The 70,947-nt window shown below is 50.1% G+C and overlaps 2 protein-coding genes across 9 annotated transcripts; one reads left to right on the top strand and one right to left on the bottom strand.

The window, feature by feature from the left end:
• Window positions 1-23,788: 23,788 nt before the first annotated feature.
• Window positions 23,789-68,302, top strand: LOC128847130 (ribonuclease-like). 8 transcript variants are annotated; one of them, XM_054046472.1, is made up of 5 exons: window positions 23,789-24,024; window positions 33,840-33,898; window positions 37,984-38,055; window positions 38,736-39,071; window positions 39,489-40,586. In XM_054046472.1, the coding sequence occupies exons 4-5, from the start codon at window positions 38,808-38,810 to the stop codon at window positions 39,951-39,953; spliced, it is 729 nt and encodes a 242-aa protein (XP_053902447.1). In that variant the 5' UTR covers window positions 23,789-24,024; window positions 33,840-33,898; window positions 37,984-38,055; window positions 38,736-38,807; the 3' UTR covers window positions 39,954-40,586. The 8 variants fall into 8 exon arrangements, with proteins under 8 accessions (XP_053902447.1, XP_053902453.1, XP_053902452.1 ...); XM_054046471.1 differs by lacking the exon at window positions 23,789-24,024 and adding an exon at window positions 24,084-25,695; XM_054046473.1 differs by lacking the exons at window positions 23,789-24,024; window positions 38,736-39,071 and adding an exon at window positions 25,085-25,695.
• On the bottom strand, window positions 27,365-27,805 carry LOC128845982 (ribonuclease-like). Its single transcript, XM_054045079.1, has one exon. The coding sequence runs from the start codon at window positions 27,788-27,790 to the stop codon at window positions 27,365-27,367; it is 426 nt and encodes a 141-aa protein (XP_053901054.1). The 5' UTR covers window positions 27,791-27,805.
• Window positions 68,303-70,947: the final 2,645 nt, after the last annotated feature.

Below are 70,947 nucleotides of genomic sequence, written 5' to 3'. Positions count from 1 at the left end.
TCGGTGAGCTCTGCTCTGTCAAACAGCTTGTGTTTCAGTGCAGCCGGATGCGAGGTCATACCTCTGCCACCGCGTATTGCTGTGTCTAGAAGGGCAAAAGCAATTCTTGGGGGGATAAACAGGGATGTAGCGCTGCAATGCATGGACCCAAGGAGTCAAAGGTGTTAACATGACCCTGAAACAGTCCAACATTCACCATTTGTAATGAAGGTTCAGGTACCCAGAGCTCTCGGCCTGCTCCGTCCCATGGCAAACACACCACTGTGGATATTTTTAAACCTTCTGTTAAAGCTCAGGAAAAGGAGGACAAACAGTTGAAGCATGCGACATGTAAAGTATCAAGCCTGGCTTTCATTTCAAACAGCATCCGTTATTCCTCTTCTCTCTAGCTGCAGAGAGGTTTTATAAGGAACCCCCGGCCTCCATGTGGCAGTCTTTGAGATGGCATTAAAGATGGTAATCAGTGTTTTTTTTGGAGAGAAGAGCCATTAGTTGAGATTGGTTGGAGCTGTCACGGTTGTTGTTGTTAAAGTCCCATCCAACTTCCCTTAAGACAAAACAAGACAAACACACACAAAAGGGGAGAGAGGAGAACAGCAAAGGGAGAAAATGCAGTGTCTGTCTCTGGTGAGCATTGGCTTGCTAAACCCAGGGTTGTGAGTTCAATCCTTGAGGGGGACATTTAGGGCAAAAATCTGTCTGGGGATTGGTCCTGCTTTGAGCAGCGGGTTGGACTAGATGACCTCCTGAGGTCCCTTCCAACCCTGAGATTCTATGGTGTTTACTCACGTGGGCAGGTCTGATGTGGTCAGAACATCCCTCAGGATGAGGGTGAAGATGGTCTGGGGTCAGGAGATGCTTGGGGGGGCAGACATGATGGTGGAACTTGTTCCATCCCCTTCTTTCAGTCAGCCAGTGTTGTGCTAACCAGGATCTCTTTGTGAGGACCCCAAAGGGAGTGATGCATGGCACAGCCCATCCCCTCATTATTTAATTCACCAATTAGTCCTAATTTCCAACACACAAGTTTCAGTTCACTGATTCCCAGTTCCACACTTCTCCTGTGTACCAGGATTGATCTTAACACAGGCCTCGAGTTATAGTGGGAGACCCTTTTGTTTAAACTAATTCACTCTCTGTCTCCCCTTTGTTACCTTTCCCATCAGCTCCCAGTGTGACTCTGTGGCCAAAAGAGCTAATGCCATCCTGGGATGCATAAACAGGGGAATCTTACATAGGAGCAGAGAGATTATTTTACCTCTATATTTGGCCCTGGTGCAACCACTGCTAAAATACTCTGTCCACTTCTGGTGCCCACAATTGAAGAAAGATGTTGATAAATCGCAGAGGGTTCAGAGAAGAGTCACGAAAATGAATAAAGGATTAGAAAACCTGCCTTATAGTGGTAGACTCAATGAGACCAATCTAATAGAATAAACAAAGAGAAGGTGAAGGGGTGACTCAATCACAGGCTGTAAGTATCTACATGGGGAACAAATATTTAATAATGGGCTCTTCAATCCAGCAGAGAAAGGTCTAACACGATCCAATGGCTGGAAGTTGAAGTTGAACAAATTCAGACTGAAAATAAGTTGTACATTTTTTAACAGCGAGAGTAATTAACCATTGGAACAATTTGCCATGCTGGATTCTCCATCACCAATTAAATCAAGAGTGGGTATTTTTCTAAAAGATCAGCCGTAGGAATAATTTTGGGGCAGGATTCTGGCCTGTGCTATACAAGAGGTCAGAGTACATGATCACAGTGGTGCCTTCTGACCTTGGAATCTATGAATCTATGAATAGGGCCCTACCAAATTCATGGTGCATTTTGGTCAATTTCACGGTCATAGGATTTTAAAAATTGTGCATTTCATGATTTCAGCTATTTAAATCTGAAATTGCATGGAGTTGTAATTGTAGGGACACTGACCCAGAAAGGGGCCGTGTCGTGGGGGGTCGCAACGTTATTTTAGCAGGGGGTTGCGGTACCTCTACTCTTACTTTTGTGCTGCTACTGGCGGCGGCGCTGCCTTCAGAGCTGGACAACTGGAGAGCAACAGCTGCTTGCCGGGAGCCAAGCTCTGAAGGCAGAGCTGCCACCAGCAGCAGAACAGAAATAAGGATGGCCTGGTATGATATTGTCACCCTTACTTCTGCGCTGCTGCCTGCAGAGCTGGGTCCTTAGTCAGCAGCTAATGTTCTCGGGCCGCCCAGCTCTGAAGGCATCAGCACAGAAGTAAGGATGGCATGGTATGGTATTGCCACCCTGACTTCTGTGCTGCTGCTGGCAGGGCATCCCCTTCAGAGCTGGGCGCCCGGCCAACAGCCACTGCTCTCCAGCCACCCAATTTTGAAGGCAGTACAGAAGTCAGGGTGACAATACTGTGACCCCCCTAAAATAACCTTGCAACCCCCCTCCAACTCCCTTTTGGGTCAGGACCCCCAATTTGAGAAACACTGTTCTCCCCCATGAAATCAGTATAGTATAGGGTAAAAGCACACAGAAGACCAAATTTCACAGGAGGAGACCAGATTTCATGGTCCGTGACATGGTTTTTCATGGCTGTGAATTTGGTAGGGCCCTATCTATGAACAAGGGCATCTGGACAAGGTGTTGGTATTCCCAGGCCTGGGTGGGATTGTGAATTTGTAGCACTGCCGTTCCTCTTCCCACCTGACAAGCTGCCTCTCAGATGTCCTGAACTGGAAAGAGCCATTGCAGGGAATCATGGTCTGTCCTGGCTGCCAACTTCCTCCCATGTAAATCATGATGAAAACATAACCGTTGCTGCTAGCTCCTTTCAGGTGATGCAATAATTTCAGAAGAACTCAGGCTTGGGCTGTAATAAGCCACCATCCTCTCTAGTCCTTTGTGCCATTGTGTCATTTCTGCCCTCAAACAGTAGGTGCTAGCCTCTGTGTGCAATGCAAAAGGGATTTTGAAACACGGATAGCCATAAGAGGACAACAGCCCTGTTTAGCTCTGCAAATGCTACCTCACGCTCTGCCCACCACTTGGTTCCCTTTCCTCTCCCAGCCTATGCAGAGGTTTGCAATGTTGGCAGCCCCACAAATGAACCTTCTGCAGTCCGAGCAGAGCTCTGCAGAGCTCAGCACGGCCGCCAGTTGGCCAGATCTGCCCGGCCTCAGTTTTTCTTTTCATCAGTGGAAATTCCCTCCACACTGAGTGTGTGCACAAGGTGCACAATGAGCATGGAGGGAATTCAGGATGATGTTGTGAAGGTCAAACCTATAACAGGATTAAAAAAAGAACTAGATAAATTGATGGAGGATATTAGCCAGGATGGGCAGGGATGGTGTCCCTAGCCTCTGTTTGCCAGAAGCTGGGAATGGGCAACAGGGGATAGACCACTTGATGATTACCTGCGCTGTTCATTCCCTCTGGGGCACCTGGCATTGGCCACTGTCAGATGACAGGACCTTTGGTCTGACGCAGTATGGCCATTCTTATGGAATTGCCTCCTTTTGAAACAACTTGCATGTTGTTGGGTTCGGTTTCAGACAGGCAGGTCATTGTGTTAATTTTAATAGAATAAACCAGCCCCGGGAGTGGGGGCGGGAGTGTGTTCAGAACTGTTCACGTGACCCCATCACTGTACAATACTAAACAATTAAACTAAACAGTTTGAAGTTTCAGGTACAAAGACCTCATCCTGCTTTGTCCTCTGCAAACACACCTTTCTAACCTTTATTAAAGGTCAGAAAAAGAAGGAAAAACAGGTAAAGGACTTGCAATGTAAAGTATTATATTTGGCGTTAGTTTTAACAACATCCTCTTTAGCTGTGGAGAGTTTTTATCAGGACCTCCCTCCCTCCACATGGCTTTCAGATGGTATTAAAGATGGTAATCACTGTAGTTTTTGGAGAAAAGAGAAGTTGGGTGAGATGGACTGGAGCTGTTGTTGCTGTTGTTGTTAAAGTCCGACCCTGCGTCCCTTAAGACAAAGCAAGACAAACACACACAAAAGGGGCTTCTTGGTCATGGGCTCCTGGCAGTGCTGCAAAATATACAGGCTTGGCCAGCTTTTCAGACAGAAGGCAAAAGGGAAGTGAGAGAGAGGAAAAAGAAGGGATAAGGTGGGGAAGGAAAATGACACATCAGCAAGGAGGGACAGCAGTAACCCAAGTCTCAGATTCCACTGTTGGTCTGGACTTAGGCAGAGGTGGAAATGTTATTTCAGTCCTCCTCTCTGGCCCAGCCGGGTCAAGCCATCTCTCTGGATCAGGAGAAGGAAGGCCCAACGGTGCCAGGGTGCATCCTGGGATTCCAGGAGATGGTGGGGGCAGTAACCATGATGGAGAAACTTTCTCCCTCCAGCCCACCCATCTCCCAGCCAGCCAGCTAACTTGCTCCTCCCCTGAAGTTTTTTTTAAGGACCCCACAAGGGAGCGATGGGTGGAAGAGGCCATCCCCTCATAATTTGGATCACCAGTTAGGCCTAATTTCCAACACACCCATTCTGGTCCCTGGGTTTTCAGTCCCACACTCATCTGATCTCAACACAGTCCTGGAATTCTATCAGGAGGCCTTTCAGTTCACACTAATCCAGTCTGTCTTCCTTTTGTATCTTTCACATTTCTTATGGGTGGTGGGGAACATTTTATGAATTTGTACCCAAGGGAATGATTGCAACAAGCCATGTTTATCATGGACCATTTCATAGGATCACAAAAGGGACCATTGTGATCATCTAGTCTGTAGAACACAGGCTGGAGAACTTCCCAGAATAATTCCTAGACCCGATCTTTTAGAAAAAAAATCCAATCTCAATTTAAAAATGGTCAGTGATGGAGAATCCACCACGGCTCTTGGTAAATGGTTCCAGTGGCTAGTAAAAGTAAAATCCCTTGTAAATGGATCATTCTTGTTCAGAAGTTTGAGAGATTAATAAGACTGGGACTTTTCAGCTTGGAAAAGAGACGACAAAGGGGGGATATGATGGAGGTCTATAAAATCTTGACTGGTGTGGAGAAAGTAAAGGAAGTGTTATTTACTCCTTCTCATAACACAAGAACCTGGGGTCACAAAATGAAATTAATAGGCAGCAGGTTTCAAACAAATAAAAGGAAGTATTTCTTCACACAATGCACAATCAACCTGTGGAACTCTTTGCCAGGGGATGTTGTAAAGGCCGAGCCTATAACAGGGTTCAAAAAAGTACTAGATAAGTTCATGGAAGATAGGTCCATCAATGGCTATTAGCCAGGATGGGCAAGGATGGTGTCACTAGCCTCTGTTTGCCAGGAGTTGGGAATGGGCGACAGGGGATGAATCACTTGATGACTACCTGTTCTGTTCATTCCCTCTGGGGCACCTGGCATTGGCCACTGTCGGTAGGCAGGATACTGGGTTAGATGGACCTTTGGTCTGACCCAGTATGGCCGATCTTATGCTCTTAACATGCACCAGGATATCTAGGTATAACAGACAGGTTTAGAGAAGCGTGTCAGGTTCAATTAAACCTTCCTGATATATTTCCTCAATGGCCTGTGTCAAGGTTCCTTCCCCACTCTGAACTTTAGGGTACAGATGTAGGGACCTGCATGAAAACCTCTAAGCTTCTCTACCAACTTAGATCTGCTTTGCTGCCACCACTCCCAATGTGCTTACTCCCTTCACTGGGTAGCCTTGAGAGACTCCTCCACCAATTCCCTGGTGAATACTGATCCAAAACCCCTTGGATCTTAAAACAAGGAGGAATTAATCATTTCCCCCCCCTTTCCTTTCCCCCCACCAATTCCTGGTGAGTCCAGATCAATCCCCTTGGATCTTAAAACAAGGAAAAATCAATCAGGTTCTTAAAAAGAAGGCTTTTAATTAAAGAAAGAAAGGTAAAAATAATCTCTTTAAAATCAGGATGGAAACTAACTTTACAGGGTAATCAAACTTAAAGAGCCCAGAGGACTCCCCTCTAGCCTTAGGTTCAAAGTTACAGCAAACAGAGATAAACACTCTAGCAAAAGGAACATTTACAAGTTGAGAAAACAAAGATAAAACTAACACGCCTTGCCTGGCTGTTACTTACAAGTTTGAAATATGAGAGAGACTTGTTCAGAAAGATTTGGAGAGCATGGATTGATGTCTGGTCCCTCTTAGTCCCAAGAGTGAACAACAACCAAAACAAAGAGCACAAACAAAAGCCTTCCCCCCACCAAGATTTGAAAGTATCTTGTCCCCTTATTGGTCCTTTGGGTCAGGTGTCAGCCAGGTTACCTGAGCTTCTTAACCCTTTACAGGTAAAAGGATTTTGGTGTTTCTGGCCAGGAGGGATTATAGTATTGTACACAGGAGGGCTGTTACCCTTCCCTTTATAGTTATGACAGCCTGTAACGCCTCGTCCCTATTAGCTACTGGTGACCATTGAGGGGCTGTTCAATGGGCCAGTTTCCCCCAATATCAGGGGCTGGACCAGTGCACTGCAACCTCTGTCCTCCTTGGACTGGGAAACCAGCTCTTGATTCTAATCAGAAATTCTGTCAGACTGTTCTGCTGTTCCCTATTTAAGTACACAGCTCTGCGCTGGAGGTAAGATTCCCCTGAGAGCTTGGGTCTCAAAACAACCACTCCCCCATCTTTACTTTGCTGGAAAGCCACTATCCCATGTAGCTTCTATTCTGGTTTAGGACAATTTGTTCACCCCAAACTCTTTGCTTCACCCGAGCCGCAGCTTGTAAGGGAATTTTCACTGGATGAATGTGTAGGACATCTTCCCTGGCATGCAATTCTACGATCTAATGATTTACTGTATAGTTATGAGCCATCCAGTTATTAGCTCATCCTTTTGGCTACCCAGTCTTCTTGCTCAGATTCAGCTGGTTTTTAAATCCAGTTGTCTGGGTATTTGGATGGGGGCACATTCCCCAGTAAGGTGGGCCAGGTTTGGATCCCCGATTCCCTCCCCTTTTTAGCGCTTTAGTCTGCTCTAAAACCTGTTAATGTTTGAGCTGGTGTCCTATTACACACAGATCCTATTACACGTTCAGTAGCCAAACCCCCATCATTGCTGTTTAACACCTCATGTCTAGCTGTGGAGCTGATCCTTGTCACCCAAGTTTTGCCCCTTCAGCTTGGTGTGCCCCCCATTTTGGGGATTTCATGAGACATTTTTGATGCTAACAGTTTTTTTTATGGCCAGTTTTGTCACAGTGCCAGCATTTAACTGAACCACTTCCCTTAATTCTTGCATTATTGCCAATTTCCCCTTTTTTTTACAAACCAAATGTATCCCTTTTTCTAATAGCGCACAAATGCCATTAACCAGACTAGAATCCCTTTGTCCATCATACGCTGTAGACACAGATCCACACTTGTAAGCCTCATGGCGATCAGCCTCCATCTTGCTCGCCAGCAGATACTTCCTCTTCTCATTCATGGCTAAAAGGCAAGATTCAAATTCTGTGGCAAGTTGTACAGCCTCTCGGGGTGTCCTGGGCTGTCTTTCACTCCTCTGCAAGTCCAGCCAAATGTCTGCAAACTGCCTCATTGCTGGTTTCTCCTGGAAGTCATCCTCTGCCAATTTCAGTGAAATCATGTCCTCCGCTCTCCTTCTAGCTCTTAGTTGTGCATTGGCCAGCTCAGATTGATGGCTGGCTCCAAACCACATATCAAGGTTGTAGATACCAGATGTAGATAAAGTCAGTCTCTTTTCTGTGGGTAAGTTCTGCACAACTGCCAGAGCTGGGCCACTTACATTGGTGATATGAACCCCCGCTTTTTCTGTCCCTCTTCCCAGCCATTCATTTGGGCCACGATGTTGAACTTCAGCCCTTTCTGCAAAAGCCCCAGTTGCTGTTTTAATTCCCATTCAAGAGCCTCTAGATCTTGTTTAAAGAGCTTGTTTTACTGCTTTTTGGCCATCTGCGAGCACCTCCATTGCTGGTTCCATCTGGCTTCAGTAGGAGTAGCAGCTCACAATCTCTCTCCTTGGAAACTGGATCCCACTTCTGACATCAGTGTTTACCCCTTTTTGACCAAAGTGGTTAGCCAGAATTCAGGCTCTGAATGGTTGTTTCCATCGGGAAGAGAAACTGATGTTGGATTCCAGTGTTTCTCTCTCGTGCAATCCTGTTTATGTACGAAATCTTGTTTCCCTGAACACAGGAGGAATCAAACAGCAGGAGGCAGTTTCTTTGCTTATAGTTCCATGCCCCTTTCTAGCCAGCACTCTGCCCCAAAGCTCTCTCTCTCTAGGCTTTTCTCAGGGCCACATTCCCAGTGCTTGTTTCAGCTGCATCCTTGGCTTTCTGCGGCTTCTCGCTCAGCTTCATTGCTGTTTCTCATGCTTATCTCTCTGAGACAGGCACACACCCCTCCATCGGACAACCTCCAGGGAAACCCCTCTACCCACATGTGCCTTATATATATATATATCTGTGTTTTGGGTGGAGGCTGCTAGCTATCTGGTTCTATGCATGAGCTTAATTGTTACATTTATCAGTAATGAAGGATGGCTGTTACACCCAACACTTTCAGTGGGGTTTAACCCAATCCTTGTCAGTACCTTTGTGTGTGTGTGGGGGGAGACAGGGGACAGATACCAGGTACTAAAGGGCTCTTTAATCTAGCAGAGAAAGCCGCAACAAGAACCAGTGATTGGACATTAGAGCTAGATACATTCAAGTTAGAAATGAGGCATGCGTTTTTCACAGAGAAGTTAATAAATGGTAGATTTGCAATCTCTTATCATCAAGACTGGAGGCCTTTGTGGAAAATGCTTTAGCTGAGCACAATTATTGCTCAACAGAAAAGTAACTGGATGAAATTCTCTGGCTTTTGCTATATAGGAAGTCAGAGTGGATTATTGAATAGTCTCTTGTATTTGTACTGTCAAAAGGAACGTCCCAGCTCAAGTAACTTGCTTAAGGAGTCAATTCTGGGGACTGAACCTAGCTGTCCCATAGTCCAGACCACACTTTTAGCCACACAGCTACTCTCTGAAGGACACCTGAGTAGATGCTAACTCTTAGCTACAACCACAGAGCACTGTTAATAAGCTGTATGAGCTGAGGCCCAGCGCTGCTTTGTGCTATTCCAGGCTGCAGAGTGTGGCTGTAGGTGGAATATTTTTTTTCTGACAGAAAAATGGACTTTCCTGGCATAGTGATGATTTTTCATCAGAAACCCCCAAACCTTAGCTTTTTGGACAAACTTTTTCCCATTTCCAGTTGCTGAAAAGCTGGGGCGGGGGAATCATTTTTTTCCACAAAAAGTCAAATTTTCTCCCCTCCAGTTCCCCAGCACTGGTTTGAGGTGGTGGAGGACACACTGAAGCCGTGATGGCTCTAACTTTAGGAGACAAAGAAAATGACCCTGCAGTAATTATTGCAAAAACCTCATGATTTGTAAGCTGCTCTCGGGATGTTTGAGAGGCTTGGCTTGTGCTCTTTGGACGGCTGAGTTTAGCAGCACCCAGGGGGATGGTTGCTGTTAAGTGTGTTGGACAGGATTTAATTATATAGCGCAAACTGCCAATTACCCCCCTCTCAAAGGCCCCCTGCAGGTGCCCGGCCTTGCCTTCTGCACCTCCCCTTGGGTGAATCCATCCACCCTGCAGTCCCAACTGTGTTAACGCCATGGACCTAGCTTCCATCTGCTGGCCGCCCACTCCCTGCTCCTCATGTCTGAGGCCGGCATTGTTTCAGTGAGGGCGGCCCTCTGATCCTAGACTCAGCCATTGTTTCCTCCCATGGTTTCCTTTCCTCCCTTTGATTTAACTCCTGGCTGTCTGGTGGGTTCGTAGCAAACAGGTAACCCCAGGCGGGGGGGTGGGGGTGGTGGAATAAAAAATACTGTGCATAGCACCCTCGTTCTCCACAGGGTGCAGCACGTGGAGTCTCAGAGGTTAACAGTGGGGAATGAGTATCTATTGGCACATCCCATCACCCAGTGGAGTCACCAACTGTTAGCATATTGCCCCAGCCTGGGTTGTGAAAACTTCCCCTGAGTGTGCAGGGTTTCCCCCTCCCCCGCACCATCCCGGGGAGAGCAGCCTGCCCCAGACCACAGGGAGGGTTCCAGCAACGTCCCAACCACCAACTGACGGTCGGGGCTGGGCAGTGCGGGCCCTAGGATGGGGGTTGAGGCTGGTCCAGGCTGATGGGATGATGGACAGCCCCAAATCTGGGCCTGGGTTTCTATGAGAATCAGAACCTGTGTGGCTTGCTTTTGGGAGGGGACTGGCTGGGCTGGACATGTTGCCACTGCCAGGGTGTCAATCCGGAGTGATTCCAGTGTAGGGGCAAAGCTGGGGGTTCGGTATCAGGAATGGAGGGGGGAGGGGACAGAGTCTGATATGGGGCCAATTCACACTAACCACAATGAAACCCAGGAATCCTGGCTCAGCCCAGCCAGACATACACACAGAAACACATCCTTTCATCCCACCCCCACCCCCTGATCTATATCCACACATTCATATATACTGCCATACATACATTCCCCCGACATACACAACCGCCTGCGTTTACGCACACCGTCTACTCACACCCATCCATACCTGCGCATGCACAAGTGCACCTCCATACACAATCACAGCCATCCACACACCCATCCAGCCACATCCACCCTGCCCCAGCCTTCCAGACTGCCCTGGGTTAGATTCAAACTCCTTGACTGGGCAAAAAACAGCTGCCTTTTTTTCAGGATGAACGTAAAAAACAATCAAGCTCCTTTCTGAACTAGATAGCCTCCACCCAAACAAAGCCACATGCCAGACTGGGTGTCGGAGTTAGCTACGCAGCTCAACGGGAAGGTGTGTGTGTGTGTGTGTGTGTGTGTGTGTGTGTGTGTGCATGCACTCCTCTCTGATAACAAATCCAGGGTTGATTGGTTTGCATCGGTGTCCCTGTGTGTGTGTGGTAGACACAGTGAAAAACAGACACCGAGAAGGAGCAGAAAGCCAAGGACAGAAGACAGAACGCAGGGGCACCGTGCGCATGGCCTGGAGAAAGTGCCTAGGGAGAGCTTTTGGGCAGTGTGCTGGCAGGAGGGAGGCTTGGAACAGCGAGCAAACAAAATATCTCATCTTGTTTGATTCTTAAATGGCACAGGCAGCATCTTGGGCTAGCTACGTGCATACATACCCAGGGGTCGGGCAGGTGTGTTCTCGAGCACCAAGTCTGTGCTGCCATGGCCACATTGCTGTTTGCAGAGCGCTCGCTCCAGTAGAGCTAGCACCTGCCTGTCTACCCGTGCTGGGAATTACACCTCCAGCTGCTGTGCAGATGTGCCCAAATATACCTGACTTCATCACCCCAGTTCTCCTCCCAGCAGGAACAAGCTGCAGGCCCCTGAAAGCTGGCTAAGCACTCTGGTCAAAAACGTGGGGGACAACGACCCTAAACATTCCCACAAAAAAAAAAGGTACAAACACAGGGAGACACGGCACCTCTGTGCGCACAAACAGAGGTTCCCATCCATATCCACACACAAACATGCACTCACACAGAGACACAATCACAGCCTCTGTCACACACATACAGGGCAGGGGTGATCCCCTCCAGCAGGGGGCGCAGGGACACACACACACACACGCACGCACGCAGACACCCAAAGTTGCACCCAAACTGCTGCGCATTCTGCCGGTCAAAGTTTATAGAACAGACCCTGGACGGGGCGGAGGCTCAGTGACCCTCAGCTACGCAGGTGCTGGGTCCATCTGGCTGATGGGAGCTGCAGCCCCAGCCCATGGGGGAGTCGGGGACCGGCTGTGGAATGGGGCATCTCCAAAAAGGAGTCAAGAGAGTCCAACCCCCAGGAGGCAGATCCTGCCCCCAGCTCCACTGCCAGAGTCACCTCAGCCAGTGCAGAGGGTTCAGTCTGGAATTATATTGGTGGTGGTGGTGGGAGTATGAACTGGGCAACAAAAAGAGACCAGAGTGGGGGCCCTGGGAGTCAGGACTCCTGGGTTTTATCCCCAACTCTGAGGGGAGTGGAGTCTAGTAGTTATAGCGGGGGGGCTGGAAGCCAGGACCTGGAAGCCAGGTTCTCTCCCCAGCTCTGTGAAGGGAGCAGGGCCTAGTGGTTAGAGTAGGAGGGCTGAGAGCCAGAACTCTTGGGTTCTCTCCCAACTCTGGGAGGGGAGCGGGGTCTCCATCCATCCTCCCCTCACCACAGGTCGATCCAGTGGCAGACCCAGTCGTGGCTCTGTGGGGACCATGCCCCTGCATTTCCCCATCCTCCTTGCCTCCTGCCTGGCCCAGCTCAGGGAAGGTGCCAGCTATTGGCAGTTCACAACCCAACATTTTGACTTCCCGAAGACCAGCACTGCTGATGTGCGGCTCTATTGAGGTGCCAGGGTTGGCCCCAGCCCACTTGCGAATACCCCAACACCTTTATCTGCCCCTGCCCCCCAAGACACTTGCAGATGGGGAGTTAAGGTTAAAGCGGGAGTTCCTGCTGAAGTTGAAGCTAGCTTGATAGTTTGCCCCCATTACAGCTGCTGGAAGTCTGCCCCCAAACACTGTATTGCTGGGCGTTCTCCTGCCCCCTGCCCTGCCCCCTTTGACATCAACCCACAGCAAGAACTTCAAGGGGGGCATCTAACGGGACCCCTGATTCCCACAGGCCAGACGTTGGGGACTAAGGGACCCAGGTACAGAGCTCTCATGAACCTCACTGCAAACGGGCGCACCCAGCCCCCTGGTGCAGCTTCTGAAAAGTCAGTCTGAAGGCCCTAAAGCCAGTACCACCATCCCTGGATAGGACCCTGGAGATGGATGGCCTGGATCTCACCTGAGCACCCTCGGCCCCACTCCTCCCCCTTCCCAGGGGTTGAAGGGGCTCCCAATTCTTACAAACCCCTTTACTGATGCCCCTTTCCCCACCCTCCGCTGCCCCTGGTGCCCATAATTCAGTATAGCCACCCTTTCCCACACTTAAACATGTGGTGATGGAGTTGATGTTGGGAGAAGATTGTGTCAGGCTGAGCTCTTGAAGCTGTGACTGCGCTAAATTCTCTTGCTGCTCCCTGTAATAAGACACTTACTGCAAATCCTGAATCTGTGGGGTGCATTTGTAAGGGCCTCGGTGCATTAAAAAATAAAAAATCTCTTAAAAAATAGAGAACCAGCTGCAGAACTCCTGTGTCTCTCCCCCTACAACAGAGTCACTCAGGATTCATAGATTCTAAGGACAGAAGGGGCAATTGTGATTATCTTGTCTGACCTCCTGTGTAGCACAGGCCAGAGAACTGCCCCAAAACACTTCCTAGAATAGATCTTTTAGAAAAACATCCAGTCTTGATTTAACAACTTGTCAGTGATGGAGAATCCACCATCATCCTTGGTAAATTGTTTCAATTGTAAATGTCTCTCACCATTAAAATTTTTCACCTTATTTCCTGCCTGAATTTTTCTAGTTTCAATGTCCAGTCATTGGATCATGATAGACCTCTCTGCTAGACTGAAGAGCCCATTATCTAATATTTGTTCCCCATGTAGGTGCTTATAGACTGAAATCAAGTCATCCCTGAACCTTCTCTTTGTGTCTACCACCGTAAGGGGTGTTTTCTAAGCTTTTAGTCATTCTCGTGGCTCTTCTCTGAACCCTCTGCAATTTATCAACATCCTTCTTCAATTTATCAATCAGAACTGGACACAATATTCCAGTGGCAGTCACACCAATGACAAATACAGAGGCCAAATAACTTCTCTGCTCCTACTGAAGATTCCCCTTTTCTTTCATCCTAGGATCCCATTAGCCCTTTTGGCTGCAGTGTTTCACTGGAGGCTCATGTAAGGCCAAGAATCAATCCCTGTAGGGTGACCAGATGTCCCAATTTTATAGGGAAAGTCCAGATTTTTGGGTCTTTTTCTTATATAGGCTCCTATTACCCCTCCACCCCCGTCCCGATTTTTCACATCTGCTGTCTGGTCACCCTAAATCCCTGTGAGGCGTCACCGGAAACAGACCTGCTCCATGATGATTCCCGACTTCGAGTTCCATTTTGAGACCTATCAGTTAGCCAGTTTTTAATCCTTTTAATGTGGGCCACGTGAATTGTGTATTGTTCTAGCTTTGTAATAAAATATTGTGCTTTAGCAAGCCAAACATGTCACCGAAGTCTAATTAGGATTACCATATGTCCATATTTTCCTGGACATGTCTGGCTTTTTAGTTCTTAAATCACCCTCTGGAAGGAATTTAAAAATACAGACACATGGTAACCCTAGAAATCAGTTGTGGCAGCTGCAAATCAGCTCTCACATGCGGAGCCCCATGAACCTTTGGCAGGCGGCTGGATTATAATCATATTATAATTGTATAATATAATATATATATATTTTATAATATTATAATATTATAATTATAAACAGCTATTTAGCTGTTTCTAACCAATCTACTGTAGTGTGCAGCCGCCTATCAGCTGTTTTGGCAGGGAGTCAGCAGGTGAGCAGCGTGTGGCTGCAGTTTCTAACCCGGCTCCCATGGCAGGTAAAAGTCTGTTTCCAGGGCAGAGCAGGCTTTTACTCCTCCCCAGGGCCGGCTCCAGGGTTTTTGCCGCCCCATGCCGCAGAAAAAAAAAAAAAAAAAAGCCGCGATTGCGATCGGCTGTAGCTCCACCGCGCCGCTTTCTACTTCGGCGGCAGGTCCTTCCCTCCGAGAGGGACCGAGTGACCTGCCGCTGAATTGCCGTCGAAGAGCCCGACATGCCGCCCCTTCCCCTTGGCCGCCCCAATCACCTGCTGGGTGCCTGGAGCTGGTCCTGCTCCTCCCTGAGCAAGAAGTTGATGCGGCTGTCCCGAAGGAGCTGGATCAGCAGCTCCTCTCCCCCCCTCGGCCCTGGGAAATGTAAATTCCCCATTGTGCGGGCTGCTGCTGCTCCGAGGCCGGGAGCAGGAGAGCTGTCTGCATTGCTCTGCCCGCCCCACCCCTTCACACAAAGAGGGAGTCTGTAATAAGTTTCTCAAATGCCCCCTCAGGCTGAGCGGCTGAGAGCCTGTGAAATCCCTCCCTCCACCCCGCAGGCAGCAGCAGCGCTAGCAGCCCCTGGGTCAGAGGTGCACTCAGAGCACTTCATGGGGGTAAATAGTTCCCACCCAGCTGATAGGATGAGACCCAGGTGAGAGCAGTGTCTGGCTAGCCTTGGCCGAGAGAAGGGATCTGGTGAGTGCTGATCTCAAGTCTCTCCCACAAAGCTGATTGGTTTTATTTTCAGCGTCACAGTCAGTGCTTCCCTGAGACATTTCAATTGCTCCTGATGGAAATCAGAGGAAGTATTATTGTACATACGTCTGCTTCTCAATCTTTTTTCTTGAAATAGTCAATGGATCCTGAGGACTTTTGTTAACAAACAAACAAACAAACAAACAAACAAACAAACAAACAAACAAACAAAACCCCTCCCGAAGTGCTCTTAATTCTACCTGGTTGTTACAGCCTTAGGCCTTGGCTACACTTGCGAGTTACAGCGCAATAAAGCCACCCACAGCATTGTACCTCACTCCCCATCCACACTGGCAAGGCACGTACAGCGCTGTATCTCCACAGCGCTACTGGTACTCCACCTCCCCGAGAGGAATAAAGTTTATTGCGCTGCCGCTGCTGCGCTGCGGCACCAGTATGGCCACCCAATGCGCTCTGATTGGCCTCCAGAAGTATTCGGCAGTATCCCACAATGCCTGTTCTAGCCACTCTGGTCATCAGTTCGAACTCTACTGCCCTGGCCTCAGGTGACCAACCATCAGACCCGCCCTTTATATTCCCCAGAAATTTTAAAAATCCTCTTCCTGTTTGCTCAGCCAGGTGCTCTTCTTGAGCCAGGAGGCAGGTAGCCAGTCGCAGTGACCGGTACTTGTTGGAGGACAAACAGAAGAGCCAGTTCCCAGTAAGCGGCTTTTTTTTTTTTCATGAAGGAATTTTTTTGGTGCGGGCTCTTTGGGAGAGGAGGGTTAGAGCTGCATGCATGCCTAGATACGGAATAGCGCATTGATGTGGTCTATCACATCGCGGTAATTGGCCTCGGTAATCTCTTCAAAAGTCTCATCCAGAACGTGTGCAATGCACTTGCGCAGGTTTATTGGGAGAGCCACGCTGGTCCTTGTCCCAGTCAGGCTAACGTGTCCGCACCACTGTGTCACGAGGGGCGGGGGGATCATTGCTGCACACAGGCAAGCTACATATGGTCCAGGGCAGAAGCTGCATTGCAGTAGAAGGCCCTCCCTTGCTTCCCAGGTCACCCTCAGCAGCGAGATATCTTCCAGGACGAACTCCTGTGGAAAATGTTGGGACAGTGTTCAGTGTAGACTCCCCCTGCAGCTGTTGGCTCTCCCCAAGGCACATGGCACAATGGGGGCCCAGGTCTTTGGCAGGGTATTTAGGTGCCATGTGATAAAAATAAATAACTCTCCCATATTTGGGGCAGAGTTGGGGGGGGAGGGGTCCTGGGGGTAGAGTGGGATGGGGTCATGGGTGGGGATGGGCCTTTGGGGGCAAAGTAGGGTGGGAGGATGTCATAACTATAAAGGGAAGGGTAACTGCCCTCCTGTGTACAATACTATAAAATCCCTCCTGGCCAGACTCCAAAATCCTTTTACCTGTAAAGGGTTAAGAAGCTCAGGTAACCTGGCTGACACCTGACCCAAAGGACCAATAAGGGGACAAGATACTTTCAAATCTTGGTGGGGGGAAGGCTTTTGTTTGTGCTCTTTGTTTTGGGGGCTGTGACGGGTTGGATCACAGAAACCCCCTTGGGAGCTGCCACCCGATGTGCAAAGACTACCCCTGCTTCTGTTTTCCCTGCCAGCTCAGGACTCCAGCACCCTGTCTTGCTGAGCCAGACACTCCCGTCTGGCTCCAGACACAGACCCAGGGTCTGAATCACTTGTCCCAAAGCTGCAAGTTTACCTGAAAACAGCTCGCAGTAGCGTGCTTGTCTTTAGCACTCAGATGCCCAACTCCCAATGGGGTCTAAACCCAGATAAATCCGTTTTACCCTGCATAAAGCTTATGCAGGGCAAACTCATAAATTGTTCGCCCTCTATAACACTGATAGAGAGATATGCACAATTGTTTGCTCCCCCAGGTATTAATACATACTCTGAGTGAATTACTAAATAGAAAGTGATTTTATTAAATACAGACAGTAGGATTTAAGTGGTTCAAAGTAGTAACAGACAGAACAAAGTAAGTCACCAAGCAAAATAAAATAAAATGCGCAAATCTATGCCTAATCAAACTAAATACAGATAATCTCACCCTCAGAGATGTTTCAGTAAGTTTTTCTCAGACTGGACACCTTCCAGGCCTGGGCACAATTCTTTCCCCTGGTACAGCTCTTGTTGCAGCTCAGGTGGTAGCTAGGGGATTCTTCATGATGGCTTCTCCCCCTCTCTGTTCTCTTCCCCCCTTTATATATCTTTTGCATAAGGCGGGAACTCTTTGTCTCTCTGGGTTTCCACCCCCACCTCACTGGAAAAGGACCAGGTTAAAGATGGATTCCAGTTCAGGTGACATGATCACATGTCACTGCAAGACTTCATTACTCACTTGCCAGCACACACATATACAGGAAGACTTACAGGTAAATACAGCCATCTGCAGACAATGGGAGTCATCAAGATTCCAAACCATCATTAATGGTCCACACTTTACACAATTACAATAGGCCCTCAGAGTTACATTTTATATTTCTAGTTTTAGATACAAGAGTGGTACATTTATACAAATCAGATGATCATACTCAGTAGATTATAAGCTTTGTAATGATACCTTACAAGAGACCTTTTGCATGAAGCATATCCCAGTTACGTTACATTCACTTATTACCGTATTTTCTCTAAAACCATCTCAGTTACATTATATTGACTTATTATCAAGTTTTTATAAAACCATATAGACTGCACAACGTCACAGGGTCATGGGTGGGGATGGGCCTTTGGGGGCAAAGTAGGGTGGGAGGATGTCATAACTATAAAGGGAAGGGTAACCGCCCTCCTGTGTACAATACTATAAAATCCCTCCTGGCCAGACTCCAAAATCCTTTTACCTGTAAAGGGTTAAGAAGCTCAGGTAACCTGGCTGACACCTGACCCAAAGGACCAATAAGGGGACAAGATACTTTCAAATCTTGGTGGGGGGAAGGCTTTTGTTTGTGCTCTTTGTTTTGGGGGTTGTTCGCTCTTGGGACTGAGAGGGACCAGACATCAATCCAGGCTCTCCAAATCTTTCTGAACAAGTCTTTCATATTTCAAACTTGTAAGTAAACAGCCAGGCAAGGAGTGTTAGTTTTTATCTTTGTTTTCTCAACTTGTAAATGTACCTTTTTGCTAGAGTGTTTATCTCTGTTTGCTGTAACTTTGAACCTAAGGCTAGAGGGGATTCCTCTGGGCTCTTTAAGTTTGATTACCCTGTAAAGTTAGTTTCCAGCCTGATTTTACAGAGATGATTTTTACCTTTTTCTTTAATTAAAAGCCTTCTTTTTAAGAACCTGATTGATTTCTCCTTGTTTTAAGATCCAAGGGGTTTGGATCTGTATTCACCAGGGAATTGGTGAAGAGTCTCTCAAGGCTACCCAGGGAAGGGAATTAGCACATTGGGAATGGTGGCAGCGGACCAGATCTAAGCTGGTAGTTAAGCTTAGAAGTTTCATGCAGGCCCCCACATTTGTACCCTAAAGTTCCAAGTGGGGAAGCAGCTTTGACAGAGGGGATAATGGGAGACCCAGGCTTCAGGCTCAAGAGGTTCCAGGGAGGAGGCAGATCCCCACCCTGCGCTGTCTCCATCCATCTCCCCCACTCCCCACTGCAGGTGGATCAAGTGACAGAGATGGCCATGGCCCCGAGGGGACCTCACCATGTGCTCCTGCTGCCCCTTGTCCTGCTGACCACTGGCCTGGCCCAGCTCAGCGAAGGCGCCAGCTACCAGCAGTTTGTGAACCAGCATGTCGACTTCCCCAGGTCCAGAGTCCCCAACAACCAGAACTACTGCGACCTCCTGATGCAGCGCAGGGGCCTGACCCGCCCCGCCTGCAAACCCATCAACACCTTCATCCACGCGCCTGCTGGCCAGCTCTGAGACATCTGCGGACGTGGAGGGAGACACATCAAGAGGAACCTCTATGATAGCAAAGGAACTTTCCGTGTCACTACGTGCCGGGAGGCACCCAGCTCCCGCCCAAGGCGCTGTAGATACAGGGCCTCAGTTCGTGTCACCAGAGTCCGTGTGGCCTGTAACTCTAATCTGCCCGTGCACTTATAGCCAACGTACTTGTCATGAGCAGGAAGCAGGGGATCCCTCTTGCCCCCTGACCCCACTCTGCTCCTGGGATTCCTAGGGGCTCTCCTGCCCCATCCTTGCCCCTCCTGAGCAGCACCCACCATGAGTCTCCACAGGGCCAATCAGTGTGTCCCCTTATCCAATGAGCTGGCAGCTTGGGGCCTTCAGGGGGATTTCCAATGCTGGGTGCCCAGTTCCCAGCCACATGAGTGAAAATCCAGGTGCCCAGTCCCCACAGCTGGCACTGAGAATCTCAGACTAATTTGATTTGGGTGCCCTCTTTTAGTCTCCCAAGGTAGACCAAAATTCCCATGAACCCCTTGACAGCTGCCCGTTCCCCACCCCACCCTTTGCTGCCCCTAGTGACCATTATACAGTATAGCCCTTTCCCATCCCCAATCCAGTGCATGCTGTCTCAGGCTGAGCCCTGGGGAAGCTGTCACTGAGTTTAATTTTCTCGCTGCTTCTTGCAATAAAATACTTTCCTGCAAATGCAGAACGAGGGGGAGAGTTTTTGTGGGGGTTGGGTGCGGAGTCACTGGTTATCCAAAGTTATTTAACCCTAGCAGCATGTCAGAAATCCAGCGAGATTGTTTAGAGGGATCAGGGAACGGGATAAGGTGCAGAGGCTCCGATCCAGCCCTAGATTAGGGGGAACAGCTTGCTCGGGGGGTTGGGGAGTGCAATCCGGGGCCTTTCCTTTTTAGGGGGCACTGGTTGTGATCTGCCCCCAGAACTGGCTGGCTCAAGGGGGTGAAGATTGGATATGAAGCCTTTCCCTTTCACACCCAGGGAAACAGAAACAGGGTCTGAGATGGAGCAGACCATAGTTGCTGGACAGAGGGGTAACTAGGCTGGAACCAGGGGCAGTGGGTGGGTCCGGGTTCCCCTACCAACCACTGGGAAAGTGGCACTGGACCTGACCAGGGATTGGAAGCCTGGGGGGGAATACAGAGAGTGGCCAGACTGGAGGGCCAAGGTCCGAAGAAGGAGCATGCTGAGAGAGAGAGGGGCCATGGGGACAGTGCATGACAGAAGAGGGGACAGACTTGAATGGAGCTAATCCCGTGTGCGGCCAGGGGGAGGCGCCCTAGCAGCATGTACACATACACATAGAGACACATGGAGAGCCAAACACAAACCCATACAAATACACACGCCATTTCACACCTCCCAGCCGCCCACACCTCAACAGGACTCCTCCCCTCCCACTGGGGACAGCGGAGACATATGGACACACACGCACATTCACACACCCACACAAACACACCCACACATGCACACGGCTGGTACCATTTTTGGCCACACTCCCCAGAAGGAGCAGTCCCATTCCAACCTAATGTTCCAGGGCACTGCATCTTGCTGTGACGTCTGCCCCACCCCCACCAGCTCTTTGCACTTCCCAGGATTGGGGGCAGGGCTGGGGGGCAGGAAGGATAGTGGAGCCGAGAGGCAGAATTCAAATTGGGCTCATGCAAAGAACATAATGAGAGAGACTGACTCTGGGTGGCAGAGTGGGAATCCTGAGGGTTAATTCTCAGATGTTCCCTGGCACAAAACTCCCCCTGCCCATCCGAAAGAGCAGGCAACACCCTGGTGAGATGCAAACATCACAACGGTTCCCAAGGCTGGGGCGTTACCTGCTGAGCGATGGAGCCAGCTGTCAGAGAGAGGCAGAGGGAAAGAGAGACGCAGACTCAGTGATATTTTGCAGCAATTTCCCCTGTGCTCCCAGCCAGGGCTTTCCCTGGTAAACGCCTCAGTCTGGGCTGGGCTGCAAGGCTGATTGGTTTGCCCACAGGCTTGTGGCTGGGTGACAAGGGGCAGGACCTGCTAGATACGCACACACACACACATTCACTCTCACGCACTCTACAGAAGGCAGCCGTCCTTGGCTGCACAGAGACTTACTATTGTCCTCCCCAAGGGACAGCCTCCGGGAGCCAGGTGCTGCACTTTAGCTCTGTGTAGCTAGGTGAAGTGAACCTCAGGTGGGGGCATCGGGCTGACCTTGGCCAGCTACATGGAGGTGAAATGTACCTGGGCTTTGTTGCCAGGAGGATCGCACACCTGGTTTGGCTTGTTTCCCCCGGTGAAGAGTCACAGGCTGTGTGTTGCTCGTCTCTGCCCAGGGATCACACAGTTGTGCGTTTGGCGGCGTGTCCACCTGAACCCCAACTCCAGCTCCCTCTGGGGGGGGACAGAAGGACTGTGTGAAATGCAGCCCAGCGACTGCAGGAGGGGCTGGGCGCAGCTTGGCAGAAGCTCCTCCATAGCCAGCTGGGAAGAAGCTGTGAGGACATGATGGGAACAGAGGGTCAGGAACCCGGGGAAGACCCTGTCGGGCAGGGACAGGAAAGTTGCAGGAGTCCAGAGGAAAGGCCTGGGTCCCCCTAGCTCTCCCCTGACCTGGGGGAGAAGGGCAGGCTGCCAGGGACACCAAAGACAAGCCCCGGATGGGGGCCTCCTCAGCATGGAGGCCACCAAACATGGGGTTTTCCTGTGGTTTGGGCTGGACTCTGGATTACCCTGAAAGGGACAAGAGGAGCAGGTCACAGCTGCCAAGGAGCCCCCAGGGGCCTAGCTGGCTGGTCAGTAGGGCTGGAGTGGCGAGAAGCACCCAGCTGCAAGGGGGGGGGCCTAGATGGTGAGTCTCTTTGCCCTGGGGGTACCTGTTGGGGAAGCTCCCCAAGGCCCAGAGAAGCATTCCAGCTCCCAGCAGGCTCTAGGGCCTGGGGAGTTTCCGTGGTCAGTTCCAGAGCTGGGAACAGAACCTGGCTCCCAGCCCCCTTGTCCCGATGGGCGTGGTGGGGGGAGCGCAGGCTGGAGGAGTGTGTGTGTGGGCATCGGGGAGGGGTTCCAGCTGCAGGCGGGTGGGGAGCGGGGGGACTGCAGGCCAAGTTTGGGGGGAGATCAGGCAGGGTTCCCAGCAATGGGACAGGGGATTCGTGGGGGGAGTTTACCCCCTTTTTCTGGGAGCCCTGTGAATCAGGAGACCTCACATGATACCCCCAGGAAAGAATCGCACCACAGCCAAGCGCTGTCCTGGGAGCCAGGCGACTAGCCCAATTAGCGGTTCTGTGGCTTTGCTCTTGGAGCACAGTCTTTAGCCACCCAGTTCAGATTTCACTCAGAACTTGTCTTTAAGAGAATTAACTAAAAGTCCCTTTCACCCTAGGACACTTCCTGGTGTACCCAGGGTTGTGTGGTGACCCATCCCCACCCCCCACCCTTTGTGTGAGGCCGGCTTGCCGGGAAAGCAGCAGCCTATGGGAACACAAGCGGTATCTTGAAGGCCTTGTTCTCTCTGCACATATGAGCTCTAAGCGCTCACCCAGCCTCCAGCCCTCTGGAGTGCCCGTCCCTGTTCCACCAGGTGCTCTCGGAGCATCTGGGTTTGTGTTCCCAAAGGAAATTGGTAAGAGTCACTCAGGATCATCATTGAGATCCGTACTGCAAACAAGAATGAGTGGATGAGCACAGAACTGAGGTTCAAGTGACGAGAGCCAGAATATTGGACACAAAGGGTGACGTATAAGACAACATCATAAGGTGCTTTCTAGAGACTAAGCCCAGAGATACATAATTCCTTAAACCAGGGCTGGCTTTAGGAAGTGCAGGGCCCGATTCGAACAGTTTCGACGGGGCCCCGACAGGGATGACTAAAAAAAAAAAAAAAACCACATTAAAAAAAACATGTGGGGCTTGTACTCACCGGGCCGCACTCCTAGTCTTTGGCAGCGGGTCCTTCACTCACTCCAGGTCTTCGGCGGCACTGAAGCACCCGCCACCAAAGTGCCACCAAAGACCCGGAGCGAGTGAAGGACCCGCTGCCAAAGACCTGGAGCGCCGCCGGGTGAGTAAAAATTAAAAAGGTGCCTCTAGCCAGGGAAGGAATTCTCTGCCACTTGCCCCCCACTCTGGGCGACCCTGCCACTGAGCGCGGGGCCCTCTTAAGCGCGGGGCCCGATTCGGGGGAATTGGTGGAATTGGCCTAAAGCCGGCCCTGCCTTAAACCTCCCCCAGGCATACGTCTTGCAATGATTCACATGGCCAGTCAGATGCTGGCTTTTATTACAGACCCCTACATGACATTTTCAGGCCTGTCTGACAGTGTGTGAAACAGAAACCTTAGAGGAAGATATCATTCATTAACTGACCAAATAATTCCCCCTCCTCTCTGCCCACTTCCTTCCCACCTCTGAAGTTTGCTTCTGTTCATTATCTTACTCTATTTGTGTTTCAGTTTCTCTGTACATAAAATAACGATAAGGCGGAATAAGATGTAAAATCAGTTGGATTTTTATAAACAAATTTGGTTTGTTTGCAAATGGCAATACAAATAATTGACATATTTTAAGTATTTATATGATATATAATGAAATGTTTCTAGTGTAATTAAGGTTAGGTAGCAAATTATTACCATATATATGTAGTTTGTTGTGTGTGTGTGAAATTAAAATTTAATAAAAATTTAATAGGAAAAAAACCCCAACGAATTACCCAATTAATTATCTACTTTATTAATATTCCTACAGGGAGCTGGCCCAGGGACCTTCCCCATCTCCTTATTGGCTGAGTAGAATTGCCCCCAAAGGGCAGGAGCTGGAATCTCCCCATGTGATATTTGAATGCCGCTCCCAGCTGTTTTTTGGCAATGAATCGCTGACGGAGAGTGGAGCTGTGGTTTGCTACAGGAGATGATGATGATGAATTCACAGCAGCAGGTGGCACAAAGGATCCATTGGCTGTGCAAGGAGAGCGCCCTGTGGTGACAATTAGAGGTGAGGTGCTGGCTGCAGGCCTTTCTACACAAGTGGCTTGTTGGTCTAAATCTAAGGGATATGGGTTTCAGTTTGGGTGGACGAGATCGGGATTTGAATCCTGGATGAGCCCATCTCTTTGCAGTTTGTGCTGTCAGGAAGACAATTATTACTGGAGATGCAAATTGGTCAAAAACAAATTGTAAAAATCTATCTATCCAAACACTCAAACTGTTTTTAATCTGGCAAAATGTGAAGTCATACATCCAGGAAGAGACCAGGAGGGCAATCCTGGTAGGGTGGGGGACTCTACCCTGGGAAGCAGTGTCTTCAAAAAAGATTTGGTGGATAATTATCTGCTCATGAGCTCCCAGCGTGACACTGTAGCTGGAAGGGCTAATGTAGGATGCATAGATAGTGAAATCTCGAGTAAGAGAAGAGGGATTAATTTGCTCAATTTAATTGGGCACTGGTGCGACTGCTGCTGGAATGCCGTGTCTAGTTTTGGCATCAACAATTGAAGAAGGATGTTGATAATTTAGAGAGGGTTCAGAGAAGAGCCATGAGAAAGATTAAAGACCAGATAACATGCTGTATAGTGAGAGACTCAAAGGAGCTCAATCTATTTAGCTGAACAAAGAGAAGGGGTGACTTGAGCACAGTCTATAAGTACCTGTATAGGGAATAAATATTTGATATCTGACTCTTCAGTCTAGCAGATAACATGATTCAATGGCTGGAAGAGAAAGCTAGATAAATTGAGAAGGAAATAAGCTGGTTGCAGGAGCTGAAAGAGTCTGGGTAGATCAGTCTTTGAGCAGGGATGGAGGGATCTGCAAGGGCTAAGGCAGGTAGTTGCTGGCAGGGACCAGGGAAGTGAGGGAATAGCTACTGTCTGGCTTCCAATATTCACTTAAGACAGGCTACAGGGAAGTGCCTCAGGGAAATACAGTTACTTAAAGAGATGTGGCACATGGCTGCTACTTAGAGGGTCCCTGGGCTGGGACCTGGGGTACTGCGTGAGCCTAGGTCCCACCCCCCCCGTGATGGTGTACCCCATAAGGCTTCATGGGAATATGCTTATGAATGTATATATGATATAACTGGAATATGTTTTATGCTACATATGCCATGTAACATATCTATGTAAAGGTTATGATCTACTGAATACATTTCTCCTATTTGTATGTATGTATCATTTTTGTACTTGAAGTTAGGAATATTGGCTATATACTTGCTTGATTTCTAAGTAACCTTAGTAAAGTATTTGGTCAGCTTCTTTTGAAAAGAATGTGCAAATTAAATGCCCAATCAAGAACCACTTAAGCTAACAATGAATTCGAAGATGCCAATCCACATCGGAGCTTTCCCAGGAATGTGCTTGACTGGTAAGAAACTCAGTCATGCATGGACATGTGACTTGCCCATGTGACTCCAAAACTCCATCTTGGAGCTGGACTTTGCATAGGAGAGAGGAGGGGGTCTCCACCCACAAGAAAAAGTCTACTTAAACCCCTGGGAGGCCCCTCCATTTTGTCTTCAGCTGGGTAAAGAGAGAGCCTCTCCACCCCCAAGGATACCCGAAAGAAACTGGAACAAAGGACAGTAACTACAGGGGGTGTGAGTGATTGCTAGATACAGACTAGAAGGAGACTAGTCTGTAAAAGGAAGCTTACTGGAATTCCTCTAAGGGTGAGGTTTTTATCTGGATTCAGTTTTCTTACTGTATTAGACTCAGACTTGTGTTTCATTTTATTTTACTTGGTAATTCACTTTGTTCTGTCTGTTACTACTTGGAACCACTTAAATCCTACTTTCTGTATTTAATAAAATCACTTTTTACTTATTAATTAACTCAGAGTATGTTAATACTCTGGGGGGGGGAGAGAACAAACTGCTGTGCATATCTCTCTATCAGTGTTATATAGGGCGAACAATTTATGTAGCTTTATAAGCTTTATACAGGGTAAAACAGGTTTATTTGGGGTTTGGACCCCATTGGGAGTTGGGCATCTGAGTGTTAAAGACAGGAACACTTCTGTAAGTTGCTTTTGGTTAAGTCTGCAGCTTTGGGGCACGTGGTTCAGACCCTGGGTCTGTGTTGGAGCAGACTGGCATGTCTGGCTCAGCAAGACAGGGTGCTGGAGTCCCGAGCTGCCAGGGAAATCAGGGGCTGAAGTAGTCTTGGCACATCAGTTGGCAGCCCCCAAGGAGGTTTCTGTGATCCAACCCATCACCCCCCCCCCAACAAGGGGGTGTAGACATGCTCAGTGAAGGGACTGTCCGTGGAGCTGTTACCTCCAGAAGGGAGCTGAATTGAGACTGACCCAGCTGGAGAGCTGGGGTCAGAGGACTAAAGGGCAGGCAACGAGCATCCAGGGAGGAAGCCCTTCACATGTACACTGGCCAACTAGAGTACTGACCTAGGCCTGTTGGTCAGATTGAGCACCAGAGCCTGGGGAGGGCTACAGAGATGTTGGAGCCCGCAGAGGGCTACAGACATTACTGAGGGCTCTGAGGTAGGCCTGGTTGGACAGTGTAACCCAGAAGGGAGGGGCAGCGTAGGCAGTTTGGCCAGAGGACTGAGTCGCTAAAGACCCGCCAAGAGATCCATCGGCCAGAGGGGGCACTCGTGAGAGGTGGGTATCAGCCTGCTGAAAAGAACTGAGTGATTGCAGGCACCCTTGGCCAGAGACAGGCGGCGCTAGTGAGAGGCAGGTGCCAAGCCCGTTACAGTGACACAGTAATTGCTTTGCAGGTTTCAGATTTTATTGTGTTTAGGGAGCACAGAGACTGGCAGGCAAGGGGAACATGTTCAAAATTAATAAAGAGAACAATGACAAATATAACACTTAATATGACAAAAGTGAAGATTATCCATTCTTAGAGTGAATACGCATCACCAGCAGGGTGAAACTGGTGAATAGTTCTTAATGAAAGGACAGAGTTTGACATGACCGCTATTTGTGGCAGCTGGGAAATGACATGTGGGATGGGGTGAGGGTGGGAAAGGGGCAGCTATACTGTATAATGGGCACTAGGGGCAGCAGAGGGTGGGGGTGGGGAAGGAGCGGCTATACTGTATAACGGGCACTAAGGGCAGCAGAGGGTGGGGGTGGGGAAGGAGCGGCTATACTGTATAACGGGCACTAAGGGCAGCAGAGGGTGGGGGTGGGGAAGGAGCGGCTATATGTATATTGGGCACTAGGGGCAGCAGAAGGTGAGGAGATGAAACACCTGTACAATTTGTCCAGTGTTCAGAGGTAGGTGAGGAGCTAGGTGTGACTGTCACGAAGGAGCCGGAGCAGGATTGGAGGAAGCAGCAGGGTCCCCTGCCTACCCTCCATGCCTAGCGCTGGCCCTATGTGCTCTTCACATAGAAAACAGGGAGACGATTCAAGCAGGAGATGACGATTTTTTGTTTTGCGCTGATCCCGGTGTAAGAGATGCTCCAGGGGTTAAATGTGCAGGTGGTGATGCTGAAGGGACTCGTGCTCTTGTACCGGTAGGGCCCGGTGGATAACCCAGCTGTTGTGCAGACTTTGTTGATATCCTTGTCCGTCGCATGGATGAAGGTGTTGGTGTATTTCAAGTACATCACCCGGTCCCACATCATCCTGTTGCAGTAGGCGTTGTTGTTGATGGCGCGTGTCTTGGGGAAGTCCACATGGTCTTTCCGGAATATGTCATTTAGCAGGTTCCACCTCTTCGCGAAGGTCAGAGCCACACAGGCAGCCAGCAGGGCGAGGGTCAGCAGGAATGTGGGGCAGGGTCCCCTCAGAGCCATGGCTGTGTCTGTTGCTGGATCGACCTGCAGCGGGGACACAAGGGGGAGATGGATGGAGATGGTTCGGGGTGGGGATCTGCCTCCTCTATGGAACCTGCTGGGCCCAAAGCCTCTTCCCTCTCCCATCTCACTCTGCCCCCAAAGCCCTGCCCCTCCTTGTAACTAGGAGGAGGGAGAAAATTGTTCTCCTTAACCTCTGAGGATAGGACAAGAAGCTATGGGCTTAAACTGCAGCAAGGGAGGTTTAGGTTGGACATTAGGAAAAACTTCCTAACTGTCAGGGTGGTTAAGCACTGGAATAAATTGTCTAGGGAGGTTGTGGAGTCTCCATCATTGGAGATTTTTAAGAGCAGGTTAGACAAACACCTGTCTGGGATGGTCTAGATAGTACTTAGTCCTACCATGAGTGCAGGAGACTGGACTAGATGACCTCTCAATGTCCCTTCCAGTCCTACGATTCTATAATTATTCCCACCCCACTGTGCGACGTGTTGCACTAAGCCCCACTGACACCGGCCTCTACACCCTGTCCTCTCTCCTACTGCTCCCCACGCTCTGAACCCAGGAGTCCTGGCTCCGAGCTCTTCTTCAATAGCCACTGGATCACGCTGCCTCTCAGAAAGAAACCCTGCAATAGAATCCCCATATGAGACTGTTCTCTCCTCGCTCCCGGCTGGTGGAATCTACTGCAACTTACCTAAGTCCTTGTTCCTTCGCTGTCAGTAGAACAATGGATCCCAGCATCTGTTAAGCTGAACCTCGCCCTGATCCTCCTGACCGTCTCGGGGCGGGTTATATAGAGCCCAGCTAGGTATGGAGGGGGAGGAGAGCGAGGGGGAAAACAATAAACAATTGGGTAAGGATGACTTCCCGATATCTTGCAATTAAAAGTAGTGGCGCAGCAGGCAGGGCATGGGTGTGGAATAGACAGGGCTCCTCCAAAACATCTCAGGGTGTGTCTACCCACCTTTGCTGCCCTTAGTGCCCATTACACTGTATAGTGTCCCTTCCCATCACTTACCCACGTGGTGGTAGGGTTAATGTTGGGGAAAGATTGTGTCTGGCTGAGCTCTGGAAGCTGTGACTGAGTTGGATTCTCTTACTGCTCCCTGTTATAAGACACTTACTGCAAATCCCAAATGTCTGGGGTGCGTTTGTAAGCGCCTCAGTGTGTCAAAAGATAAAAAAAATCTCTTAAAAAACAGAGAACCTGCTGCAGAACTCCTGTGTCTCTCCCTCTACAACAGAGTCACTCTGGATTCATAGATTCTAAGGACAGAAGGGGCAATTGTTATACTCTAGTCTGACCTCCTGTATAGCATAGGGCAGAGAACTGCCCTGAAATACTTCCTAAATTAGATCTTTTAGAAAAAGCATCCAGTCTTGATTTAATAACTTGTCATCGATAGAGAATCCGCCACAACTTTTGGTAAATTGTTTCAATGGTTAATTACTCTCACCATTAAAAATGTTCATCTTATTTCCTGTCTGGATCATGTGAGACCTTTTTCTGCTAGACTGAAGAGCCCGCTATTAAATATTTGTTCCCCATGTGGGTAATTTTAGACTGTGATCAAGTCACCCCTGAACCTTCTCTTTGTTAAACTAAACAGATTGAGATCCTTGTATCTACCACTCTAAGGCAGGTTTTCTAATCCTTTAGTCATTCTCGTGGCTCTTCTCTGAACCCTCTGCAATTTATCAACATCCTTCTTCAATCATGGGCACCAGAACTAAACACAATATTCCAGCGGCACCCAAATACAGAGGTCAAATAGCCTTTCTGCTCCTACTGAAGATTCCTCTTTTCTTTCATCCCAGGATCCCATTAATCCAGGGCCGGCTCTAGGTTTTTGGCCGCCCCAAGCAAAAACATTTTTGGCTGCCCCAACCCCAGCCCTGGGTTCTCTCTCCCCCCTCCCACCCACACTCCCTGCCACCCCAGCCCTGGGCTCTCTTCCCCCGCCCCACCCGCATCCCCTGCTGCCCCAGCCCTGGGCTCCCCCGCACCAATGATGACTCTGCCTGCTCCCCCCTCTCCTCCAGCCGGTCTGGCGCTGGCAGGGTTGGGGTAAGCAGCGGGGCTCCCGGACCGCACCTCAGCCCAGGGTCCCTCCATCCAGGACTCCTGCCTCCAGGACCAGCCGGGACCTGGGAGGGCAGAGCCAGGGGAGCGCCCCAGCAGAGGGCTGAGGAGCCAGGGCAGGGTAGCCCCAGAGGCAGCGGAGTCCCGGAGAGCGGGACGCAGGCCCCGCACGGCAGCGCCCCGCCCTCTATGGCCCTGCTGCTGCTGCTGCTTCTGGCTGCCTTGCCACAATCCCTTGGGGGCTTGGGCCGCTTCGCCCAGCCCCGGCTGCAGCGCTGGGGGCGGCTGCCCTGCGGCACCTGCAGGCGGCTCCGTGTGCCCCGTGGGGGGGGTCCCCCAGCCTGAGTGTCCCCCGCTCGAAGCCTGCCCAGCCCAGCCACAAGGTTTGGGTGCTGCTCCCCCGCAGCACGAACCGCAGCGGCTACAGGGCGCCCCCTGCACACAACGTGCTGCTGCTGACAGGGCTGGCTCTAGGCTTTTGCCACCGGAAGCACACACAAAAAAATGGCCAGAATGCTCCCCTTGAAAATGTGCTGCCCCAAGCACGTGCTTGGTTTGCTGGTGCCTTGAGCCGGCCCTGCATTAATCCTTTTGCCTGCAGCATTGCACTGGAGGCTCATGTAGGGCCAAGAATCAATCCCTGTGGGACTTCACCAAAAACACACCTACTCTGCAGAATCATAGGACATGAAGGGACCACGAGACGTCATCTAGTCCAGTCCCCTGTACTCATGGCAGGACTAAATATTATTTAGACCATTCCTGACAGGCGTTTGTAAAACCTGCACTTAAAAATTTCCAGTGATGGAGATTCCACAAACTCCCATGTGAATTCTGTATTGTTCTAGCTTTGTAATAAAAATATTGTGCTTTAGCAAGCCAAACGCGTAATAGAAGTCTACGTATATTATGTTAACACTATCACCTTTATCAACCAAACTTGTAATCTCATAAAAAAAGCTATCAAGTTAGTCTGACAGGGTCGATTTTCCGTAAACCCATGTTGATTGGCATTAATGACATTACCCTCCTTATTTCTTTAATAATCGAATACTATATCAGCTAATTCATTATCTTGCCCAGGATCGATGTCAGGCTGGCAGGTCTATAATTACCTGGGTCATCCCGTTCACCCTTTTTAAATATTGGAACAAATTTAGCTTTCTTCCAATCTTCTGGAACTTCCCCAGTGCTCCAAGACTTACTGAAAATCCACATTAATGGTCCAGTGAGCTCCTACCCAGTTCTTAACCTGTTTCAATAAATAAGACAACCTCTAACTGTCAGAAACATTCCCTCCGGAAAAGTGATTCCACAATTAACCAGGTGTTAGTTTGTGGAATCCATTTGTGTAACCCTTAGAGAGACAAGGTGGGCAAGGTAGTATATTTTGTTGGATCAACTTCTGTGGGTGTAAACGACAAGCTTTTGAGATTACACATAGCTCTGTTTATGCTCGAACCACCCACCTTGTCTCTCTAACTCCTGAGACCAACGTAGTTACAACAACGTTGCAAACAACCTATGTGAACCTTATGGATTCTCATTGATTGTATGAGCTCTGCATATGGTCTGAACACTATGCATAATGCTAAATCCCAGTGTCTATTTGAAGCCACTGTTTGCTAGCAAGGACAGGTCACGTATCTCCCACACCATGTTTGGAAGCCACTACTGGACAATCAATGGTCATTAACCTCTGCCGTGGTAGAACATTGGGGGTGCCAAGTTGTGTGGGTCCTGGCTGATAGTCAGCTGAACAAGAGCTCCTAGTGTGATGCTGTGGCCAAAAGAGGTAAATAGGGGAATCTCCAGGAAGGAGGAGAGAGGTCATTTTACCTTGGTATTGGGCACTGGTGGAACCACTGCTGGAGAACAGTGTCCAGTTCTGATTTCGGACCTACTACACACTACTCCTCTCATGGATGGGGAGATAAAACCTAGGAAACCGGACTCCCAGCTGACATTGTCCTAACCTACTCGATCCTATAAAGAATAAAACCAAGATTGCTGGCTTCAACATCTACCCTGCTCAGGTCCCAAATCCCACCAGATGCAAGGAACCAAGAGGAACTCTTTAAAGCTGATGAGACTCTAGAAGTGAAGGAGTGTAACAGGGAGCAACATGCCCTCCTAAGCAAAACCAGGACGAGAGCTTGTTCAGAAGCTTCTACAAGACCAAAGAAACTCGGGCCCTAAACTCCCAGTTTGCATGGTGATAACACCTGGCCTCCTTCCCAGCTTGGCGGATCCATCAGTTCTACCTGCCAGATATGTTCATGGCAATAACAACTTCCCACAGTCCTGTAGCATCTGCCAGTCCTGCTCCCACACAGGGATGGGCATAAATGTAATTACAGAGGGAGAGAGAGGGGTGTGTCGGGAATGGGTGGATAGAGAGCAGTTTTTGTACTGATGTAGCTATTAGTCCAGTGCTATCCTAGTGTGCATGCAAGTAGAGCAGTATAACTATGCTTTATACCTGTCAGTGACCAGGACATGAGCACTTGTGCCTTGTAGTTGGAGCAGGAGTCAGGCCTAGTGGTTAGAGAAGAAGCTGGTAGTCAGGAATTGGAACTGAGGGTTGGGACCGGGGGTTACCCAGAGTAAGGTAAGGTAGGGGTAAGGCTGAAGTTAAGGCAGGAGCCAGGCTGGGTCCCAGGCAGGAGCAGGACTGAAACTAGACAGAAAAGGAAGTATTGTGATCATGGATGAATGCTTTGAGCAGTTGCTGAACTGCTGCTGTGGGGCTTAAGTGCCAGTCTGCTGACTCTTCCAGCCAATCAGGTAGCGTTGTTAATGAGACAGCCTATTACAGGCCAGCTGTACTTGTTAGGGTGCCCTGCTTCCAGGCTGGCTCTGCTGTAGCTTCTCACAAAACTGGGCGACTGGGCAACAAAATGACAGATGAAATTCAGTGCTGATAAATGCAAAGTAATGCACATTGGAAAACATAATCCCAACTCTACATATAAAATGATGGGGTCTAAATTAGCTGTTACTACTCAAGAGGGAGATTTGGCGTCGTGGATAGTTCTCTGAAAACATCCAATCAAAGTGCAGAATGTGGGGAATCATTTGGAAAGGGATAGATAATAAGACAGAAGATATCATATTGCCTCTATGTAAATCCATGGTATGCCCACATCTTGAATACTGCATGCAGATGTGGTCACCCCATCTCAAAACAGATATATTGGAATTGGAAAAGGTTCAGAAAAAGGCAACAAAAATGATTAGGGGCATGGAACAGCTTCCGTATGAGGACAGAATAATAAGATTGGGACTTTTCAGCTTGGAAAAGAGATGACTAAGGGGAAATATGATAGAGGTCCATCAAATCATGACTGGTGTGGAGAAAGTGAATAAGGAAGTGTTATTTACTCCTTCTCATAACACGAGAACTAGGGGTCACCAAATGAAATTAATAGGGAACAGGTTTAAAACGAACAAAAGGAAGTATTTCTTCACACAAGGCACAGTAAGCCTGTGGAATGCTTTGCCAGAGGATGTTGTGAAGGCCAAAAGTTCTTAAAAAAGAACTAGATAAATTCATGGAGTATTGGTCCATCAATGGCTAATAGCCAGGATGGGCAGGGGTGGTGTCCTTGGCCTCTGTTTGCCAGAAGCTGGGAGTGGCTGACAGGGGATAGATCACTCAATAGTTGCTCTGTTCTGTTCATACCCTCTGGGGCAACTGGCATTGGCCAGTATCAGAAGACAGGATACTGGGCTTGATGGACATTTGGTCTGACCCAGTATGGCCGTTCTTATGTTCTTATCTTGACATTCGGAGAAAATTAGGATGTCATCTAGGTAAATGACAACAAATTGATCCAGCATGTCCCGAAAGATGTCATTTATAAAGTGCAAGAAGTTTGCCGGGGCACTGCACAACTGCAAAGGCATGACCAAATACACATAGTGGCCATTCCATTCATCTCTTTTCTGTATCCTCACCAGGTCCAACTTTGTGGAGACCTTTGCAGGGGAGAGTCTTTCAAACAGCTCATTAATACATGGTAAGGATGTACCTGTAACCTTTTTCAGAGCTTGGAAGTCCACACAGGGCGAGAAGGAGCTTTCTTTCTTTTCCACAAAGAAGATCTGGGCCCTCACTGGGGACATGGAGGGATGAGTCAACTCCTTCTGCTGGTTTTCCTCAAGATAGCTCCGGGGTGCCTATAGTTTGGGTTCAAAGAGGGAATAAATACACCTGAAGGGACCCTCTGTTCCCAGGGACAGATTGATATGGCAGTCACGGCTGTGATGGGGCAGTAGGGTGTCAATTTTTTTCTGTCAAACATGTTGGCATATTGTTGACATTTAACAGGAATCCTCAGCACAATTGAGGAGGTCATGCGGGGCCAGGGTCACCTTTGGATCCTCTCTTCATCTCTGAATTCTTTGGAGGACCAAGTAAACCACAACAGATTGCTGGTCCCAGCTCAGCTCTGGGGAAACAGGATTGTTGGCAAGATGGGGAGTCAAAGAGTACAGTGCCTGACTGCCAGTGGATGCATGGGTTGTGGGCAACGAGGCAGGAGAAACCAAGGACAACTGTTGAATGTGGTGCACAAATTAGCCCATACTGGAGGATTCGTAGTGGCCTCAAAGGGTAGTCAAGTATCAGGGGTAGCCGTGTTAGTCTGTATCCACAAAAACAACAAGGAGACTAACAGATTTATTTGGGCATAAGCTTTTGTAGGTAAAAAAATCACATTTCTTCAAATGCATGGAGTGAAAGTTACAGATGCAGGCATTATATACTGACACATGAACTGTGGGACTCCCCACAGTATAGGCAGAGGCCAGATGCCAGACATCCATCCTTCCCCATGTTGTAGAGGTGGGGCCAGACCTGAGTGACTTGCATGGGCTTGGTGACAGAAAAGGCACCGGTTGTGATGTTGCACTCCATATGCTTTATGGAAATATGCTTATGAATATGACATAACTGGAATATGCTTTATGCTAAATACCCCTTGTATGGTGTCATTAGAAAGCTTGTAATCTACTGAGTGTGTTCATCCTATTTGTTTGCATGTATTATTTCTATATCTGGAGTTAGGAGAATAAGATATAAACCTGTAACACTGATGTAAACAGATTAAGTGGAGGCCATTAAGGGTGCTCCAGAAACAATCAGTTGTAAATGGCCTTCAATACCTGAAATGCTTCCTGTGTATGTGTGGGCCAGCTCATGGGGAATGGAGACTAGGGGACTTACCGTAACATGTGACCATGTCACCTGATAATGGAATCCATCTTAAATCTGGTACTTTTCCATTTAGAAGGAGGGGTGGGGACCAAGAGAGACAAAAGATTCCCGCCTTTTGCCAAAGCTATAAAAGGGGTTGGAGCAGGACAAAGAGGGCGAGCACTCATGAGAAAACCCCTGCTTACCACCTGAGATGTCTGTTGGAACTAACAAGTACTATGCCAGGGAAAGGATTGGGCCCAGACTCGGAAGGGTCTAGTCTGTGAAAGAAGCTTATTGGAACATCCTTGAGGGTGATATATTACCTGTAATCAGTTTCTTATGTATTAGGCTTAGACTTGCGTATTTGGTTTTATTTTGCTTTGTTCTGTCTGTTATTACTTGAAACCAGTTAAATCCTACTTTTTATATTTAATAAAATCACTTTGGTTCATTAATAAACCCAGAGTAAGTGATTGATACCGGGGGTGGGGGGGGAGTGGTATATATCAGACAGCTGTGCATCTCTCTCTATCAGTGTTATAGAAGGTGGACAATTTACAAATTTACCCTATATAAGCTTTATACAGAGTAAAATGGATTTATTTGGGGTTTGGATCCTATTGGGAAGTGGATGACTGGGTGCTGGAAACACGCAACCTGTGGACCTGTTTTCAGTTAAAGCCTGAAGCTTTGGGGGCGTGGCCCAGATCCTGGGTCTGTGTTGCAGCAGGCTAGTGTGTCTGGCTCAACAAGGCAGGGTTCTGAATTCCCAAGCTGGCAAGGAAAATGGGCTCAGAGGTAATTTCAGCATATCAGGTGACAGTCCAAGGGGATCTCTGTGACCGAACCCATCACACCGGTGATGGCGGGGCCAGAGATGACAGGAGCCAGGCGAACCATCCTTTGTCTTGGAGGTGTTCAGTCAGTTGGTTGTTGATTTTAATGAAGCCTGGATGGGTATTCCACCCAGATCAGTTAATCTTTCACATTGTAGTTTAGGTAAAGTTGATTCTAATTTAGGAAACCACTAAATTTGTCATGATTGCTATGGAATGCATCAGATAGGGATAGCTTGGGCTTGTAGGGGTTAGAGCTGAAGGCAGCATTGCTTGAAAATTAGCCTCCAGGGTGGCAACATGGGCTTGGAAGGTCTGTAATGGGTTTAAGAGCAGGTCTGGTGACTCTTCCAACCAATCAGGCAATGGTGCTAATCAGGCAGTGTGCTATCGACACAAATCAACTCTACCAGTACAAGCATCTTTCCACTGGTATTCACTGCCCCAAAAGGAAAATCCAAAATACTTGCTTTTGCGAGTCACATCTGTCCATGTGTCATGTTTGGGCTTGTGTGTGTTTCTGGGGATTGGTCTTGTGTGTTTCGTTTTTTGTCTGGTGTGTTTTTGTGTTCTCTGTGTTTGAATCCCTGGCTTGTGCGAGCGTTGTGTGTCTCATGTTAGGTCTCTCATGTGTGCCTCTTGCTTGGATGCATATTGCATGGCTTCTCTTCCAACTTGCTTTCATGTTTGTATCTTTTGTCAGGGTGCCGCAGGTTGAATACATCCCATCCCCCCTTTTGGCGGGACAAGAGATTTACAGCCTGTGGCTAAGTCCACCGGGCCACCCTTAACCTCAGGGCACCCTGACCTAGTGGCTGGAGTTGATATAGGTGCCCTGTTTCTCAGGCTGTGTGGCCCAATGTCCAGAATCAATATAGCTGTCCTCTTCCCCAGGGCAGTGTGGCCTAAAGGCCCTCTCCCTCAGGACTGAGTGGCCCAATGGCCAGAGTCAGTATAGAGGACCCTCTTTAACAGGGTTATGTGGCCTTGTCGCCAGAATCAGTATAGATGCCCTCTCCCTTGGGGATGTGTGGCCCAATGGCCAGAGTCACTATAGGCATGGTTTATTGGCTGTAAGCGAGCAAGCCGAAACTCCAACCTTGCCCAACCCAACCTGTTCCCTTTGAAAACTCTGGACATGGCTTTGATCCCAAGAGAAAAAAATTACAACACTCCTGTGTCAATCTCTCTCTCTCTTTCATTCCGTCCTTCCTCGTCTCTCTCTCTCCTTTCTTTATTAAAATTCCAAGCACACATTTCTTCCCATCACACATAGGGCAGACACCCAATTACATCCATTAGGGGGTTCTTTTTCCTTTGGAGAATCGTTCTTATCCTGAAGGGAAAGAATCACTTAGATGTAGGTTGGCCATTTGTCTAATTTTGAACCAGACACACCTCTTTTTAGGTGGTTTGTCCCTAGACAAAATGGGATGTGCTTTTGTCAGGTATTGGACAGGGGACACCTTTTTGAAGAATGCGCAGTTCTGCCCCGGCCATCGTGACCTGACACACACAGGTATGGAGTGGCGTGCTCTTCAAAATGACATCCTCCATATGGCAAGACCTCCTACGTACCATGTCTCCTATGTCATGCTGGTGGGAGTGGGGCCACACCGTTCCCAGAAGTACCACCGTTCCTGGGATTCTGGGAATGTGTGAGTGGCCACCGTACGTGGATGTGCAAGGTGTGTCGTCATACCTGGCCCTTTTCATTGTTTCTCCAGGTAGTGCACCAGCATGCAATTCTATTGCTCAGTAGGCTGCTCTTGTGAAGCTGGTGCTATGAGTTCAAGTCTGGCTAGGGCTGTTTTTGAATGTGCTCTGGGGGAGTTTGATCTACTGGGAGCCGGCTAATCTCCTCTCTTCCTGTGCTGACAGCTCAGCAGCCCAAGGGATATGTGTGCAGTGACTGCCACCTTCAAATCACCAAAGGGGTTTAGACACTGACTAATTTTCATGGCCTCCACATTCCTTAGGTGCCTGAGAAAATCTCAGCCCTTGGTGTGTTTGGATGCAGAGCTCTGCCTCCCACTCTCTTTCTGCTGTGCTTTTGTAACACTGACAGACCCCGGTTCTCGGCAAGCAGGATCGAACCTGGGACCTCTGGAGCTAAATGCCTGAGCCTCTACTGCATGAGGTAAAAAGCCATGGGGCTGTTAGCTAAGGTTGTAGAGCAGACTCATTAATCTCTCTCTAAGTGGTCTCGGTGCCACTAGATGAGACAGAACATCACACCCTGGAGGTGTGTGGGTTATACTTTCAGAAACCCGGTGGCCTGCTAATCAGATGAGACGAAGCCATTTTTATAGTTCCTCATTAAGGTCCAGAGCTACCTGTGGAGGGGAGGGTGGTGGGGCTGCTGGTAAGGATTGAAAGGCATCAGCACAAATCTGTCCAAGGGGAGCCAAGGGCAGAGAGAGAGTAGAGGGCTGCAGGCTGAGATCGAGGGGCATTAGTGGAGCTCTGTGTGGGTAGGTGGGGAGAGTCCAGGGCTGGGACAGCAGACGGCTGCGGATCAGGAGTGAGGGGCACTGGTAGAGTTGCGAGTTTCTAGGCTAGGACTGCATTAGGAAGTGGGTCAGGACTTAGGGTGCATCTACACAGCAAACGAAGGTGTGATGGCAGCATGGGTGGGGGATCCTATGCTAGCTTTAATCTAGCTAGCACAGGGAAAAAGAGCAGTAGATACATGATAGCCTGGACTGCAGCACAGACAACCAACCAGAGTGGTACCCAGGGTCCCTGGCGGGCTGGTCCTGGGGCAGTTAGTCCATGGTGAAGTCTCTGCTGCCTGCTGTTTTTACTCACATTAACTAGGCTAAAGCTGGCACGGCTCTGCCCACCTGCACTACAATCACACCTTCACTTGCTGGGTAGACGTACCCTGAGATGTTTCTGTGGAGCCCAGAACTGTGCTGGTTGTTCCCCACCCATGCCTGGGGGCCTGCCTGGACACTGCTCCTAATTGCCAGATATCAGGAAGCTCTGCTGACCCAATTGCTTCCTGGATTGAGCCCTCCCACTCTTCCACTTCCCTCTCTGGCTGGGCTCTATATAAAATGCTCCAAGACGTGCAGGAGGATCAGAGTGAGGTTCAGCTCAGCAGAGGCTGAGATCCATCGCTCCGACGACAGGAAAGGAACAAGGACTTGGGTAAGTTGCAGGAGATTCCACCAGCCCGGATTGAGGAGAGAACAGTGTCACATGGGGCTGTAACTGCAGGGTTTGTTTCTGGAAGGCAGTGTGGGCTAGTGGTTAGAGCAGAGGGGGTCAGTACTCAGGGTTCTATCTCCACCTCTGGGAGGGAAGTGGGGATTAGTGGCTTAGAGGGGGGAAGCCCTGATCTCAACTGGGGTCTGTGCAGCACATGGCACAATGGGGGCCCAGATCTTCAGCAGAGTATTTAGGTGCCATGTGATAAAAATAAATAACTCCCCTATTTTTAGAGCACTGGGGGCAGAGTGGAGTGGGAGGGGATAATCGGAGGCATTTGTATTCCAGGAGGTTCCAAGGAGGAGGCAGATCCCCACCCCTGTCTTCACTGATCTCCCCCGTCTCTCCCCACTGCAGGTGAATCCAGTGACAGACGTGGCCATGGCCCTGAGGAGACCCGGCCCCTTGCTCTTCCTGACCCTCATCCTGCTGGCCGCTGGACTCGCACAGCTCATCAGACCACCCGACAGCTACCGAAAGTTTGTGAGCGAACACGTTGATTTCCCCAAGACCAGACCCCCCAGTGGCCAGAGCTACTGCGACCACATGATGAGGCGCCTGAGCCAGAAGATCCATATATGCAAACTCACCCACACCTACATCCATGTCCCCGCCAGCCAGCTCCGGGCCATCTGCACCACTGGAGGGAGATGCAACCAATACAACGAATGCGACAGCAACGCAGCCTACCCCCTCACCACCTGCCAGGTGCGCAGCTTCCCCCGCCCACCGAGCTGTGTCTACAGGGGAATACCTCAGACCCGCAGGATCCGTGTGGCCTGTAACCGGGGGCTGCCTGTGCGTTTCATCAGAGTCCTGTAGAGCCCAGGTGCTGGTCATGGGCTCGGAGCAGGGGGTCCTCTGCTTTCCCCATTCGCTCCAGTGCAGACCCCTGTCACTGGGGGCTCTCCTGCCCCGTCCCTGCCTCCTGGGCAGTGCTCGCCACAGAGATATTTAGCATCTCCCCTTATCCCACAGGCCGGCAGCTTGGGGCCTGCGGGGGAACTTCCCACACTAGGTGCCCAGTTCCCAGACACATGAGTGAAAATCCGGGTGCCCACCCCCTCTCCCCTGGCTGGCACTGAGACCCTCATTCTGAGCCCAGTGTCTGCCTCGCTGAGCAGGATCCAAACACAACTGCCCTGAACTTGAGCTGGGCTGCCCTGAACCCAACAGGGGAGGGGGCCAAGCAGCTCTGAAACCTCAGATTGATTTGGTTTGGGTGCCCTATTTTAGTCTCCCAGGATAGATCAATATCCCAGTAAACCCCTTGATGGCCGCCCCTTCGCCATCCCCCACTCCCTGCTGCCCCTAGTGCCCATTATACTGTACAGCCCTTCCCCATCCCTGATCCACTGGATGCTGTGTGGATGTTGTCTCAGGTTGAGCCCTGGGGAAGCTGTCACCGAGTTCAATTTTTTCACTGCTTCTTGCAATAAAATATTTTCCTGCAAACGCAGAATGAGGGGGAGAGTTATTTAACCCTAGCAGCATGTCCGAAATACAGCTAGATTGCTCAGAGGGATCAGGGAATAGGAAAAGGTGCAGAGGCTCCGATCCAGCCCTAGGTCAGGGGGAACAGTTGGCTCAGGGGTTGGGGAGTGCAATCCGGGGCTTTTCCTCTTTAGGGGGCATAGGCTCTGATCTGGCCCCAGAACTGGCTGGCTCAAGGGGGTGGGGATTGGATATGAAGCCTCTCCCTTTCAGAAGCCCTGCCCCTAGTCCCTGTGTGGCCACAGGCTGGGTGGCTCGGTGGCACTTGGGGAACGGGGTACAGGAGGGCACCAGCTGCAATGTTGACCCAGCTCGGCAGGGTCTGGCTAGCTCTGGGTGCGTGTCGGGAGGGAGATCCGGGAACAAAGAGGTTTCCTCTGAGGTTTGCCAGTGAATGGCTCCTCTGCTTGCAGCCAAAGTCTCTATGGGGCTGGAAGTGTCCCCGGACCCTACGGCCACCTATGGGGCTGTGTCCCAGACAGGTTTGCAGTATGGAGGTAGAGATGGCCTCTCTTGCCCCGCCCATGCTGCTCCTCTTCCTGCCTCGGGTAGAAGGCAGAGTGGGGGCGGGGCCGTGCGGGGGAAGGGCTGAGCGGGGGCCAGGCATTGAGGCAGAGAAGCGGGTGGGGAAACATTCTAGGCACGCCCGTCCTCCCCAGATGCGGGAGTCACACGCTGCCCATAATTGGCAGCTGCACTAACTCGTCCCCACTGCACTGCACAGCCCTTCTGACGCGGCTCTCTGGCTGCCAGATGACAAAGCTTGGTGCTGAGTTGCAGCAGGCATCGGGCTCTGTCTCGGCCCCTGGAACCGGTCCTGAATCAGACTGATTTGGATGTGGAGGGAAGGGGGAGTTGGGATCAAACTGGGATCAGAGCCCGGGCTTCCAACGTCCAGTGTAGGCAGAGCCAGGGCGAGTTCTTTAGCACAGCCACCGCTGCAATCAGGGCTGGCGCTTCCATTTAGGTGACCTAGGAGGTTGCCTAGGGCACCAGGATTTGGGAGGGGTGGCATTTTGCCGTCCTCGGCGGCAATTTGGCGGCGGGGGATCCTTCCGTGCTCCGGATCTTCGGCGGCAATTCTGCGGCGGGTTCTTCACTCGCTCCGGGACCCGCCGCCGAAGTGCCCCGAAGACCCGGAGCGTGGAAGAACCCCCCCGCCGCAGAATTGGCGACGACGACCGGGAGCGTGGAAGGACCCCCGCCTAAGGCGCCAAAAGCCCCGGCGCCGCTCCTGGCTGCAATTGTCTACAGCTCAGACAACTGGCTGCTGGCACCATTCGCACCTTCCAGCAGATCAGCACCTCTGCCCACCCTCCCAATAGTATGAGACATGTTGGCACCAACCAACACCCAGTCGAAAAGGGAGCCTGGCGCAGAGGCGAAAGTAAGCCGGTCCGGTCTGGTCTGGCGTACCGGCAAGAGCCAGTACACCGGACTGGACTGGACCGGCTAACCCATGCTAGAGATTTAAAGGGCCTGGGACTCCTGGCAGTGGCCAGGAGCGCCGGACCCTTTAAATCACCGCCAGAGCCCTGGCTGCTGCCGCTACCACAGGGGCTCCAGCAGAGGGACTTGGGTGGCTATTTAAAGGTCCTGTGGCGGTAGCAGCGGCCGGGCTCTGGCAGTGATTTAAAGGGCCGGGGGCTCCAGGTGCCATAACTGCAGCAGAGCCCTGGGCCTTTTAAATCTCCACCAGGCCTGGGGTAGCGGCAGCAGCTGGGAGCCCCTGGGGCTCCGTCAGCGATTTAAAGGACCCGGGGATTTTACTGGCCCCGCCTCTTCTGGTTGAGGCCCCATCCCCTGCTTAGGACTCCGGCGTGCCAGTAAGTCCTTTAAGTTACTTTCACCCCTGGCCTGGCAGTCCCGGTCAGCATCGCTGACCAGGCTGCTAAAAGTCCAGTCGGCGGTGCTGCCGGTCTAAGGCAGACTAGACCCTACCTGTCCTGGCTCTCGTCTGGCTCCTCGACGGGGGGGAGGGGGGCGCGGGACTCTGCGCCCTACCCCTGTCCCAAGCACTGGCTCTGCACTCCCACTGGCGGGGAACTGTGGACTATGGGAGCTGCGGGGGGGGGGGGGGGAGACAGAGGGGGGGCAGTGCCTGTGCATGACAGCAACGCACGGAGCCTACTGCCCTCACTCTATCACCTAGGAGCCAGACATGCTGGCCGTTTCCACGGCACAGTGTGGAGGCAAGACAGGCAGGGAGCATACCTTAGCCCTGCTATGTCACTGACTGGGAGCCGCCCGAGGTAAGCCTGAGCCCCAACCCCCTGCCCCAACCCCCTGCCCCAGCCCTGAGCCCCCCCCAACCTAGAGCCCCTTCCTGCACCACAAACCCCTCATCCCTGGGCCCACCCCAGAGCCTGCACCCCCAGCTGGAACCCTCACACCCCCCTTCACTCTAACCACCTGCCCCAGCCCAGAGCCCACCCCACACCCTAAACTCCTTATACCCGGCCCCACCCCAGAGCCCGAACCCCCAGTTAGAGTCCTCTCCAACTCCTGCACCCCAACCCCCTGCCCCAGCCCATTGAAAGTGAGTGAGGGTGGGGGAGAGCGAGCCACCGAGGGAGGGGAAATGTAGTGAGGGGGGGCAGGGCCTCTGGGAAGAGGCAGGGTGGGTGGTGGGGTCTCGGGGAAGGAGTGGGGCTAGGGTGTTCAGTTTTGTACAATTAGAAAGTTGGCAACCCTAACTGACACCCAGCGAGCCCGGGATGGGCAGGGGCCGGTCCTGGGTGACGGGGTCGTGGGGAGCCTGTCAGGGCCAGATCTTGGTCTGCCGTGGGACTGCGGGGGCGTCAAAGCCCCAAGCCCATGATCATGTGGGGACCCTGCAGGGTAAATAGGATAGCAGCTGGCCTGTCCCAGATCCCCCTGAGCCCAGCCAGCTCGGTCTGCTCCAGATCCCCCTCTAACAGGATAAATCCAGGGATCAGAGGGATCACCAGTTGAGCTGGTGAGAAAGCCCCAGGTCAGACAGACACAGGGACAAATGCACCCCCGGGCACAGAGAGTGACACAAACACAAGCAGTTTGACAAAGCGCACACTCCCACAGAGCGCTGTACACACACACGCGCATACACTCATAAACACACACACACACATATTCTTACAAACACATTCACTGACACATCCATACAAACATATCCAGATGCACCCTGCGCGTGCACTCACACACACACACTCCCAGCCCCTCCACACAGATGCATACACACTACATGCACAGACCCCATACATATACATGCATTCAGTCTAGCCAGGCAGGGCTAGTTGACACTAGAAAGGCTGTGCCAGCATAGCTGTACTGGCAGAGCCCCCTAGTGGAGCTGTGGTAAATAGCGACCTTCTGGCAAAAGGTCTCTTCTATCAGCATCTGCCCAGGGGCTTTTGCCAGCACAGGTCTGTGAGTCAGAGGTGTGATTTTCCACACCCCTCTGAGCAACATAGTTATGCTGGCAAACCTTTGCAATGTAGACCTGGCCTCTCTGAGTCACATACACTTTATGCACACACACATTTTACATCCCAACGTGCATTTCCTCATGCAGACGTGCATGAACCTTATACACACATGCATGCACTATACACAGACACACTCACTGCGCAGACACATTGTCTCTCTCTCACACACACAGATACACACAACTCTGTGTATCAGTACTTGACTGGCACGACAATCTACATATACAAATGGTTATTCAACAATGACACCAAGGGCAGGTTGCCTGATGACCACACACACTCATACAGGAACACATGCACAACCATACTCAGTGTGCTGGGGTGTTCATGCCACTCCTCACCTGAAAGGGATAAGGTAGCTGGGGAGGGTCTCATTAACCTGCTAGGCTGCTCCTAGGGGAGAACCAGGCTGGCTAAGCAAGGGCCGCAGAGCAGGTGCAGGCCAGGCTGGTACAAAGCCAGTAAGCTGAGAACAGAAAGGGGCTGCAGGGGAAGTAGTCTGCAGTCACTACCTGGGAGGAGGGAGTTTGGGCTGGAAAACCCAGGGAGGAGGGAGCCAGAAGATAGAGCACAGAGATGGGAAGTCGCCCAGGGAAACAGAAACAGGATCTGAGATGGAGCAGACCATAGTTGCTGGAGAGAGGGGTAACTAGGCTGGAACCAGAAGCAGTGGGTGGGCCTGGGTTCCCCTACCAGCCACTGGGAAAGTGGCACCGGACCTGACCAGGGATTGGAAGCCTGTCCAGAGTGGAATGAGGACAGCTGATCCATTGGTACTGTGATACCCCCAGGGGAGAAACACAGAGAGTGGCCAGGCTGGAGGGCTAAGTCCCGAAGAGGGAGCACAGTGAGAGGGGCCATGGGGACAGCACATGATGGAAGGGGGACCAGACTTGTATGGAGTAAATCCCCTGTGTGGCCAGGGGGAGGTACCCTTGCGGGGTGCATATATACACATACAGACACGTGGAGAACCAGACACAAGATGTTCCCTGGTACAAAACTCCCCCTGCCCATCTGAAAGAGCAGGCAACACCCTGGTGAGATGCAAATATCACAGCGGTTGGTTTCTAAGGTCAGGGAGTTACTCGCTGAGCTATGGAGCCAACTGTCAGAGAGAGGCAGAGGGAAAGAGAGACACAGACTCGGTGATATTTTGCAGTGATTTCCCCTGGCAAACACCCCAGTCTGGGCTGGGCTGCAAGGCTGATTGGTTTGCCCATGGGCTTGTGGCTGGGTGACAAGGAGTAGGAATTGCTGGATACACACACACACACACACACACACAGACACTCAGTCTTATGCACTCTACGGAAGGCAGCCGCCCTCAGCCACATGGAGACTCACCATCATCCTCCACATGGAACAGCCTCCGGGAGCCAGGTGCTGCACTTTAGCTCTATGTAGCTAGGTGACGCGAACCCCACGTGGGGGCATCGGGCTGACCTTGGCCAGCTACATGGAGGTGAAATGTGCCTGGGCTTCGTCACCAGGAGGATCGCACAGCTGGTTTGGCTTGTTTCCCCCGGTGAAGAGTCACCGGCTGTGTGTTGCTCATCTCTGCCCAGGGATCACACAGTCGTGCGTGTGGCGGCGTGTCCACCTGAACCCCAACTCCAGCTCCCTCTGGGGGGCCGGGAGTACTGTGTAAAATGCAGCCCAGCTACTGCGGGAAGGGCTGGGAGCAGCTTGGCAGAAGCTCCTCCATAGCCAGCTGGGAAGAAGCTGTAAGGACATGATGGGAACAGAGGGTCAGGAACCCGGGGAAGACCCTGTCGGGCAGGGACAGGAAAGTTGCAGGAGTCCAGAGGAAAGGCCTGGGTCCCCCCAGCTCTCCCCAGACCTGGGGGAGAAGGGCAGGCTGCCAGGGACACCAAAGACAAGCCCCGGATGGGGACCTTGGCATTGAGGCCACCAGACATGGGGTTTCCCAGTGGTTGGGCTGGACTCTTGATTACCCTGAAAGGGGCAAGAGCTGAGAGCGACCTGGCTGGAGGAGCAGGTCACAGCTGCCAAGGGGCCCCCAGTGGCCTGCGGATTTTCCGTGGTCAGTGTCAGAGCTGGGAACAGAACCCAGCTCACAGGCTACTTGTCCTGATCAGCAGGAGGAGATGGGCGTCGTGGGGGGGAGTGCAGGCTGTAGGAGTGTGTGTGGGGGCATTGGGGAGGGGTTCCAGCAGCTGGTGAGGTGGGGAGCGGGGGGACCACAGGCCAAGGGAGGTGGGAGATCAGGCAGGGTTCCCAGCAGTGGGACAGGTGGTTGGTGGGAATTGGAGTTGCCAGAAGAGAATAGACCATGGGTCCATCTAGCTTGGGAACCCGTCATGGTTGTTGGCCTGGTCCAGCATAGGCAGGTGCAAGATGTCCCCTTGTGGACAGTTCTCTAGATGGCCTCCTTTATACTGACTCTGGGAGGGAAGCGGTTTCCACTGGGTTAGAAAAGTGTGCATGAAGACTCAGGACTCCTAGGTTTAATTCCAAGCACCAGGAGCGCCACCAGCTTTTTGGCCGCCCTAGGTGGCGGAAGGTCCCTCCCCCGAAATACCGCCTAATGGGTTGCGCCGGCCCTGCCAAGCACTTGATGAGAAATGGGGTCTACTGGGTTAAATCAGGGCCAGATGTGGGAGTCAGGACAACTGGGTTCTGTTCCCACGACTGGGGTGAAAGGTTGAGACTGGGCTTGAAAACAGGGAATATCGCTGAAAACCACAACATTTTCCAATGCTCTCCTGGCTTATGTGGCTTACGTCCTTGCTATCCCCAATGTGACTGTGTTGGGGTGGACTAGGCCCAAAGGGCCCCTGCTGGAGGCGTCAGGGTCCTGCCACACCCATCCCAGGAAAGAAGTGGAGGTCCTCCAAGTGGGCCAGAGTGGCTGCAGGGAAGCAGCCAATGAGGCTCATATAAAAGGAGCTACAGGGCTGGAGTGAGTGCAGTTTGCTTACAGAGACTGGGGGACCAAGAGGAGCTCCTGGCTGGCTACAGGAGCTGAAAAGGCCTGGATAGACCAATCTGCTATCAGGGACCGGGGAGCAAGATTTGCTATTCTTTATAATGGGCACAAGGGGTGACAGAGGGTGGGGGCAGGGAAGGGGTGTTTATGCTGTGTAATGGGAAGTAGGGGCAGCAGAGGGTGGAAACATCTATACAATTTGACCTATGTTCAGAGGTAGGTGAGGAGCTGGAGCAGGATTGGAGGAAGTAACAGGGTTCCCTGCCTGTCCTCCATGCCTAGTGCTGGGGCCTATATATGCTTCACATACTAAAAAGGGAGATCATTCCGGCAGAAGATGACAATTCTTTGGACTGCGCTGATCCTGGTGTAAGAGATGCTCCAGGGGTGAAATGCGCAGATGGTGATGTAGAAGGAACGCATGCTCATGTACCGGTAGGGCCCGTTGGATACCCCATCTGTCGTGCAGACTTTGTTAATGTTCACATTCGATGCGTGGATGAAGGTGTTGATTTATTTCCAGTACATCACCTGAATCCACATCATTCTGTTGTAATAGGCGTGGTCATTGGTGGCGGGAGTCTTGGGGAAATTCATGTGCTGTTTCTGGAATATGTTGTTCAGTGGGTTCCATCCCTATCCGAGGGTTAGAGCCAGGCAGGTGGCCAGCAGGGCAAGGGGCAGTAAGAATGTGGGGTGGGGTTCTCTCAGAGCGATGGTTGTGTCTGTCACCGGATCGACCTGCAGCGGGGACACAAGGGGGAGATGGATGGAGACAGCGCGGGGTGGGGATTGGCTCCTTCCATGGAACCCGCTGGGCCCAAAGCCCCTTCCCTCTCCCACCCCACTCTCCCCCTAAAGCCCTGCCCCCTCCTTGTTACAAGGAGGAGGGAGAAAAATTGTTCTCCTTAACCTCTGAGGATAGGACAAGAAGCTATACTGTATAATGGGCACTAGGGGCAGCAGAAGGTGAGGGGAGGAAATACCTGTACAATTTGTCCTGTGTTCAGAGGTAGGTGAGGAGCTAGGTGTGGTGACTGTCACGAAGGAGCCGGAGCAGGATTGGAGGAAGCAGCAGGGTCCCCTGCCTACCCTCCATGCCTAGCGCTGGTCCTATGTGCTCTTCACATAGAAAACAGGGAGACGATTCAAGCAGGAGATGAAGATTTTTTGTTTTGCACTGATCCTTGTGCTCATGTGCCGGTAGGGCCCAGCGGATAACCCAGCCAATGTGCAGACTTTGTTGATATCCTTGGCCGTTGCATGGATGAAGGTGTTGGTGTACTTCAAGTACATCACCCGGTCCCACATCATCCTGTTGCAGTAGGCGTTGTTGTTGATGGCGCGTGTCTTGGGGTAGTCCACATGGTCTTTCCAGAATATGTCGTTTAGCAGGTTCCACCTCTTTGTGAGGGTCAGAGCCACACAGGCAGCCAGCAGGGCGAGGGTCAGCAGGAATGTGGGGCGGGGTCCCCTCAGAGCCATGGCTGTGTCTGTTGCTGGATCGACCTGCAGCGGGGACACAACGGGGAGATGGATGGAGATGGTTCGGGGTGGGGATCTGCCTCCTCTATGGAACCTGCTGGGCCCAAAGCCTCTTCCCTCTCCCATCTCACTCTGCCCCCAAAGCCCTGCCCCTGCTTGTAACAAGGAGGAGGGAGAAAATTGTTCTCCTTAACCTCTGAGGATAGGACAAGAAACTATGGGCTTAAACTGCAGCAAGGGAGGTATAGGTTGGACATTAGGAAAAACTTCCTAACTGTCAGGGTGGTTAAGCACTGGAATAAATTGCTTAGGGAGGTTGTGGAGTCGCCGTCATTGGAGATGTTTAAGAGCAGGTTAGACAAACACCTGTCAGGGATGGTCTAGATAGTACTTAGTCCTACCATGGGTGCAGGGGACTGGACTAGATGACCTCTCAACGTCCCTTCCAGTCCTACGATTCTATAATTATTCCCACCCCACTGTGCGACGTGTTGCACTGAGCCCCACTGACACCAGCTCCTACACCCTGTCCTCTCTCCCACTGCTCCCCATGCCAAGGTGGAGATAGAACCCAGGAGTTCTGGCTCTGAGCCTCTCTGTGATAGCCGCTGGATCATGCTGCCTCTGAGAAACAAACTCTGCAATTCCAGCCCCATGTGACCCTGTTCTCTGCTCTCTCCCAGCTGGTGGAATCTCCTGCGACTCACCCAACTCCTTGTTCCTTTGCTGCCATCAGAGTGATGCATCCCAGCCTCTGCGGAGTTGAACCTCGGCCAGATCCTCCAGCCAGGTATGGAGGGGGAGGAATGGGCGGGGAAATCCAATAAACAATTGGGTAAGGACAATTTCCCGATATCTTGCAATTAAAAGTAGTGGCCCAGCAGGCAGGGCAAGGGTGCGGAATAAAAAGCACGTGTCCTGCCAGAGATGTGGGTTCCACTGAAACATCTCAGGGTGTGTCTACCTACCTTTGCTGCCCCTAGTGCCCATTATACAGTAGATCATCCCCTTCCCATCATTTACCCATGTGGTGGTGGGACTGATGTTGGGAAAAGATTGTGTCAGGCTGAGCTCTGGGAGATGTGACTGCGCTGGATTCTCTTACTGCTCCCTGTTATAAGACACTTACTGCAAAAATAGAATTCCTGGGGTGCGTTTGTAAGGGCCTCGGTGTATCAAAAAATGGAAAATCTCTTAAAAAATAGAGAACCTGCTGCAGAACTCATGTGTCTCTCCCCTTACAACAGAGTCACTCTGGATTCACAGATTCTAAGGACACAAGGGGCAATTGTGATTATCTTGTCTGACCTCCTGTGTAGCACAGGTCAGAGAACTGCCGCAAAATACTTCCTAGAGGAGAGCTTTTAGAAAAACATCCAGTTTTGATTTAACAACTTGTCAGTGATGGAGAATCCACCACAACTCTTGATAAATTGTTCCAGTGATTAATTTCCATCACCATTAAAATTTTTCACCTTATTTCCTGCCTAAATTTTTCTAGTTTCAAATCGAACCATTGGATTGTGTTAGACCTCTCTGCTAGATTGAAGAGCCCATTATCAAATATTTGTTCCCCATGTAGTTTGTGATCAAGTCACCCCTGAACCTTCTCTTTGTTGATCTAAACAGATTGAGGGATGTCTCCCACTGTAAGGGGTGTTTTCTAATCCTGTAGTCATTCTTGTGGCTCTTCTCTGAACCCTCTGCAATTTATCAACATCTTTCTTCAATTGTGGGCACCAGAACTGGAAACAGTATTCCAACGCCAGTCACACCAATGACAAATACAGAGCTCAAATAAGTTCTCCACTCCTACTGAAGATTCCCCTTTTCTTTCATCCCAGGATCCCATTAGCCCTTTTGCCTGTAGCATTGCACCGGAGGCTCATGTAGGGCCAAAAATCAAACCCTGTGGGACGTCACCAGAAACAAACCCACTCCATGATGATTCCCCATTTATAGCTACATTTTGTGACCTATCAGTTTTTAATGCTTTTAAGGTGGGCCACGTGAATTGTGTATTGTTCTAGCGCTGTAATCAAAATATTATGCTTTAGCAAGCCAAACATGTCACAAAAGTCTAAGCATACTATGTGAACACTATTACCTTTATCAACCAAACTTGTAATATCATCAAAAAAAGATATCAAGTTAGTCTGACAGGGTCGATTTTCCATAAACCCATGTTGATTGGCATTAATGACATTACCCTCCTTATTTCTTTAAGGAGGATAATGCCAGATCAGCTACTTCATTATCTTGCCCAGGATCGATGTCAGGCTGGCGGGTCTATAATTACCTGGGTCGTCCTGTTCACCCTTTTTAAATATTGGCACAAAATTAGCATTCTTCTAGTCTTCTGGAACTTCCCCAGTGCTCCAAGACTTATTGAAAATCAACATTAATGGGCCAGCGAGCTCCGACCCAGCTCCTACCCTGTTTCAATACATAAGACAACCTCTAACTGTCAGAAATGTTCCCCTCCGGGAAAGTGATTCCATAATTACCCAGGTGTTAGCTTGTGGAATCCATTTATGTAACCCTTAGAGAGACAAGGTGGGTGACTTAATCTCTTTTGTTGGATCAACTTCTGTAGGTGAAAACGACTAGCTTTCGAGATTAAGCAGAGCTCTGTTTATGCTCGAAAGCTTGTCTCTTCCATCAACAGAAGCTGGGCCAGTAAAAGATATCCCTTCACCCACCTTGTCTCTCTAACTCCTGAGACCAATGCAGCTACAACAAATTGCAAACATCCTATGGCCTTGGCTACACTTGCAGCTGTACAGCGCTGTGAGGTAAACCTGTCTTCGTACAGCTGAGTAGGGAAAAGCACTGCAGTCTGTCCACACTGACAGCTGGCAGCGCAGTGGCGTGGCCACACTTGCAACATTTGCAGCTGTGTTGGGAGCGGTGCATTATGGGCAGCTATCCCAGCATTCATGTGGCTGCAATGTGCTTTTCAAAATGGGGGTGGGGTGGAGTGTGACAGGGAGTGTGGGAGGAGAGAGAGTGGATTTTTGGAGTGCCGACACTGTGTCAGCACCCTGCCTTGCAAGTTCCGACCCCCCTCCCTCCTCCACCCCTCTCTCACTCACTGAAAGCAAACAGAGCTGTGTGTTTTTTTCCTCACGGACCAGATAAGCAGCCACTGGCCAAACGGATCTCCCTCTTCCCCCCACGCGCCACCTCTCTCTTCAAGCAAACATTAGCTGTGGGCGTTCCAAAGGGAGCCCCCCTGCCTGCCTCTACGCATTCACAGCAAACAGTAGCTGTGTTTGTTTTTTTGATAAGCAGCTCCGGGAGCCCGGAGTTCACAACAAAACGAAGAGAGGCATCACAACAAAACAAAGAGAGGAAGCTTCACTTAAAAGGATTATGGGGAGTTTCCGGAGGTCAATCACTGCGTACTAACTGTTTACACTTGAGCACCAGCATCTCAGCCACTCTGCAGCAGCTGTTATTCCTCTTGGGGAGGTGGAGTACATGTAGCGCTGCAGCCACGGAGATAGAGCGCTGCAAATGCCTTGCCAGTGTGGACGGGGAGTGAGTTACAGCGCTGTGGGAGGCTTTATTGCATTGTAACTCACAAGTGTAGCCAAGGCCTATGTAAACCTTATGGATTCTGACTGATTGTATGAGCTCTCCATATGCTATACCCCAGTGTGTATTGAAGCCACTGTTTGCTAACAAGGACAGGTCAGGTATCTCCCAAAACCTGACTGGAAGCTACTACTGGACAATCAAAGGTCATTAACACTGAATGACTCTGCCCTGGTAGAACAATAGGTGCGCTAGGGAGTGTGGGTCCTGATGGACAGTCAACTGAACAAGAGCTAGTGTGATGCTGTGGCCAAAAGAGGTGAATAGGGGAATCTCCAGGAAGGAGGAGAGAGGTTATTTTAACTTGCTATTGGGCACTGTGCAACCACTGCTGGAGTAGTGTCCAGTTCTGACTTCGGACCTACTATGCACCACTCCCCTCATGGATGGGGAGATAGAACCCAGGAGTCAGGACTCCCAGCCTCCCCGTCCTAACCTTCGATCCTATAAAGAATAAACCAAGATTGCTGGCTTCAACTCCCACCCTGCTCAGGTCCCAAATCCCACCGGATGCAAGGAACCAAGAGGACCTTTTTAAAGCTGATGAGACTCTAGAAGTGAAGGAGTGTAACAGGGACCAACATGACCTCCTAAGCAAAACCAGGACGAGAGCTTGTTCAGAAGCTTCTAAGATACCAAAGAAACACGTGCCCTGGACTCCCAGTTTGCATGGTAATAACACCTGACCTCCTTCTCAGCTTGGCGGGTGCATCAGTCCTACCTGCCAGGTATGCTCATGGCAATAACAACCTCCCACGTTCCTGTAGCATCTGCCAGTCCTGTTCCCACACAGGGATGGGCACAAATGTAATTATAGAGAGACCGAGAGGGGTGTGTCTGGGGATGGGTGGATAGACAGAGAGCAGTTTTTGTATTGATGTAGCTATTAGTCCAGTGCTATCCTAGTGTGCATACAGGTAGAGCAGTATAACCATGCTTTATACCTGTTAGTGACCAGGATATGGTCAGTTGTGCCTTGTGGTCAGAGCAGGAGTCAGGCCTAGAGGTTAGAAAAGGAGTTACTAACCAGGAATCGGAGCTGAGGCTCAGGACCAGGGGGTTACCCGGAGTAAGGTAAGGTGGGGGTAAGGCTGAGGTCAAGGCAGGAGCCGGGCTGGATTCCAGGCAGTAGCAGAGCTGGAACAAGACAGTTATTGTGACCATGGACAAATGCTTTGAGCAGTCACCAAATTGCTGCTGCTGTGGGGCTTAAGAGCCAGTCTGCTGACTCTTCCAGCCAATCAGGTGGCGTAGCCAGTCAGGTAGCCTATTACAGGCCAGCTGTGCTGATTAGGTTGCCCTGCTTCCAGGCTGGCTCTGCTGCAGCCATTGATTTCTGACCTTATTCCTCCTTCCCAAGGGTTCCTCCTGGGGCCCCAGGGCCTGGTTTCTCTGGGTACTACTGTTGGAACTCTTGCCAAAAATCCAGCCCTTGGATGTCGTCTACCAGCTCCCAAGACCTCTCATCTGAACCATAGATTTCACAGCCCACCAGGTGCTGGAGTCTTCCGCTAACTTCTCACAAAACTGGGCGACTGGACAACAAAATGGCAGATGTAATTTAATGCTGACAAATGCAAAGTAATGCACATTGGAGAAGAGAATCTCGACTATAGATATAAAATGATGGGATCTAGATTAGCTGTTACCACTCAAGGAAGATCTTGGAGTCACTGTGGAAAGTTCTCTGAAAACATCCACTCCAAGTGCAGCAGCAGTCAAAAATGTTAGGAACGGTTAGGAAAGGGACAGATAATAAGACAGTAAATATGTTGCCAGTATATAAAACCAGGGTATGCCCACATGTTGAATACTGTGATGGTCACCCCATCTCAAAAAAAGATATATTGGAATTGGAAAAGGTTCAGAAAAGGGCAACAAAAATGAAATCTTTCCTCTCCAGGTGAGGAGAGATTAATAAGACTGGGAGTTTTCAGCTTGGAAAAGAGATGACTAAGGGGGAATATGATTGAGGTCTATAAAATCTTGACTGGTGTGGAGAAAGTGAATAAGGAAATGTTATTTACTCCTTCTCATAATACAAGAACTAGGTGTGATGGGTTGGATCACAGAAACCCCCTTGGGAACTGCCAACTGATATGCCAAGACTACTTCTGCTCCTGCTTTCCCTGCCAGCTTGGCACTCCTGTCTAACTGAGCCAGACACTCCCGTCTGCTCCAACACAGACCCAGGGTCTGAACCATGTGCCCCAAAGCTGCAGACTTAACTGAAAGCAGCTTACAGACGTGTTCCTATCTATAACACTCAGATGCCCAACTCCCAATGGGATCCAAACCCCAAATAAATCCGTTTTACCCTGTATAAAGCTTATACAGGGTAAACTCATAAATTGTTCACCCTCTATAACACTGATAGAGAGATATGCACAGCTGTTTACCAGCCCCCCCCCCAGGTATTAATACATACACTGGGATAATTAATAAGTATAAAGTGATTTTATTAAATACAGAAAGTAGGATTTAAGTGGTTCCAAGTAGTAACAGACAGAACAAAGTGAATTACCAAGTAAATAAAATAGAACACGCAAGTCTATGTCTAAGAAAAGTGAATACAGATAAAACCTCACCAGTTCCAGTAAGCTTCCTTTTACAGACTAGACTCTTTCTAGTCTGGGTCCAACAATCACTCACATCCCCTGTAGTTATTGTCATTTGTTCCAGTCTCTTTCAGGTATCTTTAGGGGTAGAGATGAAGACCAAATGGAGGGGTCTCCCACAGGTTTAAATAGACTTTCTCTTGTGGGTGGAGACCCCCTCCTCTCTCATGTGCAAAGTCCAGCTCCAAGATGGAGTTTTGGAGTCACATGGGTAAGTCACATGTCCATGCATGACTCAGTTTTTACAGGCAGCAGCCATGGCTTACCTGATACCTTGAACGTCCTCATGTAGACTTCTTATGTGGATTGGAGCCTCCCAAGATCCATTGTCCCTTAAGTGCTTCTTGATTGGGCACTTAATTTACACATTCCTTTTTCAAGAAGCTGACCAAATGCTTTACAAAGACTACTTAAAAATCAAGCAAGTGCCAAGTCAATATTCACGACTTTGAATACAAAAATGATACATGCATACAAATAGGATGAATACATTCAGTAGATCATAACCTTTACAGAGATATGTTACACGGCATATGTAGCATAAAACATATTCCAGTTATATTATATATACATTCATAAGCATATTCCCATGAAGCCTTATGGGGTACACCGTCACACTAGGGGTCACCAAATGAAATTAATAGGCAGCAGGTTTAAAACAAACAAAAGGAAGTATTTCTTCACACAACGCACAGTCAGCCTGTGGAACACTTTGCCAGAGGATGTTGTGAAGGCCAAGAGTATAACAGCATTTATAAAGAACTAGATAAGTTAATGGAGGAAAGGTCCATCAATGGCTATTAGCCAATATGGACAGGGATGGTGTCCCTAGCCCCTGTTTGCCAGAAGCTGGGAGTGGACGGCAGGGGATGGATCACTCAATATTTGCTCCCTTCTGTTCAGTCCTTGTCAAGAGTTGCTGTGAAAGCCAAAAGTATAGCTGGGTTCAAAAAAGAACTAGATAAGTTCATGGATGATAGGTCCATCAATTGCTATTATCCACGATGGTCATGAATGCAACCCCATGCTTTGGGTATCCCTAGCCTGTGACTAGAAGAAGTTGGGAGTGGATGAAAGGGGACAGATCACTCGATGATTGCCCTGTTCTGTTTACTCCCTCTGAAACGTCTGGCACTGGCCAGTGTCAGAAGACAAGATACTGAGTTAGATGGAACATTGGTCTGACACAGTATGGTCATTCTTACATTCTTATGTCCTGACTTTTGGAGAAAATGAGGATGTTGTTCAGGTAAATGACAACAAATTTATCCAATATGTCTTTAAAAATGTCATTTATGAAGTGCAGGAAGGTTGGTGGGGCACAGCACAACCGCAAAGGCATGATCAATACACATAGTGGCCATTCCTGGTATGGAAGGAGGTCTTCTATTCATCTCCTTTCCGGATCCTCACCAGGTCCAACTTTCTGAAGACCTTTGCAGGGGAGAGTCTTTCAAACAGCTCATTAATAAGTGGTAAGGATGTACCTGTAATCTTTGTCAGAGCTTGGAAGTCCACACAGGACCAGAAGGAGCTTTCTTTCTTTGCCACAAAGAAGATTGGGGACCACACTGGGAACATGAAGGGGTGAATCAACCCCTTCTGCAGGTTTTCTTCAAGAGTGCCTATAGTTCGGGTTCAAAGAGGGAGTTAATGCACCTGAAGAGAACCTCTGTTCCCAGGGTCAGATTGATGTGGCAGTCACGGCTGTGATGGATCAGCAGGGTGTCAGTTTTTTTCTGTCAAGCATGTTGGCATAGTGTTGATATTTAACAAGAATCCCTAGCTCTATTGAGGAGGTCATGGGGTGCCAGGGTCACCTTTGGATCCTTTCTTCACATCTGAATTCTTTGGAGGACTGAGTAAGTCACAAAAGGTTGCTGGTCCAAAGTCAGCTGTCGGGAAAAGGGATGTCGGCAAGATGGGGAGTCAGGGAGTACAGTGCCTGACCGCCAGTGGATACATTGGTTGTGGGCAATGAGCCAGAATTTGCTTAGGACACCTGAGGAATATGGTGCATAGTAGCCCCTACTGGAGGATTCTTGGTGGCCTCAAAAGGCAGTGAACTCTAAGCGAGCCATCTTGTGGGTGACTGGTCCTGATGAAATGAGGAACCCCTCTATGGACTCCACTAACTTGGGAAAGTCCATGCACTGGGTGGGGAGAAGATATGCTTGGATGGGATCCACATCCATGGAATTGCCTGAAGGTACCAGAGTCCAACAGCATCTTTAGGTTAGTGCTGGGCATTGCCCAGTGCCAGAGCTGGAGAGGGAGTTGGAGATATGTTGGTTGCTTATTGGCCATCACCAGGGATGAGTGTTGGTGTGGACTACTGTGGAGGGGGGGAAGGGCACCAACTCAGCCTGGATGACCCTATCAGGGCTGGGGCCTGGCATTTCTGTGAGAGGGCAACTTGATGCAAAATATCCTGGTTCCCCACAGTATAGGCAGAGGCCCAATGCTAGATGTCTGCTCTTCCCCATGTTGGAGAGGCGGGGCAGGACCTGAGTGACCTGCATCGGTTTGGCGATAGAAAAGGGACCAATGATGGCGGGGCTGGAGCTGGCAGGAGCTAGGTGAACCATCTTTCTTCTTGGAGGCGTTTGGTCAGTTGGTCGTAGATCTTAATGAAGGCCGGATGGGGATTCCATCCAGGCCAGTTCATTTTTCAGATTGTTGTTTAGGTCAAGCTGACTCTAATTTAGGAATCCACTAAATTTATCATGATTGCTATGGAATGTATCAGCTAGGAAGAACTTGGGTTTGTCGGGATCAGAGCTGAAGGCAGCTTGGCTTCAACTTACGCCTCCAGTGTGGCGACTTGGGCTTTGAAGATCTGTAATGGACTCAAGAACAGGTCCAATGACACTTCCAGCGAATAAGGCAATGTAGCCAATCAGGCAGTGTGCTATTGACACTAATCAGCTCTACTGGTACAAGCAGAGGTGAAAGTAACTTAAAGGACTTACCAGTACGCCGGAGTCCTGAGCAGAGGCGTGGCTCAACCGGAAGAGGCGTGGCCTCAACCGGAAGAGGCGGAGTCTTTCAAGATTTAAAGGCTCTGGCTGTGGCTGGGAGCCCCAGGGCCTTTAAATCACCCCGGAGCTACCAGCTGCAGAGGTGGCTGGGAACCCCAGGGCTCAGGGGTGAATTAAAGGGCCCAGGGCTCCGGCCGCCAAAGAGCTCCGGACCCTTTAAATCACCACAGGAGCCCGGCTGCTGGAGCTCCGGCGGGGATTTAAAGGGCCCGGGGCTCCCTGCAGCAGCTGGAGCCCTGGTCCCTTTAAATCACTGCCATGGAAGCTGGTCCAGTCTGGCATGGCGTACTGGCAAGAGCCATGTACCGGACTGTACTGACTTACTTTCACCTCAGGGTACAAGCATCTTTCCACTGGTATTCACTTCCCCAAAAGGAAAATCCAAAATTCTTGCTTTTAAGAGTCACATCTATCCCTGTGTCATGTTTGGGCATGTTTCTGTGTTTGTGTGGGTCAGTCATGTATATTTCATTTTTTTGTCTGGTGTGTTTTTGTGTTCTGTGTGTTTGAATCCCTGGCTTGTGCGAGCCTTGTGTGTCTCATGTTAGGTTTCTTCTGTGTGTGTTTGTGCTTTGTGCATGTGTGACTCTTGCTTGGATGCATCTTGCATGGTTTCTCCTCCAACTAGTGTGCATGTTTTTATCTTATGTTGGGGTGTCGCAGGGCAAGTACACCCCGTCCCCCCTTTGGGTAGGGCAAGAGTGTTACAGCCCTGTGGCTAAGTCCACTTGGCCGCCCTTAAACTCAGGAAAGCCTGGCCTAGTTTCCAGAGTCAATATAGCTGTCCTCTCCCCCAGGGCAGTTGGCCTAAAGGGCAGAGTCCATATTGGGGCCCTCTCCCTCAGGACTGAATGGCCCAATGGCCAGAGTCAGTATAGAGGGCCCTCTCTCATAGGGCTATGTGGCCTAGTGGACAGAGTCAATATAGATGCCCTCTCCCTTGGAACTGTGTGGGCCAATGGCAAGAGTCACTATACAAGTGGTTTAATGGCTGTAAGAGGGGCTGGGCCACCACCAAGGGGCAGTTTGCTGGCTGGGGTAAGGGGATTCGGGCCCTCCCTACTCCACCAGGCCGCAGCCCAGGGCCCTGTCAGCGGCGAGTGTACTCGTCACTGAGTCAGCGGGGATCCTAGTGAAACACACTGACTTATCACTCGATTCCACCACCGGATTAATGTATTGTCTGCCTGGGCTACTTCTTACCCTTTGTCCCGATGCAGCGGTCCCAGTGTCTCTGGGGTCACTGGGTTCCTCAGCCTGTGCAGCTCTCTGCAGCTCCACTCTCCCTCAGGCGTCCTCAGGTAGCCAGGTATCAACCTGGGTCTCAGCAGGTCTGGCTTCTACAACCTGGGGCTTCAGTGGCTTCAAGGCTCAAGCTGGCAACGTGTGTCTTCTCTCCTTGGTGGTCAGCCCTGACTGAGCTGAGATGCTCCCTTTTATACTGGTGCTCCAGTTGGAGCATGACCAGGAGGGGCAAAGGGTGTGTGGCTTCCTTGGCCTACAGTGCGGGGTTAACCCTTCCTTGTCCAGTGCAAGGCAAGTACACCCGGCTTGGATCAGTCAGAGCCTTGTCTGTCTCCAATGTTGTGCCCTGTGAGTGTTGGAGGAATGCATGCAGATAGACACACAAGACACAAAGTGTCTCTTTCTACACACCACCTTCCTTCCTGTGCCCAGAGCTGATGGGTGAGCAAGCCAAAATTCCAACCCTGCTCAACCCAACCTGTTCCCTTTGAAAACTCTGGACCTGGCTTTGGTTCCAAGAGAAAAAAATTACAACCCTCCTGTGTCAATCTCTCTCTCTCTCTCTCATCGTGTCCTTCCTCATCTCTCTCTCGTTGCATTATTAAAATTCCAAGCACACATTTCTTCCCTTCACAAATAGGGCAGACACTAGGGTTACCATATGTCCGGGTTTCCCCGGACATGTCCGGCTTTTGGGTCTTTAAATAGCCATCCGGGGGGAAATCCCGGACATTTTTAGCTTTTTACAAATTCCCCCCGGATGGCTATTTAAAGACCCAAAAGCAGCTGACAGGGCAGCCGCGCTGGTGGAAAGCGGTACCGCGACGTCTGGTCACCCTATATGAGGGGAACCGCAGCAAGCCGGTGCCACCAGTGCCACTCACCTTTCCTCCATGGGCCCTGGGGCAGCGTGCAGCTGAGCTCCCAGCGCGGTGGCACCAGCCCACGGGGCCCGCCGCCCGGCCAGCAGGAGCCTGCAGAGTGCAGCCCTGCCCCTGCCCCCAGCACACAGAGAGGCAGCGAGGAGGTCTCGCTCCCCTGTGTGCTGCAGCGGGGCGGGGTTTGTAGACTCGGGCAGCGGGCACCGGGCAGAGAGCCCCCCCGCCCCCCTCCCCTTGACCCAACCCAACCCAACCGTAGGAAGGAGCCAGAGAGACTGGGAGGGACCTGCCTGCTGGATGCTTCCTGGGAGCCGCTCCAGGTAAGCACTGCTGGGCTCACCTGGCCCCCTGGCAGGTCCCTCTGGGGGGGCTCCCCTCAGCCCCACTGCCCTCAGCCCCCACCCTGACCCTGTTCCCTCTGCCTCCCGCACAGTCCCCCCCTGTGCCCCCCACCCTCAATCCACTGCCCTCAGCCTCCCGACCCTGTTCCCTCTGCCTCCCCCACAGTCCCTCCCCTCCCCCATCATCTCACCCTGCATGGATGTGGAAATCTGTCCTGGATTCCAGGCTGTCGTTAGCCCCTGGAGCAAAAGATCAGCAGAGGTTTCCAAAGGGAAGTTTGCAGCTTTTGCTCAGACCCAAACATTTTCACTTAAAAAAATAAATACCCAAACCCATCCTGACACACATCTGCTCTGTCCAGATTTGCTGTTATCCCTGTTGAGGCCAAAGTGGTTTGAAAAATTAAAAATCCTTGACACCATTGTGTTGCTTCCCCCTGTGTTGCTCGTTAATCTGATGGACCTACTGATAATGAATAAAGATGAATGCCCTGGGAGCAATGTGTCAGGCAGTTTGTCAAGTAGGAAAGTGAATGCTGAAGCCCTCAGAAAATGCAGAGGCTTTTCTTAACCTGAGAACTGAAAAAGAGCCAGATACCCTGCATGGGTCTGAAAGTGACAAGAGCCTAGCGACTGACCAGAGCAGCATCAGGTTTGAAGTGACGAGGAGGGTCTGTGTCATGAAATATGCATTTCCAGTGAGGACTCTTCCATTGCCAGGGTAGCGCTGGTGCAGGTCTGCCACCCAGCACAGCGATGCTGAGAGGTGCCAGTGTAGACCCGACCCACTGCCCTCAGCCCCCACCCTGACCCTGTTCCCTCAGCCTGCCCCGCAGTCCCCCCTGTACCTCCCACCCCGAACACACTGCCCTCAGTCCCTGCCCCATTCCAACAGCCTCCCCCACAGTCACCCTGCTCCCCCCAACCCACTGCCCTCAGCCTTGCCCTACCCCAAATCTCTTCTTCAGCCTCCCCCGTCATCCCACCCCCATCGCTCCCCCTGCTGTCCCACCCCTCAACTTCCCCCCATTCCAGTCCTGCTCCCCTCTGTCTCATCCCCTCCAGACCCTGTCCCTCTCCCCAACCCCCCGACCCTCCCCAGCCCCATTGTCTCCCTTGCCCCGCCCCACTCTACACAGCTCTATCTACCCTGTCCCATTCATGCTCCCCTCAGCCCCTACCCTACTCCACCCATCCCAGTCCTGTCCCATCCCCCTCAGCCCCCCCGATTCCCCCAGTCCCAATCCTGTCCCCCTTAGTTCCTCCATCCTGCTTCCCCCGTCCATCCCCACACACCCACCGACTTCCTCGACCTCCCTCCCCCCAATCCCACTGCCTGAAGGACTGATGAATGAAATTGTTTTTAATTGTTTACTTTATTAATGTAACTTCATAAGTAAAGTTTTATGAATGAAACAATATTCATTCATAAAACCGGTTACCCCAAATAACTGGCTAATTAACAATTAAGATCTTGTTAAGAGCCATAGCTGTTCAGTCAGCTGCCTTTGTAAGTTTCACTATCAATCCAATTCCTGCTTAAATCACTAAGACTTGCACTGTTTCAGTATTGTAACTTCTGTTCACCGTTTATTACACTTGCCTACAGTGTAACTTCTGTTCACTGTTTGCCATCCATTATACTTGTCTATATTGTAACTTCTGTTCACTGTTTGCCATATTGTAATTCAAACCCCATTTTAAAATGCTTACTCCATTTTGTAAGGGCTTGCTGCAACCTTCATTTCTGCAAACCCTGCTGTAATCTTATTAGTTTAGTTTAGATGTGTGAATGAGGTATGTATGGATGATGGAATCAACCTCCAGCCCCAGCCTGTCCTGATTAAATAGAGTTCAAACACCAATGGCTGAAGATGCAGACAAGAGCCCTAACAAAGTAAGAAGAATCCACCCTAAAAAGAAAAGGTACAATAGAAGGAAGATCAAAGCCCAGTCCGAGGCTGAAAGTCATGTCTGCAATTGACGGGTGATCAATCACCAAACCTGAAGGCAGCGTGACACAGCAAGACCTATAGACTCTGGATTCAAACTAAAGCCTATAAAAAGGATGGGTAAGATGGAAAACTTTGGAGGAGGGTAACATTCTGCTGCCAACATGGAAGGGCATCAGTGCATGCCCAACAGAGACCCAGCTCGTCCTTGTGCCTGGCTTTCCTGGCCAGGTAGCCGCCACAAGCTACAAACCCAAGCTGCAAACTCAAGCCACAGACTCAAGCAGGACTGGTAACTATGCAGCAGCTGCAGAACAATCTGATGGATGTGTGTGTGTGTGAATGTGTGTGTGTGTGTATAGGTATTAGGTATAATGTGTGTGTATAAGGATTAAGATATTAGTTATTGGTCATAAATCAAATTGTTATCATAATAAATGTGGCATCTTTATCTTGTCCCCTTTAATAAGATCCTGCTAGTTTTTATTGGTATAACATTTTGGTGAAGAATGAGGGCATTGTTGTTTACTGTTTCAATGGCATTTTGGCCCTGGGAGGAGGAGTTTACCCAAATATCCCAAATATCCCCCTTCCCAATCTTCAGAGGGGTCCCAAAGGTCTGCCCCCTTCTGGGGTCTCAAATGTTTCTTCTCCTGATGTTACTGCTGCTGTAAGATTTGAGAGTGCTGTTTTAACTCTCTGTACCCAACCTGTTTTCCAGTTTCTCTATCTGTTGCTTGCCTGGGCCTGATCCTGCTTTTTTTCAATAAACAGTTCCTTTCCATGGGCACAAGCCTTGTTCCACTACCAATTTAGCAAGGAGGGTGGGCTTTCCAACTAGCCCCCACCCTTCCTGGTCCCGTTCCTTAAACATTTTCTTCAAAATTGTGAAATTACCACAATATTACTTACCAAAAAAACCAAACCAAATCAAACAAACATAAACCACACTACACTGCCCAAACTCCTATATGCTTCAGAGTTTGGTTTAACAGAACAAGATCTGTATCTTATGTTTTTAACCCACTCTGGGCCAGAGGGAGAGACACTAAGCTTCCCTCTCTATTGCTCGGCCTTCTACCACCGGGGGTTCATACACCAAAAATAAAAACCCCTCCCAGGGGCAGAGTGAGAAACCCTAAGTTCTCCTCCTATGCTCAGCCATGCTACGACTGAGGGTTTTTATTGGTATAACACCTGGACCCACCCCCGTCCCACTCAGGGAAAAGAAGCAGGAAAAAGAAGCAATGGGCTTAAATTGTAGCAAGGGAGATTTAGGTTAGATATTAGGAAAAACTTCCTAAATGTAAAGGTAGTTAAGCACTGGACAAATTGCCTAGAGAGGTTATGGAATAGCAGTCATTGGAGTTTTTTAAGAGGTTAGACAAACACCTGTCAAGGATGGTCTAGTTGTTATTACTCAGCCCTGCCTCAGTGCAGGGGTTTGACTAGATGACCTGTTGATGTCCCTTCCAGTCCTACATTGCTGTGATTCACACTGAATTGCCTTGTGCCACTGTCTAGTAGTAGTGGTACACAGTTCTCTGACATGCATGTTTATAAAATTGTAGTTAATATACAGTTTAGAGCATAGCAATTTTAAAGCTCTGCATGTTCAGACCAATTGAGCTGAAAATTGTGATCTATAATATTCAAAACTATTAAGATGTGGGCTGAAATAAAATCTGCATGAATTGCTCAACAATATCGATGGAATCAGCATTGCGCTGCTATATATTGTAAAACATTACAGTGAAATCTTGCAAGTATTACATAGCACGCCGCCTTGCCCAAGTGGTAACTAAGCATAACATTTTCCTGTTTCAACATTCTTAACTTGTATCCCTCCTAGAAGTTGGTTTTTTTTCAAACACTGAATGCTGTGAGTTATGAGTTTTAACAGGTTTTTTTCTTTTAAACCACAGCACTGAATGTTATTCTAAAATTGTTTTCCAAATATTCTTAAACTCCCAGTTTATTCCCCGCTGATGTTCATTGTGAAAAGTATTGCAGGGCTAATAATAATATTTGGCACTTTTGTAATTCACTGTCCAACATGTGTTTTGTGCCCTCCTCTGGTGGATTTTTAGAGGATAACTGTATAGCTACCAGCTAAGGGAGGTATATCTTGAACTCAAATAGTAGAAGCTCATGCTTTTAAGTCTGGATGGCTCGGGTTCAATCTTTGGTGACTAGCTATGATGGAGGTTGCTACACTTATAATCTCTTTAATCAGAGGTTCTGAATATGCTTTGTTGTAGGCAGAACTAGCCTATAGTTAAGCAACCGAAAATTTAGAATGGGAAGTGTTGAAATGTTGGGAAGCCTTATAATTTTGCCAATCTGGAATGAACATCCCATCTGAGGGATGGGGGCGGGGAGAGAGGAGAGTGAGACAGGACCAGGAAACTGGGACAAGGAATCCAGAGCGGTAGTGGGGGGCAGTTGAAATCAGATGAGGAGCTGGGGCGGGTTAGACAGCAATAGGATAGACATAGACTGGAGGGGACGGGGAAGAAGGGTCTTTGACTACTAGAGACCACTCCATTCTCCGAACATTTGATTTGTGGGAAGCAGGGGAGGGAGAGGAGCAGGGAGGTGGAGCATTAAGGGGAGGGGGCGGAGTTGGGGCAGGGACTTTGGGGAAGGGGCGGAGTTGGGGCAGGACCAGGGGCGGGGAAGGGGCGGAGTTGGGGTGGGGCCGGGGCCCCTTGGAGTGTCCTCTTTTTCCAGGACTGCAATATGGTAACCCTAGCAGACACCCAATGGCATCCAATAGGGGGTTCTTCTTCCTTCAGAGAATTGTTCTTATCCTGAAGGGAAAAAATCACTTAGCTGCAGGTTGGCCATACATCTGGTTTTGAACCAGACACACCTCTTTTTAGGTGGTTTGTCCCGAGACACAATGGGATGTGCTTTTGTCTAGTGTTGGATAGGGGACACCTTTTTGAAGAATAAGCCATTCTGCCACGGCCAGTGTGACCTGGCACTCACGGGGGTGGTGTGACGCACTCTTTGAAATTGCATCCTCCGTATGGCATGACCTCATGTGCACCATGTCTGCTAGGTCACGCTGGTGGGAGTGGGGTCACCCCGTTCCCAGAAGTGGTGGAGTCTCCTTCCTTGGAGGTTTTTAAGGCCCGGCTTGACAAAGCCCTGGCTGGGATGATTTAGCTGGGAATTGGTCCTGCTTTGAGCAGGGGGTTGGACTAGATGACCTCTTGAGGTCCCTTCCAACTCTGATATTCTATGATTCTATGATTCTAAGTACCACCGTTTCTGGGATTCTGGGAATGCGTGAGTGGCCACCGTACGTGGATGTGCGAGTTGCGTCATCACACCAGGCCCTTAAGTCTGAGTTTGATCTACTCGGAGCTGGCTAATCTCCTCTCTTCATGTTCTGAAAGCCCGACATCCCCAGGGATACGTGTCCTGTGACCGCCACCTTCAAATCACCAAAGGGATTTAGATGCTCAGTTTCCCACTAGTTCTCATGGCTTCCAAATTCCTTATGTGCCTGAGAAAATCTCAGCCCTCTGGGCGTTTAGGTGCAGAGCTCTGCCTCCCACTCTCTTTCTGCTGTGCTTTCGGAGACACGATGGCCTGCTAATCAGATGAGAAGAAGCCATTTTTATAGTTCCTCATTAAGGTCCAAAGCTGCCTGCAGAGGGGAGGGTGGTGAGGCTGCTGGTCAGAATTGAAGGGAACCAACACGAATGTATCCATGGGGAGCCAAGGGCAGAGAGACAGTAGGGGGCTGCAAGTTGAGATTGAGGGGCATTAGCAGAGCTCTGTGTGGGTGGGGAGAGGCCAGGGCTGGGAGAGCAGGGGCTGCAGGTCAGGAGTGAGGGGAACCGGCAGGGCTGCGAGTTTCTAGGCTAGGGCTGGATTCGGAAGGTGTCAGTGGGTCAGGACTCAGGCTCCATCTGCAGTAAATGAAGAGTATTTGTAGCACACATCAGCATTGCTACGCTAGCTTTAATCCACCTAACACAGATTAAAAGGAAGTGGAGATATAGTGGCATGGACTTCAGCATGGGCTACCAACTAGAGTTAGTACCCAATGTCCTGGCAGTCTGGCACTCACTAGATTAAAGCTGGCACGGCTTTGCCCACCCACGCTACAATCACACCTTCGCTTGCTGGGAAGACACGCCCTGAGATGTTTCTGTGGAGCCCAGGTTTCTAGCAGGACATGTGCTATTTATTCCCCACCCATGCCCTTCCTACCATGTCACTGATTTTAATTGCCAGGTATCAGGAAGTCCTGCTGTCACAATTGTTTACTGGATTTGCCCTCGCCCTCCATGCCCGGCTGGGTGCTATATAACTCATGCCAAGACAGGCAGCAGAATCAGGGTGAGGTTCAGCTCAGCAGTCACTGTACTCCTTTGCTCCGATGACAGCGAAGGAACAAGGACTTGGGTAAGTTGCAGGAGATTCCACCAGCCTGGAGAGAGCAGAGAACAGTGTCACATGAGGCTGCAACTGTAGGGTTTGTTTCTGGGATGCAGCATGATATCGTAGTTAGAGCAGGTGGACTGGGAGTCAGGACTCCTGGGTTCTACCTCCATCTCTGGGAGTGGAGTGGGGAATAATGGGTTAGAGGGAGAAGGCCCTGATTTCAACTGGAGTCTATGCAGCACATGGCACAATGGGGGGTCTTTGGCAGGGTCTTTTGCAGGGTATTTAGGTGCCATGTGATAAAAATAATAACTCTTCTATATTTGGGTAAGAGTTGGGTGGGAGATGAGGGGCCCTGGGGATAGAGTGGGATGGGATCATGGGTTGTGGTGGTTTTTGGGTGGCAGAGTGGGGTGGGAGGGTATAATGGCAGGCTTGGGGTTCAGGTCCTGGAGGTTCCATGGAGGAGGCAGATCCCCAGCCAGCGCTGTCTTCATCCATCTCCCCCCACTCCCCACTGCAGGTCGATCTAGTGACAGAGATGGCCATGGCCCCAAGGGGACCCCGCCCATCGCTCCTGCTGCCCCTCATCCTGCTGGCTGCCACCCTGGCCCAGCTCAGCGAAGGCGCCAGCTACCAGCAGTTTGTGAGACAACACATTGACCACCCCAAGACCAGAGCCCCCAATGACAGGCTCTACTGCAACCTCCTGATGCAGCGCCGGGGCCTGACCCGCCGCCGATGCAAACCCACCAACACCTTCATCCACGCCCCTGCTGGCCAGCTCCGAGACATATGCAGCAGCGGAGGAAGACCCGTTAGTCGCAACCTCTATGACAGCAACAGATCATTCAGCGTCACCACATGCCGGGTGCTGCCCGGCTCCCGACCAGGGCGTTGTAGATACAGAGCTGCAACTGGAGTCACCAGGGTCCGCGTGGCCTGTGTCCGGCGGCTGCCCGTGCACTTAGAGCCAACGTATCTGCCATGAGCAGGGAGCAGGGGACCCCCCTGCTGTCTGCCACCCCCTTTCACTCATAGGCAGTCCTCTTTTGTTGGGGGCTTTCCTACCCTGTCCCTGCCCTTCCTGGGCAGTGCCTGCCATGAGTCTCCACTGGGTAATTCAGCCACTCCCCTCTATCCCATGGGCCAGCAGCTTGGGGCCTGCGGGGTGATTTCCCATTCTGGGTGCCCAGTTCCCATCCACACAAGTGAAAATCAGGGCACCCAGCCCCCCCAGCTAGCACTGAGACCCTCAGCCTGAGCCCATCTCTGGGCAGGATCCTCACTGGGCAGGATCCAAACACAACTGGCCTGGACTTGAGCTGGGCTGCCCTGACCACCAGGAGTGGAAGAGGTCAAGCGGCTCTGAAACCCCAGACTGATTTGGTTCGGGTGCCCTATTTTAGTCTCCAGGACAGATCAAAATTCCCATGAACCCCTTGATGGCCGCCCCTTCACCATCCCCCACTCCCTGCTGCCCTAGTGCCCATTATACAGTATAGCTGCCCCTCCCCTATCCCCCACGCCCTGCTGCCCCTAGTGCCCATTACACTGTACAACCCTTCCCCATCCCTGATCCACTGGATGCTGCGTGGATGTTGTCACAGGTTGAGCCCTGGGGAAGCTGTCACTGAGTTCAATTTTCTCGCTGCTTCTTGCAATAAAATATTTTCCTGCAAATGCGGAATCGGAGGGAGACTTTTTATGGGGACTGGGTGCAAAGTCACTGGTTATCCAGAATCAAGTATCAAGGAGTAGCCATGTTAGTCTCATAGACTCACAGACTTTAAGGTCAGAAGGGACCATTATGGTCATCTAGTCTGACCTCCCGCATGCTGCAGGCCACAAAAGCTGACCCACCCACTTTCCCTTAACTCAGCTGTTGAAGTCTCCAGATCGTGATTTAAAGACTTCAAGTTGCAGAGAATCATCCAGCTTGCGACCCCTGCCCCATGCTGCGGAGGAAGGCAAAAAACCTCCAGGGCCTCTGCCAATCTACCCTGTAGGAAAATTCCTTCCCGACCCCAAATATGGCGATCAGTAGAACCCCGAGCATACAGGCAAGATTCTCCAGCCGGACCCTCATTTTACCAGTGATGGCACCTTATTGCCTAATTGACTAAAATCACGTTATCCCATCAAACCATTCCCCCCATAAACTTATCTAGCCTAATCTTGAAGCCAGAGAGGTCTTTCGCCCCAACTGTTTCCCCTGGAAGGCTGTTCCAGAACTTCACCCCTCTGATGGTTAGAAACCTTCGTCTAATTTCAAGCCTAAACTTCCCCACGGCCAGTTTATATCCATTCGTTCTCGTGTCCACATTAGTACTGAGCTGAAATAATTCCTCTCCCTCCCTGGTATTTATCCCTCTGATATATTTAAAGAGAGCAATCATATCCCCCCTCAGCCTTCTTTTGGTTAGGCTAAACAAACCGAGCTCCTTGAGTCTCCTTTCATACGAAAGGTTTTCCATTCCTCGGATCATCCTAGTGGCCCTTCTCTGTACCCGTTCCAGTTTGAGTTCATCCTTTTTAAACATAGGAGACCAGAACTGCACACAGTACTCCAAATGAGGTCTCACCAGTGCCTTGTATAATGGAAGCAGCACCTCCTTGTCCCTACTAGAAATACCTCGCCTAATGCATCCCAAGATCGCATTAGCTTTTTTCACGGCCACGTCACATTGCCGACTCATAGTCATCCTGCGGTCAACCAGGACTCCAAGGTCCTTCTCCTCCTCTGTTACTTCCAACTGATGCGTCCCCAGCTTATAACTAAAATTCTTGTTAGTCATCCCTAAATGCATCACTTTACACTTCTCACTATTAAATTTCATCCTATTACTATTACTCCAATTTACAAGGTCATCCAAGTCTCCCTGCAGGATATCCCGATCCTTCTCCGAATTGGCAATACCTCCCAACTTTGTGTCATCCGCAAACTTTATCAGTCCATTCCTACATTTGGTTCCAAGGTCAGTAATAAATAGATTAAATAAAATCGGACCCAAAACCGAACCTTGAGGAACTCCACTGGTGACCTCCCTCCAACCTGACAGTTCACCTTTCAGTACGACCCGCTGCAGCCTCCCCTTTAACCAGTTCTTTATCCACCTCTGGATTTTCATATCGATCCCCATCTTTTCCAATTTAACCAATAATTCCTCGTGCGGTACTGTATCAAACGCTTTACTAAAATCGAGGTATATTAGATCCACCGCATTTCCTTTATCTAAAAAGTCTGTTACTTTCTCAAAGAAGGAGATCAGGTTGGTTTGGCACGATCTGCCTTTCGTAAACCCATGTTGTAATTTGTCCCAATTGCCATTCACCTCAAGGTCCTTAACTACTTTCTCCTTCAAAATTTTTTCCAAGACCTTGCATACTACAGATGTTAAACTAACAGGCCTGTAGTTACCCGGGTCACTTTTTTTCCCTTTCTTGAAAATAGGAACCACATTAGCTATTTTCCAGTCCAACGGTACCACCCCCGAGTTTACAGATTTATTAAAAATTATCGCTAAGGGGCTTGCAATTTCTTACGCCAGTTCCTTCAATATTCTCGGATGAAGATCATCCGGTCCACCCGATTTAGTCCCGTTTAGCTGTTCAAGTTTGGCTTCCATCTCGGATACGGTAATGTCAATCCCTCCTCCTTTATTCCCCTCTGTCCCGCTGCCTCTATTCCTAAACCCTTCATTAGCCTTATTAAAGACCGATGCAAAATAGTCGTTTAGATATTGTGCCATGCCTAGATTATCCTTAATCTCCACTCCATCTACAGTCTTCAGCGGTCCCACTTCCTCTTTCTTTGTTTTCTTTCTATTTATATGGCTATAAAACCTCTTACTATTGGTTTTAATTCCCCTCGCAAGGTCCAACTCTACGTGGCTTTTGGCCTTTCTCACTGCATCTCTACATGCTCTGACCTCAATAAGGTAGGTTTCCTTGCTGATCCCTCCCCTCTTCCATTCTTTGTATGCTTTCTGTTTTTTCTTAATCACCCCTTTGAGACACTCACTCATCCAGCTCGGTCTAAATCTCCTGCCTATTAACCGTTTTCCCTTTCTTGGGATACAGGCCTCGGACAGCTCCTGCAACTTCAACTTGAAATAATCCCAGGCGCCATCTGCCTTTAGATCCCTAAATATGTTAGCCCAATCCACTTCCCTAAGTAGTTGCCTTAATTTATTAAAGTTGGCCTTTTTGAAATCATAAACCTTAGTCACAGTTTTAATTCTGTTAATCCTTCCATTTAGTTTAAACTGAATTAGCTCATGGTCACTTGAGCCAAGGTTGTCCCCTACAACCATTTCCTCAACGAGGTCCTCA

This window comes from Malaclemys terrapin, chromosome 12, assembly GCF_027887155.1.
Source record: "Malaclemys terrapin pileata isolate rMalTer1 chromosome 12, rMalTer1.hap1, whole genome shotgun sequence".
Taxonomy (NCBI): Eukaryota; Metazoa; Chordata; order Testudines; family Emydidae; genus Malaclemys; species Malaclemys terrapin.
This window is presented reverse-complemented; position numbering and strand designations above follow the sequence as displayed.

Bases quoted from the DNA above. Each gene is read 5' to 3' on its own strand.
- LOC128845982 (XM_054045079.1), bottom strand. From the start codon at position 27,790: ATGGCTCTGAGGGGACCCTGCCCCACATTCCTGCTGACCCTCGCCCTG.
- LOC128847130 (XM_054046472.1), top strand. From the start codon at position 38,808: ATGTTTCTGTGGAGCCCAGAACTGTGCTGGTTGTTCCCCACCCATGCC. The intron at 39,072-39,488 runs GTAAGTTGCAGG...TCCCCACTGCAG, and splicing joins GGAAAGGAACAAGGACTTGG to GTGAATCCAGTGACAGACGT.